This window comes from Calliopsis andreniformis, unplaced genomic scaffold, assembly GCF_051401765.1.
Source record: "Calliopsis andreniformis isolate RMS-2024a unplaced genomic scaffold, iyCalAndr_principal scaffold0325, whole genome shotgun sequence".
In the NCBI taxonomy this organism is placed as follows: Eukaryota; Metazoa; Arthropoda; class Insecta; order Hymenoptera; family Andrenidae; genus Calliopsis; species Calliopsis andreniformis.
This window is the reverse complement of record NW_027480734.1, coordinates 166,881-238,663: the sequence shown is the minus strand read 5'-3', so window position 1 is coordinate 238,663 and position 71,783 is coordinate 166,881. Positions and strand designations below refer to the sequence as shown.

At 47.2% G+C, this 71,783-nt stretch overlaps 3 protein-coding genes across 3 annotated transcripts; 2 read left to right on the top strand and 1 right to left on the bottom strand.

Annotated features, from left to right (window-relative positions):
• Nucleotides 1-32,267: 32,267 nt before the first annotated feature.
• Nucleotides 32,268-33,560, bottom strand: LOC143187811 (uncharacterized). The gene has a single exon (XM_076392012.1). The coding sequence runs from the start codon at nucleotides 33,558-33,560 to the stop codon at nucleotides 32,268-32,270; it is 1,293 nt and encodes a 430-aa protein (XP_076248127.1).
• Nucleotides 33,561-45,025: 11,465 nt separating this feature from the next.
• On the top strand, nucleotides 45,026-46,228 carry LOC143187810 (uncharacterized). The gene has a single exon (XM_076392011.1). The coding sequence runs from the start codon at nucleotides 45,026-45,028 to the stop codon at nucleotides 46,226-46,228; it is 1,203 nt and encodes a 400-aa protein (XP_076248126.1).
• LOC143187809 (uncharacterized) lies at nucleotides 46,228-49,429 on the top strand. Its single transcript, XM_076392010.1, has 2 exons — nucleotides 46,228-46,275; nucleotides 46,319-49,429. Exons 1-2 carry the CDS (start codon nucleotides 46,228-46,230, stop codon nucleotides 49,427-49,429), a joined length of 3,159 nt encoding a protein of 1,052 aa, XP_076248125.1.
• The last annotated feature ends 22,354 nt before the right edge of the window (nucleotides 49,430-71,783 follow it).

Sequence of the window (71,783 nt, the reverse complement as noted above, 5' to 3'; positions counted from 1 at the left end):
TCCTTTTTGATCTCCCTCCATTCTAGAAAGAAATTTAATCATGGCTATTTTCCTAAATTCCTTCTTTTCCCCTTTTCCCTTCCCTGCCCCTTCTATTTCTATTCATACATGTTTACACTACCCTCTTTTCGTTCCCGTCTTTTCTTTTATTTTTACTTTTTCCTTATCCTAATTACCTTATATATACCTTACTTTACCCTTTTACCCATGCATGTTCCCCTTCTCCTCCCCTTTCACCATCTTCATTCTTCCCTCTTCCTTTTCATGCATCTTCATTCATCGATCACTATCACTACCACCATCACCATTACACTGTTTCAGAGAGTACGTTTTAGAGTATTCATTTATTGCGACAAGGTCACTAAATTCTTTCACCGTTTTTCTCCGCCGTGTCCGCTGGCAGAGGCTGTCCCTCGTGCCCCCTCCCCGACGAACTCCGCCGAGGGTGCGCACGAGCCTCGTTGCCACCCCGGCCGCTGGGGCCGCCATCTTTACGCAAGCCAAAAGGGGCCCGCGCTGCCAGGCGATATTTCTGAAGAGATGGAATTTTCCTCGGGGACGATGCGTCGCCCGAGTGCCTGTTTAGCAACGCTCTGCCCGAAATCACACGCCCGTCGCGAGAGTCAAGTACACGGCCAACGGTCGCCCTTTGTCTTCGAGCGAAAGAAGTGTAAGGAAAAATAGAGATTGGAAATTTCGAGTTGCACGCACGTGTTCGGCCCTGCGGCCATCTGCGAGTCATCACGACGATTTTACGGCCACGGTTCTTTGTCTACGCTTTCCCTCGAGTACCCTTCAGTGTTTTGTGTTTTTCGACTTTCCCGTTACACGTGTTTTCCCCGTTATTGTCCCTAATTCGCATCTGGCCGGCAAAAGTTTGCCGCTTCGAGCGGTTCGAGCGATCCTCCGAGATTCTCTTACCCACTTTTCCCCCAGCGATGAGGTGCAAGTGATTTTTCGAGATTCTCTCCTCCGCTTTAAAGCAATTCTAGTATTAATTGTGTCTAAAAATTTCCCCGCGCTACCTCGGGCGGTGATGCTCGCTCCTCTCACCGCCCCCGCGATCCCCCGTTTGACCCTAGCGCGACATCGCGTGCTGGATGGGGGTGGGGAAATCGCCCGCGCGCGAAGGCGGCCGACCGGCCTAGTCACGTTCTAATATTTTCGCCGCCGGCGCGCACGGTCACCCCCATCGTAGGACGGCGCCGTGGGCCCGGCTGCTTAACTTGGCTTTGCTTTTCAGCCTCCTCCGGGCCGTTCGTCTACTCGCGGCCCCTCTTTTTCCCTACCTCCGCCGGTCGATCACCTTCGCCGCGTGTCTAGCTAAACCGAGTCTCCGAGTCCTCCCGAGCGAGCCCGACTGAGCGGGCGAGCGAGGCGAGTCTGCGAACAAGTTTTGACCGCGCGCGCCCGACTCCCCCCGTGCCGCCCGAGCGGGCCAGCGAGGCGAGTCCGCGAGCAAGAATTTACCGCTCGCGTCCGAATCTACTCCGCGCTGTCCGTACGAAACATCGCTCGTTCTCCTGGCGGCGGCGCCTCCGTCGCTGTCCTGCGCCACGAGCCTACCGCGCCTCCTCTCGACTAGTCGCGCAACCCGTCACCGCGTCTCGTCTCTTCGTCCACCGCGGCGGTGGTTCCCTGTCCCCGATCGTGCGCCCGTGCGCCTCTCTACCTCGAATCGTTATTGTTACTATTGTTGCTGCTGGTGCTGTTGGTGCGCTCCCGCCGCGGCACTGAGGGTGACCGCCGTGCACGCAGAGTCAGCGCGCCGACACGGACCAGAGTTCCTTTTTAAATGTGACGCGCCTTCGTGGCCTCTCCCGCGCTAGCACGCGAGTGCGTGCCGGCGTGCGAGTTTGTGCAAAATATTATTTCCAACTCCCTGTCGGCGCGCCCGCCTCGTTACCAGCGCTTACTACCCGTCTGCCTGCGCTACTCTATTGTTCCGGATTGTTAATGGATCTTCTCTTTTTTCTACCTCTACTGTCGAGCGTGTTTCCCGTTGCTCGTCTTTTACTTATTTATTGCCGTTTCGTGAAGCTAGTCGTGAAGTTAAACTGTAAACACCCGCCCGTCGTGCATTTATTTGTTTATGCCGCCTCGCTCTCCCGACCGCCTGACCCGCTCGAGTGTTTTCCCAATCTAATATTCTCGATGTCCCGAATTTTGTAGCCGACTCGCGCCTGTCTACTTTCTTTCCTTTATCCCACTGACACGTCCGCTTGTTACGCGATGTGTGTAATTTCCTAGCCCTCGCCGTATCACGTCTCGACACGCTTTTAATTAATCTGCCGCGTTCCTCGAAAATTTCGTATTATTTGATTGTCCGTCGATTCGCGCCACCTCCCGTTCTCTCTCTCTCCCACTCTCCCTTCGTCTATTCGCGGCTGCTAGTTTCCGGTTGCCCCGGGACAGTCCGCCGCCCCCCGCCCCCTCCCCCCTCGCCCCGCGGATTCGCGCTCGCGCCGCGCCCGATCTCCCGTCGGCATGTGCAATGTGTGCGTGTGTGCGTGGGCCACAGGGGTGTCAGAGAAAAGACCTACTCGTCGGTGTCTCTCCGACAACGTGGTGCAGTCCTCGTCGCCCCCGGCAAATCGAGACTAATTTGATTCTATTTTATTCGATTTTATCTATCGTTGCTGCTAGCGATCTCACGGCCAAGTGTCCCCGCGCTTCGGGAGAGGAGATATCGTCGAAAGGACCTACTCGTCGGCAGCTCTCCTCACCCCCCTCCCCCACTCGATGGACCAGCGTCTCAGGTGAAGGGGTATCGTCGAAAGGACCTACTCGTCGGTATCTCTCCGACAACATGATGCAGCTCTCCTCACCCTTCCCCCTCGACTCGAACTAGGACTCTCTCTCGTCGCGTGCATCCTTTCTCTCGCAATCTACCCCGTCATGCAGCAACCTCTCTGTACGTGCTCTCCTGCCTCTCGACCTTGTCTCGACATCGTGTTCCCCGGTGAAAGTTTCAGTGCACGACTCTACCCTGAGGCGCGAGGGGCCCGCCGCACCCCGCCCTCGCAACCCACCCTGCTCGTCGGCTGAGCCTCCGGTTCTCGGCTGGTTCCTCCGACGGCTAACTCTATCTCTCTACTCGCGCCGCGATCAACGGCCCTCCGGGTGAGGAGGTGGGCAACGCTTCTACTCGCATGCCTCTCGGTAGCAACGTGAAACAGCCACCCTCGGCCTCCTCCCCCTCGGGAACTCTACCTCGTGCTTCTATCGCCCGGCCCCTCTGCTGTCCGTAGATCCAAGTGATCCCAACTCTCATCACTGAGTAACCCAGACCTAACCCAGACCTATGCTGATTATGCTGATTATGCTGACTTCCAACGGGGGGAGTGATCACCGGTGTGACTCCCAGGCCACTATCAGACTACAACGTCCGACTTCACGCCGAAGCATGGAGGCAATAACCCGTTCCTACCCTCAGCCCCAGCCTCCGTTTCACCCCTGCTTTAGTGGCCCGGGCCTATGCAGGGTGTGCCTTCAGCCGGGGGTACGCCTTCATCGAAGTCCGTGCCATGATTCCTCCCTATTCGTAGCTAAAGGTGGTATAAGACGTTGGGCCCACCGGACTTCTCAGACGCATTCGAGTCCTGCTAAGCACCCGATCTTGGCTTGCACCAAATCGCTGCGAATTCATCTTCGATCGAAGCCTCCCTAAGCTAACCTACGTTACACACAAAGTTCCCTGTGCGCGCACCCTAGGACCAGCTATCCTGGTACCTTCCCCCCTCAACTAATCTTCCCCCCACCCTCACCGTTGTCGAGCCAGCAGAATTTCGCCGAAATCGTCTCATCGATCAGCTGACCTTGCGTCTTTCGATCGAACTATTGACGATATCAGTTCCGTCAGTGTTTTTGACGCGTCTCTTTTTCCCAGAATCTACCCTTCCACCTCCCTTATGCCTAGAGACGCAGAAAGCTCCACCCACCCATTGACGGATAAGCAGTTCTAGATCCCCTCACCCCACGGCGTTGACCCCCTATCCTCTCATCCCCCACCCTCTCGCGCGCTTTGACTCCCTTATGCTCTAGCTCCTCTAGGTCCCTGTATCTACCTACCGTTCCCCTGGAGGCTTCCGATCTCAGAATTCGCAGCTCGTTCATTGAATCGCTACAGTGCTGAGATGAGGTGTGAACCTTCCTCATCTCCGGCCTCTGTACTTCTTCCTTTTCAGGAAGGTATTTCCTTACGGAATCCCCATATCCTTTCGGATAGGTAATCTTGGAATTGGCTCCCCGTCAGACGGCTCGCCGTTTCCATTTCTTTTGCGTTCTAGGATGCACACCGTATGTTAAGTAGAGAGAGTATTTCATGGACAGACTCCTCGTCCCTATGTTCTATGTTTCCAAGGAACTGTGGGACGAGCCGTCTCGGATGACTGTGGACCCTCCCCTGCTCCTATGTTTCGCCTTTTACAGTTTAACTATGGAGCAGGTGATTCGCGAGGATCGGGAGTCATGTAGATCTATGCTCTGCCTCCCCACAGAGGTTCGCTGTGAAGCTAGATTGTCCCGCGGATTCGGACACATTCGCTACTCCTTGCCTATTCTTCGGCATTGCTGCTTAGATGTGGCCCAGTTTCGCTTAGGATACGTTTGACTCTAGTGCAAGGTATCTCTCTCTACTCTCCCGTTGTGCACCCTACCTTTCTCTGTTTTGTTTTATATATCTACTTATCAAGGTATGTTCAAAATTGCTTGTATAACATTCTGGTAAAATCTGTGTTTATTTATTCCTCAACGCTCCTTCTCTATTTCTCTTCCTTATACAGGTTACATTCTCGTAAGTTTTGAATCTATTCGTTTGTTCATTCATTTAACTCGTATCTTATTGTTGGAATCGCTTGAAATAAGGGATCCAACGGAGGTCCGGATGAGGTGAGATGGAGGGAATGCGAAAGAAACGAAAACTCAAGTTTTATATTTTGTCGGCCCTTAAAAGGGCTTTTGAGCGACGTTTATTTAAAGTTTCTGGGGGCTGGGTGCTGGCTCCGGTCCTCGTCGGCTCGGGTGGACGGCGGATCGGAGGGCCTGTGGTCGTGGCTGGTGACGCCGGCGCTCCTCTTAGCGACGTTGGCGTCTGAAAAAGAGATAGCGGCGGAACCGCGGCGGTAAGCAAGAGTGTAAGTCTGGCTATACCAAAGATTCCCAACTCCAGGCTGCGCTCGCGAGCCTATTTGGAGGGGATAGCAAAACCTTGCCAGTAACGTAAAGGTAATGCAGTGGACTGTATTATCGACTCTTCTTCTGGCGCGAAGAAGAAGTCGATGAACGAGTGGCTTGAGAGGAGGAGGGACCTCTTCTCTTCGCCTTGCACCTTTTGGAAAGGTTCGTTCCGTTCGAATCCAAGTAACTTAGGGATTCGTGAGCGGAGGGACACGCTATAACCAGCGAATTGCTGGTCCTGGAGGCTGAGGACGGCCAGAGGCTCCGCGACTCCGTTCACCTGACCGTGTGCTTCTATTCGTCACACGGGGGTTGCTACTAAACGGGGTGGCAGAGCACGAGTAACGCAGAGGTGATAGGCACGTACGTTATCTCTCTCTGTTGTAACCCGTCTCTCAGGGATCCAACAGGCAGCGGCCTTTGTTGCTCCGAGACGAAAACGAGACTCAGAGAATCAGGGCAGGCCCCGATTCCAAGAGTGCAAATCTCGTTCAATTGTCTCCTAAGACAAACCAGGTGCTCTTTCGTACGTAGTATACGTACGAATCGAGCAGAGCTTCCTAGTTTGTCGGCGACAGAGGTTCAGCTTTTGAGAGCTAGTGAGATTTCAAGTGTCTGGTAACCAAACTACTTGAAATCTGGAAACTGGCGAGCTGAGATGCGCTTGACGAACGGTCGCACTGACTGCGTCAAGCTTGATCGTCGTAAGACGACTGGGGCGAGAGCCGCGCGTGTCTCCGCGAAGCGGAAGACGTGCCAAATTTTACCACTACGCGGCGCTCACAAATTATCTTTTGTCTCGTGCTAATGTAGTACGATGTACTCTCTCTCTCCTTCAGGCTCCTATGTCCCCACTCGACATCGAGCCTGGAGTTCAAAACCGTTGCTCGACAACGCTTACTTTGTTTGAACTTTAATTTTGACGACAAAAACAAGTCATACGACAGCTGATCGTGTTTTGCTGCTAGGACAACGTATGCTCCGACCGAAGGCCACCTTCGGTCGGTCACGTATACCAACAAATTACGAATCTCGCGGACGAGCCAAATGCCCGTTATATAACCGCTTTTTAAACACTTATTCTATTGCTACAATCGTGTCTTTATTCTATACTATGTTTTCCTGATCTATTCCATCCTATATTCTCATTCATTTCGTGTTCTCATTCTATTTTGCTATTCACCTATTCGTCATATTCAATCACGTTTACATCTATGTCTCGCCATAATTTATTGTCTCGATCTAATTTACCATTTCAGTTTTGCAATTCTCATATCTCTATCTCTATTTCTAACAATTCATAACCGATTTCTCGTTTCGTTTTATTTCATCATCTACTCATCCTATTCATTCATTCATCTATTCATCTATTTACATTTCCTACTTGTGCCTTACATGTTGTATATATGTATCTTTTTTTTTTCCTTCTCTAAATTTGCTTTCAAAAGGAAACTGTTTTTTTTTTTTTTCTCTATCTATCTAACCGTTCCTAATATACTTCTCCTCCTCTTTCTCTTTCTACAAATTACATTAATCTTTCCGTACGATATAATCAAATTTCTTCTTCTTTTCCATTTCCTCTCCTGTTCCTTCCGGCTGCTCTCCTTTCTCCCCGCAGTCCTTTCCCTGATTTCCATTTCCTGATCCTTACTGTTGCTCCTTTTCTCGCATTCTGCTCTCCATTTGACTCGTCCCCTGCTTCCTTCCTTCCCTTCCTGCAGGCCCTTTTCTCTCTCCATCCTCCTTCGGATTTAGCTGTAAACATTTACTTAGTTTTATTCTTACATTCGCCTTCCGATCCTCGCTTTGTTCGTTATAAGTGTTGACAGGGGCCCCGACCTCGCCCCTATCCGTGAGTCCCCCCAGGATCCTTCCGATCCTATCATCCCGCAGGATGATCTTAACTTAGTGAGGGCCCTTTCGGCCGCCACCCAGTTAGACTCTCCGTTTAGACCTTACCCTCAGGAAGTGATCCGGTTAACTCCACGGATCACACCCTGCTCCATGTTTCCGCTGCTTCCTTGGCTTCCAGTCTTGTCCTTTTTCTCCTTTCGTTCTCCTTTTGTCATTTTCTCCTCTCTCCATCTGCAACATCCCTCTCTTCCTCACTTATTATTAATATGCTCTCTCTCATTTACCTTCTTTTCTCTTGCTGTATTTTCACCCTACTTATTCCTATCGATCGCTCGTTCATTTGCTCCTACTCCTTTTACGCCCTTTCTTTTCCTATTTATTTGTATTTTTCATAACCCAGACCTAACCCAGACCTAACCCCCACCCATCCCCACCTTTCTTCCCCTCGCGTGATTTTATCCTTTATGCTCTAGCTCCCCATCCCCTCGTTCCCTACCTACCAATCATCGGAGACCTCTGATCTTAAAATTTCGCAGCTCTGTGTGTAGATCGTTACAGCGCTGAGATAGGGTGTGAACCTTCCCTATCTCCGGCCTCTGTACTTCTTCCGTGTTTCAGGAAGGCATGTCTGAAATCCCCGTATCCTTTCGGACAGGTGTTTCGAGTCGGACTCACCGCTGAACAGCTTGTCCTCCTCATTTCTCGTGCGTAAGATGCATAGCGTTCGTTGAGATGTAGACGGAATTCGAAATGAGGGTATTTTCGGAGAATCTGGAGCCTCCCCTGCTCCTATGTTTCAACCTTTTCACAGGGAACTATGAAGCAGGCGATTTGCAGGAATCGAGGGTCGTCTAATATCTATGCTCTGCCGTACAAGGTTCGCTATGAATTTAGACTATCTCGATTTGGATTGGAGACATTAGACTACTCTTTGTCATTTCTTATGACGTATCAATTTCGTCTATAGGTTTCGACGGATATCCCCTCTACCCTCCTGCTATGCATCTTTTCGTTTCCGGGTTTTTTTTTTCAATTGATAAAGTTTTCTTTCTCTCTTTTTTTTTTTTAATTTTTAAATAGATCAGGGTGTTTTGGAATCACTGGATAGTCTTGTGTTTTTGGTATCGGTTGCATTTCTTTATTTCTTCCTTTTCTCTTACAGGACTGTTTTGCCCGCAGGTATGATTATTACCTACTACATTTCGTTTCATTTACTCGCACTGTCGCTACTGCCTACTTGTTATCGCTTTATCGTATAAATAATAATTACGTAACCCGCCTTCGTCTGTCAACGCTACATACATATATATATATTTTTTTTTTCGTATCATTTATTAAACTTATATATATTTCTTGTACTTATTACGTATTCCCGTACTTTCATTCTGTCTGACCGTACACAGCTTACTTCCTTCTTCCTCTTACTTATCGCTTCTTCTGTTTCCCTAAGGTTCTCCCTGTCCTTCGTGCCTCTCTAGTGTATTCTTGTTTCGCTTGCATCCATTCTTCATTACATGCTTGACTTTAAAAGATTCTTCGCTTATACGTTGTACTTGTAAAAATATAATTCATTTATTTATTTACCTTGAAGGAAAGAAAAGGAATAGCCTCTCTTTTCTTCCTTCTTTTCTTTTATATTTACGATTATAATTACGATTACAATCTATGTGTTCATTCTTATGTCTTAACCTAAAATTTGAACTTCTAAAATTTAACCCGCCCTCCCGGCCCTGTTAAATTTACACTTATAGTTTTTCTTCTCTAATCATTATTACCTAACTCACTTACAATACATTCTAGCCTTTCTCAGGCTCCTTATCCTATGCTATTTTACACCTATATTCGTATACTTATATACTAAAGGGAGAATTTTTCTTCTTCTTTTTTTTTTTTCTTATGTAACTATTGTTGATTGTACATTATTCTAATTTGTTCGTCCTGTTTGTCCGGGCCTCGTTTCCTCGTCTCTGCCGACAGGTCCTTTCTCTCTATCTGCCTCTTTTTCCTCTTGTCTCTTCCGCATTCCTTTCCTGTGTTCCGGGTCCCTCTCGCCCTTTCTTTACATTCCCTCGTCTTTTCCGGGCTGCAAAATCACAGATGTATTTGTAATTACCTTATTTAATCTATTATCCCAACCTCCTTGCTCTTTCTTCTTCCCCTCAACCCGCATCTTACCTATGTATTATTTTGTTTTTGTTGCGACGGGGGCCCCGACCTCGCCCCCGCCCGTGAGTCCCCCCAGGGTCCCCTGACCCTACCATCCTCACGGATGGCCTGAACTTAGTGAAGGCTTTCGATATACGAAGTCCATCACCCAGTTGGACCCTCCGACGGTTGCCTTACCTTAGGAATTAATCCGTTTTTTTCCACAGATTAATCCCTTTTCCTGCTCCTCTTCTTGTCCCGTTCCGGTTCTTCCGCTGAATAGCTTCTCCTCTTGCCCTTGTTCCCTGCCTCCCTGGTCCTTATCCTGAAATCAGACTTCCCGACTATCACATTAGTACTCTCAACCCTCCTCTTTTCAACCCCTCGTTTAGCTTCTTAAGTTTTACTCTTTTTTTCTTATATCTAAGCGTTTTTCAGAGAAAACACTTCTTTCCCCCTTTCCCCCATTCTTTATTTATCTTTATATACAGCAACAACCTATTTCTTTTCGTGGTAGGGCATATTCGTCTGCCTCATCCAGCTTTATTTACATATGTTCGTTTTCCATCTATTCATCATCATTTGCATATATTATTATTATTATTTTTTTTTCCGCTTCTTCCTTTCTCCCGCCTTTTGTCCCTTTCCTCCTCCTGTCCTCTTTCCCTTCCTTTGCTCTTGCCTCTGCTTCCTTTCTTCTTCTTGCCCTCTTCCCTTTCTTCCGCGTGTTTCCTCCTCTCCAGCATGTCCCTGTGAACAAACTAATCCTTCTTCCTTCTTTTACTGGCTGATACGTTATTTCCTCTTTCCTCCTTCCTTGCCTGTTTCCCCCTCCTTTTCTCTCTTATCGTCCCCTTCCTTTTGTCTGTCCTCTAGCTCTTTTCGTCCCTCTGTCTCTTCCTTCCGCGTCTCCTGTTGCTGAAAACCGTAATCATTATATCAGTTTGTGCCTATGCAAATCATGCAAATCATGCAAATCATGATGAGGGCCCCGACCTCGCCCCCACCCGTGAGTCCCTCCAGGATCTTTTGGATCCTATCATCCGTTCGGATGATCTTCCGTCAGTGTGGACCCATATTTGTCATGAGTTCCCACCTCCCTGGACTCTCCGTTCTGTCCCTATCCTTTGAAGGTTAACCCGGATGCTTCCACGGATCAACCTTCATTATATACCTTATTAGTTTTTCCAATTTTATTTCTCCTACCTCCTGCGTTTCTAGAAAATATTTTCCCAGATAATTTTTACGTGCGTTCATTAGTCTGGGGCACTTGCAGATGACGTGAGCACTGCTTTCCTCTTCTTCTTCGCAGAAGCTGCACATTCTATCCTCCTGCTGCTTCATCCTAGCCAGATGTAGCTTCAGTTGAGCATGTCCCGTTAATAGTCCAGAGAGCAGTCTGCACTTCCCTCTGTCCAATGCTATCAGATTCTTCTCGTACTTGTATCTTGGTTCTTCACCTAGCATTTCCTTCGCTTCTCTGCATCCCTCTGTTCCCTGCCATTTCCTCTTCCTTTCTTCCAGGGTCCACTGCTTGATCGCTGTTTTTATTGTCAATACTGACATCGGCAAGTAGGGTTCCATTCCTATCCGGACCTCGTCTGATCCTTGGTTTGCCAACTTATCCGCCATCTCATTCCCTTTTATCCCCTCGTGTCCCGGCACCCAAATCAAAGTTATCCTGTTTGTTTTCTCTGCCAGTTCGTTTAGTTTCGTCTTACACTCCATAACCGATATGGACTTATGAGCTTATTTACAAAGCGCCTTTAAAGCTGCTTGGCTGTCCGAGCATATAGCTATTTTCCCGTTCCTGATGTCCCTCTCTATGAGCATCTCCGCACAGGCCTGTATGGCCAGTACCTCTGCTTGAAATACTGTTGCCAGTCTTCCTAGCGGTATAATTCCCTTATCCGTTCCTTCCTCGTTGGTCCTGGCCGCCCCTGTAATACCTTTCTTTCTTGATCCGTCCGTGAACCAGACTTGATGGTAGTCCTTCCAGCTATTCTCTATAGTCCCCTTTTTCGATCTGACTCCAATCTGTACCTGAAATTTTCTGTGGAACATGAACCTCAGGATCTGATTATCCTGTCTCATACTCACTAATTCCCTAATGTGATCGTTTCCCTCGGTTTTTAGTAACGAGCTGTGCCCATGGTTCCTCTCCTTCCAGACTCTCCATGTTATCAATCTATCCGCTGTTTTCATAGCGATTGCTTTGATCTTAATATCCAGGGGTTCCATCCCTGTCACTATTTCCGCTGCCCTTGTAGGTGTCGTACTCAGGGTTCCCAATATCCTCTTCAGCGCTAGACCCTGTAGTCCGTCCAGCCTTTCTTTTACCGTCCGCATGTTCGCCGTCTCCCACCAAACTATGCTTCCAAATGTTAGTCTTGGAAGTACAATTGCCTCGTATAGCCATTTCGTCGTTTGTGGCGTATGTCCCCATGTAGGTCCCACCACTCTTCCCAACATTGCCAGATTGGCCTTAGCTTTGTTAATCTGCTTAAAAACATGCTTTCTCCATGTTAAACTGTCGTTCAGCCAGATTCCTAGGTACTTTACCTCTCTGCTGAACTCTAGTGTCTGCCCTTTGTATCTGAGTTCCGTGATAATCGGCCTGTTTATCTTCCTTGTAAACAGTATCATTTCCATTTTTGTGGGATTTACCGACAATCCCGTTCTATCACACCATTCCTCCAGCGCTAGTAGTGCCCTCCTTGCTTTGTATATTGGAATCGTTTCGTTTCTTCCTGTTGCCAGGAAGGTTACGTCATCAGCATAAGCTAGTACCACTACACCGACCCTTTCGAGATCGTGTAGGAGTTTGTCCACTGCCACACACCATAACAGGGGTGACAGGATTCTCCCTTGAGGGCAGCCTCTATTCACGAATCCCTTCGTGATTGTTTCCCCTTTCGAGGTTTGTAACTCCCTGGTGGTTAACATGTAGTTAATCCACCGGATAACATACTCATTTTCGCCAAATTCTCTTAACGAGTTGACTATTAATTCCGTTGACGTTTGGTTAAACGCCCCCTCAATATCCAAGAAGCTTGCTATTTTGAGAAATTTCTTCCTCATAGCCTCCTCTATTTCTCCTACCAGATTGTGCAAGGCCACTTCCACTGAGTGCCCTATCCTGAAAGCATGCTGCTTACTATGTAGAGGTTTCGCTGTCAAAGTCACCTCTTTCATATATCTGTCTACTAGCCTCTCCAACATTTTTAGTAAAAATGACGTCAGACTAATTGGCCTGAATGCCTTAGCCACCGCATAGTCCGTTTTCCCCGGTTTGGGTATGAAGGTTACCCTAGTTACCTTCCACAGCTGTGGTATAATTCCTAGTGCGAGGCTGGCTCGCATTATCTTCACCACGAATTCCTTTACGTACGGCATCGCTACCTTTATCATTTTGGGGTAGATTCCGTCCACCCCCGGCGTTTTATACGGTAGGAACGATCCTACTGCCCATTCCATTCTGTCTGGCCTAACTATTTTGTTGGCTATCTCCCATCCTGGCCTCTGGATCACATTCCGTGTTCCTTCCGCGCTCATATCCTCGTTCGTTTCCAGTGGGGTCCCACTAAAACCTGGGAAGTGTTCCTTCATCAGCATATTTAGGCTTTCCTCGTCGGTCTCCGTGTACGTCCCATCCTCTTTCCTTAGAGCCCCAAGTTGCTCTCGTAGTCCACTACCTAGCATCTTGCTAAGTCTCGTTGCTTCCGAAATACCTTTGATCCCTGCGCAGAACTCCTTCCAGGATTCTCGCTTGGCCACGATCACTTTCCTTTTGAAAATTCTCGTTAGTTCCCTTACCTCTTTCCATCTAGCTACCCCACCTTTTCTTTTCGCTGTTCTTATTCCCCTCATGATCTCCCTCTGTTCCCTTTCCAGCATCCTATTCCACCACGGTATTCTTATCTTGTTCCTTGAATCAATCTCCTCCGTCGAGTCCTCCCATGCTTCCTTCAGTACTTGCGTTAATTTATTCACTGCTCCATTAAGCTCCTCTTCTGTCCCATATCTAGAAGGAAACTCGTGTTTACGTGCTTTTACCATTTCTCCGTACCTTTTCCAGTTCGTTGCCCTTGGATTTCTCCCCATCTGTGCTTCCTGTTGTTGACCAGCGTCCAGTTCGAACCTGATGTATTTGTGGTCCGAGAATGAAATGTCATTACTCACTCTCCAGCCTTTTAGTTTGCCCGCCAGGCTCTGGGAGCACATCGTCACGTCCAGTACCTCTTTCCTGGTCATCGTCTCAAATGTGTGCTTGTTCCCTCTGTTCAACATTACTAGTCCGTTCGCTAAAATAAACTCCATTAATTCCTCACCTTTCGTATCCGTTATTGTGCTCCCCCATCTCTTGTGTTTAGCGTTCATGTCTCCTCCTATCAGCACCTCCACCCCTTTATCCTGTGCAAACTCCATGAATCTTTGTACCGCCATTCCTGGCCTTTTCTCCTTTGCGTTCCACGGCGCATATACCGACATCACATAGATTGTTCTTTCCTCTTGCTCCTCTTCGTCCCTAATACTCACACTCACCACTGCCATATCCCTTGCGTTGTATTGCCTTATCGTTCCTACGTCTAGGCCTTTCCTTGTCAAAATGCACGTCCGCGCCTGTTTATTGTTTAGCGCCCATACCTTGCCGACTAGTCCTAATCCCCTTATACCACCATGAGCTGTCCATGGTTCCTGAATCAACGCCACGTCAATCCTGTCCCTGGCCATGGTTCTTGTTAGAGCTGCCGACGCGGCCTCACTATGATGGAGATTGATCTGGATGAATCTAAGGGACATGATTAACGGTCTCTGGAACAAAAAGTTTCCTTCATTATTACTCCTAATTGTTCTTACCTTCATTTGGTCCCTGGCTTCCTTATCCGTCGTTCTCTCTCCCGGTCCACCCCCTTCCCTGGTCCCCCCTACTCCCCAGTGTAGGTTATTGAATGTATCTCATTTTTCTCTTTCCTTTTCCCTTTTTTTTTTTTTTATTAATCTTTCCTTACATCTATTTTACAGTCTTTTCTTAACACTACTTAATGCTACATACATATATATTCTTTTCTTTCTTTCCTTTTTTTCTTTTATTTTAGGAAGTGTAGAAGGGTGAAGGTTACCCGGCACGCCCCCCCTCCTATCGACAACCGCATATCCCTCTGCTTGAGGTACCTATACGTTCTGGGTCCCTCCTCGAAGCAGCTGTCCCTACCTCTGCTCAAGGTGGGACCCTCCTTCACCAATTGCCAATCCGCTGTTCGTATCTGTTTGTTATATTGTCGTAGCAACCTAGGAAGATCCTCCGCCCGGATCCCCTGCAACCCTACTGATGCTATAATTCGTATCCGTTTATTTAATATCTCCGGGTCCTCTATTCTGATTTTTCCTCCCCATATTTTTTCCACCGCCTCCCTGTTCTGTCTGTACACTTCTTTCGTCCTTCCCCCCTGCAGTCAACTAATATACCCCCATTCATAAGTCCGATTCTCGTTATGAATGTACGTTCGTCAGTTTCCAGGCACCGTAGCACAAATGCCGACACAATCGAATCCATTTCTCCTCTACTCAACTTATATCTCGGATAGTCATCTGCCACTATACAAAATATTGTCCTCCCTACCTTATCCTCTTTTCTCCCCTCATTTACGTTTGCTCCCTGCTCTTCCCTCTTTGTTGTGTCTCCTTCCTCCTTTTCCTTTTCCTTCTCCTTCTTGCTTTCTTCCTCCCTCTTGCTCCCATCCCTTAAGTCCCTCCTGTTTCCTTCCGTTTCTGATGTTTCGTCTGTTGTCTCCCCTTCCCTTCCTGCTGTCTCCTTCTTGTTTGATCCTTCCGGACCTCCTATCTTCCTTTTGACCCCCCCCCCCCCCTGCATTCCTTTCCTTTCCCTATCCCAGTCCTCCCTTACATCTATTATCTTTTTCCTTTCCTCATCCCAATCTATCTCCTTGGTCTTTTTCCCCCCTTTCTCTGGGATGTCCTCCTCAAACATTACCTATCCCCTTCACTTTTTGTTGTATCGGTGGATACTTGATTCTTCCCACCAGCAGCTCTCTTATATCTGCTTGCTTTTTTGTGCCCGGCTGCCCCTCTAGGACTTGAATTTCCCGTACCATTGGTTTCTTGCTGTCCGTATCCTTTGGTTCCTTTTTCTCCATCTTCTCCTCCTTCCCGTCCTCCTTGTTCAGCTCCTTTTCCAGCTCCTCTATGTGGAAATCCACGTCTTCATCAAAAAAGCTTTCCTCGATTATCATGTCCTCATTCTCAGCCGTGTTCCTCTCCATCCCTTTAAGTAGATAAAAAGAGACTATTACGTAGGAGTTCGTGATTGACCAGGGAGCAAACAATCAGTCAATAAACCAAAGATTCCTTTCATTTAACCCTCCACCCTTCCACACTCATGCCTTACAATTATTATTTCATTCATTCATTCATTCATCCCTTACATTTCTTATCACTATCTTATCCTATATCTTATTCTATCCTACTTATACTTATACAGGGTGTCCCACATAAGGTGGCGGAGCCGAAAAGGGGAGATTCCTGGGGTGATTCTAAACACCCTTTTCCTTTGCAAAAATGTTCTCTGAAGCTTTGTTAACGAGTTATTAACGAAAAACATCGACCAATCAGAGAGCACGAATAGCGAGCGCTCGGCCGACCAGCGACAGGTCACAAGCTACGCGGAGCGTTTGCTACTCACCGTGCTCGAGGCTTGTACAAGAAACTGAAGACTTTTACACGTTATTGCCAAATTCCTCCTAAAGTATTGGATGGAAAATTATGAAAAAAATTAGGGACACGCTAACTATCGCGACACATATTGTGGAATTTTTTCAGATTTTTAAATTATTAGCCAAGTTGTAGAAAAATAAAAGACAATGTTAGTGTAGATTTCTCATAAACTATTGGACAAAAAATTATGAAAAAAATTAGGAACACCTTAGCTATCGCAACAAATGTTGTGGAATTTTCTCAGATTTTTAAATTAATTAACAAAATTGTAAAACATAAAAAACGAGAGACAAGAAGGATACTGACCAATTTTGCTAAAACTATTTGTGGAAAAATTATAACAAAAAATGCTGCAACATGTTAGCTATCGCGACAAATATTTTAGAATTTTTCCAGATTTTTAAAATAATTAACAAAGTTGTAAAACATAAAAAACGAGGAAAAAGAGTTTCAAAATGCCGATTTAATAAAGTAATGCTATAGTAAAAAAATAAAAAGCAATGTTTTTGTAGTTCCTACGGATTGTACGTTATTTTACTGTGTATCAAAACATTGAAAACTGTACAATAATACTTATTTCATAATGAATGAACGAAAATTGGAAGTATTAGTTGCTGTAATCGGTAAAAAGTACGGAAACATTGATTTTTATTTTTTTAGTTATGACGGACCAAGGAAAAACATGTTTAAATAAATTGAGATTAATAATATGACTCTAGTAATACGAGTAATTACTATCGGTAAAACTCACCCATTCGGAGAGGAATTCACCTGCTGCTTGAACACTTGCTCCATTAGGTCGTTGTGCCGATCCCGATCATTGGGGGATGATGGCCAGGTAGCGCTGATCGCAGGTATCCAAGACCACAAAAAGACACCTTGCATTTACAACATTATGCGGTCACTAACAATAATCACTTCACTAACCGAGCACTTGACCTTTTAATGACCTTTTAAACGACAATCGACTATTTTGAAACCTTCTGCGGGATTCCATAAATAAAAACAAGATGTTACACACTTCAGCGACGAAATTACGATCGATACTAACGATTTTTTCCGAAGTCTCTTTCCTCGTGCCCTCGTATCCCTCCAGCGCGACTTCTCGGGGTGTAGCTTCGTCGAAATAGTCGAATTTGATTTGTTAGTTGACACCAACGAGGTTGGATCTTCTTCGGTTACTTTTTTTAGTGGAGGTGGTAGTCTCTTCTTCGGGTCGAAAAAGTCACAAGGAAATTCATGGGGAAAAACGAAGGCCGTAACGAGTGTCTCGCAGATGTGGCCGTTTATGATCACAGGTATTGCCCAGCAAGTTCGTAGGAGCCATCGATACCCGAGACTGGAGACTGCAAGGGTCGCGTCGCGTTTACCATGGAAGTCCTTTTAATGCATTCGGACGGATGAAATATGGAATTGCCCGTTGTTAAAACGCCAGTTGGGGAAAGCTTCTGAACGTTAAACATTTGGTCAACGGATGTCTCGGATAGACAGACAAACTCGTCGATGAGGAGAAAATACGGCAATTGTATTCTCATTCTTGCATGCATTTTATTACGGCACACACACAGTGATCATCCGATGTTTGTTTCTCTCTTCCCCAATTTTCGTAAACCTTTTCGACCTATAGGGGAGGCTTACCCATGTATTAAAGATTTGACGGATCTTTTACATACACGTAAATGCATTTAGGTACATGTAAACTCAGGACCTTCTTTATAAACCACTTGGAAATTAAATTCAATACAATGGCGATACTTTTTTTCCTTCGGAATATTTCAACGAGTATCTGTTTATTTTTTCGATTTTGTTTCATAAAAATATTTTGAAAGATAGCAGGGCAAACAATAAGAATAAATGTACGGTCACTACATGTGCAGCGTAATAAAAAGCAAGGCTCGGTCGCAAGACGCAGACATCGAAATAGTTAAAGGGATTCGAATACAATTGATGTATTTAACTCCCGATGTAGTGACGAATTAGTCTCTGCCAGACATTCGTTGACCAAATGTTTAAGGGCAAAAGAGTTTCCCCAACTCGCTTTTTAACAACGGGCAATTCCATATTTCATCCGTCCGAATGCATCGAAAGGTCTTCCATGGTAAGCGCGACGCAACCCTCGCGGCCTTCGGTCTCGGGTACGGATGGCTCCTTCGAACTAGGCAAGGCAATACCTGTGATCATAAACGGCCACATCTGCGAGACACTCGTTACGGTCTCCTATGCTAATCCGATATGCCTTTGCTTTTCCCCATGAATTTGCTTGTGACTTTCTCGACTCGAAGGAGAGACTACCACCTCCACTAAAAAAAGTAACCGAGGAAGATCCAACCTTGTTGGTGTCAGCTAGCAAATCAAATTCGAGTATTTTGACGAAGCTACACCCTGAGAAGTCGTGCTGGAGGGATGCGAGGGCACAAGGAAAGAAACTTCGGAAAAAATTGTTAGTATCGATCGTAATTTCGCCGCTGAAGTGTGTAACATCTTGTTTTTATTTACGGAATGCCGCAGAATGTTTCAAAGTAATCGGTTGTCGGTCATTAAAAGGTTAAGTGCTCGTTTAGTGAAGTGATCAGTGTTAGTGACCGCGAAGTATTGTAAATGCAAAGTGGTTTCTCGTGCTGTTGTACCTGCGATCAACGCTACCTGGGCATCATCCCTCAGTGATCGGGATTGGCACAGTGACCCAATGGAGCAAGTGTTCAGGCAGCAGGTGAATTCTTCTCCGAATGGGTGAGTTTTACCGATAGTAATTGCTCATATTACTATAGTCATATTATTAATCTCAATTCATTTAAACGTTTTTTGCTTTGGTCCGTCGTAATTAAAAAAATAAAAATCAATGTTTCCATACTTTTTACCGATTACAGCAACTAATACGTCCAATTTTTGTTCATTCATTGTGAAATAAATATTCTTGTAGAGTTTTCAATGTTTTAATACACAGTAAAATAACGTACAATCCGTAGGATCTACGAAAACATTGCTTTTTATTTTTTTTACTATGGTATTACTTTACTAAATCAGCATTTTAAAATTCTTTCTTCTCGTTTTTTATTTTTTACAACTTAGATAATTAATTTAAAAATTTGAAAAAATTCTATAATATATGTCTCAATAGTTAACGTGGTCTTAATTTTTTTCATAATTTTTCATCCAATACTTTAGGAGAAATTGAGCATTGACGTAAACATTTTGAGTTTCTTGTACAAGCCTCGAGCACGGTGAATAGCAGACGCTCCGCGTAGCTTGTGCCCTGTCGCTGGTCGGCCGAGCGCTCGCTATCCGCGCTTTCTGATTGGTCGATGTTTTTCGTTAATAACTCGTTAACAAAACTTCAGAGAACATTTTTGTAAAGGAAAAGGTTGTTTAGAATCACCTCAGGAATCTCCCCTTTTCGGCTCCGCCACCTTATGTGGGACACCCTGTATACAGAACATTAGGCAAGCAACTTTTCTCTTTTTTTCTAGTCCTCCTCCTCGGTGTCTCCAAACAAATCCCTCAATCTCCTTTTTACTCTTTCCCTTCTGTCCTTTTCTCCTCCTTTGCCTTCTTCTTTTGTTGCCTTTCCTTTCTTCTCCTCCCTTTGTGTTCCAGCTGATTTCCTTTTCCCTTGATCTTCCCTGCTGTTCTCAGTCTGTTCCTTTTCCATTTTTCTCCTTTGCATATCCTCCTCTTTTCCCATTTCTTTCCTCCTTTTTGCTTCTATCCCTCGATCCTCTTCCTTTGTATCACTCTTCTTGTTCTCAAATTGTACCTGCGGGTATCGTCTCTTCAGATCTTCAATCCTCAATTTCCTATCCTCCGTTTCTGTCTTCTCCTTTTCCCCTCCACTCTTGTTCATTCTCCTGTTGTCTTCGATCCCTTCTTTCTTCCCTTCTTGCACCCTCTCCTCTCTTCCCTGTAGCCATCTTTGCACTTTGTCCTTCTGCTCCTTCTTTGTGCTACCTACTCTCCTCATTTCCCAATTTATATCTATTTCTACTCTTTCCTTCTGTAATTTCCTGTTTCTATATTCTTCCTCCTCCTTTGCCTTTCTTTGTTCCGTCTTTCTCGCATCTATCCAAATGTCCTCTTTTCCTAGTATCCTATCGAAGATATTCTCCTTGTTGTCTTTTCCCGTTTCTTCCCTTATCTCCTTTTTTCCCATGCCTATTATCTTTTCTATTTTTATTACCCTCGGCTTCCTTGCTTTTCTTGGCGCATTTGATTCGTCAAGCTTTTCTATTTCCCTTTTCACCTTTTTGGTTATCGACATCTCCGAGCTGCTTGATCCTGATGCTTTCGAGCTCGTTAAATCTACATGTATTTCCTGCTTCTTTCCCTCTTTTGTTTCCTTTTTCCCTTCTTGTGTCCTCCTGTCTCTCCTCATTTTCATTTCTCAGGCCCTGTTCGCTCTTTCCCAGGCCTTGTCAAATTTACCGGTGAAATCTGTCCTCCTTCTTTTCTTTTCTTCTTCTTCTTCCTTTCTCTTTCCTTTCTTGTTTTCGTCCATGCTTTCCTGTCCTCCTTCTTTCGTGTCTTCCTTTTTCTTAGTCGTATCTTTGTCCTCCCTTTCATCTCCTTTTTTCGTCTGAGTCCCTTCTTCCCTCGTATCTTCTTGTTTCCTCTCCCCTTGAGTCTGTGTTCCCATACTTTCCTTTCCCGTCCCTCCTCTTTCTTGTCCAGGTCTATTCCCTTTTTTCTTATTTCCTCTCTCACATTTTCGTTTCTCCATATCGCATTGAAGGTTTCCTCCCTGTCCATTGTCATAAGTGCTGTTAGCATCCGTGCAAACCTATACCTGGTTTTCCGATTAACCACCACCTGTGTGTCTATCTCTTCTCCTCTTTCTTCATCTCCCTCCCTGCTCAATCGCTTGTTCCTACCTGTTTCCATATTCTCCATCTTGTCTACCGGTTCCTTCCTGTTTCTTCTGCCTCCGTCAGCTGTTCGACAGCTCGGGTTTCCTACGAAGATGTATCATTTATTAATTTACATATTAATTCCATGGTGTCGTTGTTAGTATTATTCTTATTATTATTTGTATTAATCTTATTGTTATTATTAATATCTCTCATTCACTACATTCATTCACCTACTCATGATTCCCTAGACGCCTTCTTCTATCTTCAGTTTGTTCTATATCACTTTTCCCATTTCCACTTAACCACTCCCCCTTCATATCACTGTGATGAGTATCTCCCCCCCCCCCCCCCCCCACCCCCCCACCCACCCCTCACACCCCAACGAATTATTCACTGTGCACTGTATCCTCTTATCTCTTTACTCATCTTGAAAATAGTCAAGGTGAGTAAGGCTTACCCCTCTTTCTCTATCTTCTTGTGTTGTTGTCTCCCCATCTACATACCCCTTTTTTAAAGAAAAGCATTTCCGGGCATAATATTTACTAAAGCCATTCCTTACTGCGCATACTCTTATGAGGTAGGGAGGACAATCAATCCAGATGTCCCATTGTCCGACCCGATTCGCACGAAAGAGTAGGGAACCACAGTTTCCGGGGAACGTAAGCTCTTATTTGTATATGCATGTCCCCCCCCCCCCCCCCCCCCCCCCCCCCCACCAGGATGGTGTCTCGGTGCATGCCGCTTAACCACGGCTACTTTCGATATTCGCCCCGAGCCCTGCAACCGACTCGGCCCCCGTGCTTCACTGGTTCTACCCGCCCGACTATCGACTAAACTTCCTTTCCCCTGATCGTTCTTTTTTTTACCGTCTCGTATTATTGCGCGACATCTTTACCGACTCGTATTCCTACGTATATTATTTTTTTGATTGATTCTCTTTACTTTCTATGATTACAAACTTCTGGTCTATACCATTTTCGACTGTTTTCTCGCTTCGACAAATAATGCGTAATCATTATGTGTCTCATCCTACATTATCTTTCGTGTAACTCAACTGCTATTTGTGCATGCAAAGTGTTGATTTTACTATATATATAGATATATAAATAAAATTTTCCCTAGGTTTTAAATCTTAATTTTCCCCTTGCTATCGCTTTTTAGCGTTCCCTTTTTCCTCGGCTACGCAGCCTTACATCCCCGCTGCCTATCTCTCATCCGCCCGCGCTGTCTTCCTATTTCCGTCCGAATCCCCTTACGCGCCACCCCTTGTCGCCGTTGCATCGCCGCTCGGCCCGTGCCGCAACGTTTTTCGTTCGCGTCGGTATACCCGATCTCTTCGCTGACGTTTGTCTACCATGAACATTTACCGACTATATCCATCTTTACCCTCATGCTAACGATCTTCCTTACCTACGCTCTCACGCGACTGTACCCGTTTTTCCCGCTCGACCACGCGTGGCTCTCGCGATTCTTTAACCTCTCCCGCCGATGACAGCTTATTCGCGTATCACGTAACACCGACTAGTATCTCGATTAAAATATGTTCCATTATTCTTTTACCCCCTACGATTCTCCTAATTCCGTTCGTTCTGTGTACTGCGCGTTTCGTACATGCTGCGTAAACACCCCGACGCGAGTGCGACGCTGGTCGTTCGATTAAACCACGATGTGTAAATTTCTGTTTTTACAATTTCACAGATTCCTGATCCGCCGAAGGGATTCGCAAAGCATCCTCCCCTCAGCTGTACAGTCAACCAGGTACAGTAATCACTTTACTTTTTTTCTATTAATCGAACATCAGTCGCAAACACGTCAGAGTGCATTTTTCAATGCCTTTTCTCGGCCCTGCGCGTTCCTCGCGTTACGTCTCTATTCACGTTTTCCTCGCGATCAACTTGTCTCGCAATTTTCGTATATTCCTACATCCATTCGCGATTCCTTTTTATTATCCTCCTCATCCCGTCCGTCACGACCGTGTCCCTATGTCTCGTCTTTTATTTCTCGCGTATCCTATCTCGAATAACTTTCTATTCTTTTCGCGTTTATAATTTTATTTCTCGTGTACCGACGAGTATTCATTCCTTGACCTGTACCGAGTCCCGTTATTTCCGACCGCCCTTGCCTTTTCATTGTGCGTTGATTCCCCCCTTTTACGGTCTTCGTGTTTTCCAATGTATTTTACTTTGAAAAACGATTCTTAGACTACCCGGCGCGCCTAATGACTTTCCCTTCGCGTGTTTATTATCATTTTTCCCGAACCTTCCCTTTCTAGTGTCGCGTCTCCGTCTTCGCCACTTCGATTTCTGTTTATTTTACTCGTCTCGCGTATATCTTCGAGCCGTCTCGATTCTAACGTATCGTCTTTCTATTTCGCGTCTTCCTAATCTCGTTCCTACATATTTTCATTTTTTCCGTTGCGTCATTTCTTGTGAAACTCTTAATTAATTAATTCTTTCGCTATGCCCCCCCCCCCCCCCCCCCCCCCCCAGTCTTCCAGGTGATGCTTACAGTCTTCTCTCTTGAATTCTCATGCAAATAACATCACTCTATCACAGCAAACCACACGTGAAAAACCTCACACAACAACCGCTCATGTCCCTCCCCCCTCAGCGTGTCGCTCGTGCGTTTATCTCACGCCTTGACCAGCGACTTCATAAGAAAATATAAAAACATTATTAATTGGTTCACAGTTTTCTAGAATTCTCCCGTGAGAGTGCATCACCCTGTGCTCTCTCTTTCTTCCGTCGGTTGAGCTCTCCCCTCTCCCCGCTCGTGTCCGACGGAAATTCGCAACTCTACCGTATCTTGTGTTTTTGTGCAGCGACCCTCAGAGCAGAGAGGTGGGCAACGTCCCTATCCACGTGCCTTACGACAGCAGTATGAGTCAGTCCCCCAGCCTCTCTCTCCTCGAGAACTCTATCTTCGCGTATCTATTTTATAAAGACTACTTTGCTTGTTGCATCGATTAATAGAAATTTTCGTACTAAATTCTTCGCGTCCTCGAGGTCATTTCCAGAGCAGCGCCCTATCTTTCATGCACATTAGGCAGAGTAGTATGGTATCGCTTTTCCTTCAATGTCTCGTGGTTTTCTTTTACTTTTTCTAGGTTATACTACATTCTACTCTACGTCGTTTCGCTGAGAGGGAAGCGTCACATCAGCTTGAAGAATTTCGAGAAGCGATCTTCCTCCAGAGACTCGAGCCTTCTCGTTCCGAACCTTTGCGAATTTTTCTGGATTTTAAAGGTAATCTCACTTGAATTTCTACTTCAGGCTAGAGTCGTTGAAGACAACTCTCACCCTGATTCTCTTTCAGTTTCGGAATTTCTCCGCTCCAGTCTCCCCGAAAAATCGCTTCTCCTCTGAAAAGAAAAGATCATGGAGGATGAAAAGATAAGAGAAGAAAGAGAGAAGAGAAGAAATGGCCCTCCTCGAGGACTTCCTCGTGCGATCCGACTCGGCAAAAAGCGCGAGCGGATAAGCCGTGATCGCACTGTCCCCTCGGCGGGCGGGCGTGTACGGGTGAGTCGCGGTGATGTCGGTGCCTCGGCGGGTGTGTCGCGGTGTGGTGTCGGCTGGCTCTACCGCGGCGAGAAGAGGTGCCCGTCGGTGTGTGTCGCGGTCGACGTCGCGCCCCCCTGTCGCTCTGTATGTGATGTCGGTTCGCGGCCAGAAGAGATGCCCGTCGGTGTGTGTCGCGGTCGACGTCGCGCCCCCCTGTCGCGCTGTACGGGTGTGTCGCGGACGAGTGTGATGTCGGTTGGCTCTACCGCGGCGAGAAGAGATGCCCGTCGGTGTGTGTCGCGGTCGACGTCGCGCCCCCCTGTCGCTGCGCTCCGCGCCGTCGGCGAGTAGCCCGGTGGGCGTCGTCCCCGCGTGACTCTACGGCAAGTAGGGTGGGCGAGAACTCTACCGCGTGCTTCTACAGGCTAGCCCCTCTGCCATCCGCGGATCCAGTGATCGAGACTCTCATCATCGAGGCGTTCGCCTTCTTTTTCGTAAGAGGACGACGCCAGTTTAATGTTTGCGAGAGGGAGAAATCCATCCTCTCTTGCGAGCGAGTCCGCGAGATCGTCTCAGAAGCAGCGCCCTATCTCTCTAACCCTTGCGGGCAGTGCAGTATGGTTTCGCCCTCCTTCGACGTCTCGCGGTTCTGTATTCTACGGACTTATCCCGGGATCGTCTCCGAAGCGACGCCCTATCATGTTAGCCCGTTCGGGCAGTGCTGTATGGTATCGTCACCCTTCGACGTCCCGCGACGGGTAGGAAACGAACTTGAAGCTACGCTACTCCCTTTTTGAAAATACTTTCCCGACGGAACGCTTCGCGCTGGAAATAGTGAAATATCGTCTATGTGGTGTTGCGTGAAACTTTCTTTCTTTTTTTTCCGTCATTCCTCTCCGCGGGTGATTCGAATTTTTCTCCTCCCGAGACACCGCGGGCCCTTCTACTATCTCTACTCGGAAGTCAACGCGTCAACGTTCTTTTCTCCTTCCGTTTCTCTCTAGATTTTCCAGCATGAGAGAGAGAGCCGTGTAAGACGACTCTCCCCTAGGCCCGTGGCGTCTTCGTCGAGGATTCGTCCGAGGCTCCCCCGCGGCTCGATTCGACTATCGATCGTTCGATAACTATTATTAATCGCTAATCTAACACAAAAATGGAAGAATCCGCGTGGAGGGATGGATGGGCTCGAGAACTATCGCGTGTCTGTATCGTTGCTGTCCCCTGATATCTGTAATCGTTCCGTTGAATCGCACGTTCTCGTTCGCGAGTAGACTCTATTCTCGTGTGCACCGCGCACTCGTCCCGATCGCGATCTCGTATTCTTACTCAAAGTTTTTTCGGCTCTTTTGTAAATTCTTCTTTTTCTCCTAGGTGTACCGTCGAGAACGAGCGAGAGGGGGAGAGAGAGAGAGAGAGAGAGAGAGAGAGAGAGAGAGAGAGAGAAACAACTGGCGAGACGCAGAAGAAGAAGAAGGAAGAGGATGCTGACGATGATAGCGATGACGATAGTAGCTTTGCAGAGGACGAGGTGGTAAAGGAGACGAAGAATGCTCCTCCTCGTCCGCGAGAGAAAGTCACGGAAGGCGACTCCCTCGTTCTTCCTCGCGTTAAACGTTGAGATTGATCAGTGTCCTACCTTCACGAAGCTTGAAGCACGGCGGCCTGTCGCGTCCCCTCGCAGTCGTTCGCCTGGACCTCGCGGTAATCACTTCACGAAGCTTGAAGCACGGCGGCCTGTCGCGTCCCCTCGCAGTCGTTCGCCTGGACCTCGCGGTAATCACTGCGCACACAAATACAAAGAGTCCAAGCTCGAGTAATTCCGTCACCTTAAGTGTTCAGAGTTTTGTTAGGGAAAAAATAGAAGACGAATGCACTAGCGTCCAAATGAATTCGCTTCGCTGTTCGCGCCGCTAGCGATGTCACTACCCACACACGACAAACACTTAGCGTTCATACACGAAAGACTCGGAAGTCGAAAAGAATGCTTTGGATGCTCGGGATGCTTTCACGTCGGAAAAACTGGTCAGCACTCTAACCCAGACCTAACCCATTTTTTTTTTTTTTTTTTTTTTTTTTTTTTTTTTAAACGTGGAGAAATGCCTAACGCACACCCCGGGATGGGGGAATCCCGGGGTAGTGTGGGGCTTGCACCCACTAAAACTCCACGGTGGCCATCTTCAGCGCATGAGGGGGGACTCCGGGAACTCTTCGAACACTACCGGAGCCCCCCGCAATGTTCCCATTGTGGGATTGGCGCCGCCGAGAGGGCCACACCCTCGACGACGCCCCTTCTGGGCCTTTTGACAGGAGGCCACCGGGGTCCCCCAACCCCGTGACCTCAGGCCCTGGCGGTCCCGCGCGCGGCTGACGGGCTCAGTAGCCGAGCCCGCCGCGGCATTATGCGCGGGAGCCGCCTGTTGGTGCCGGGCGGATAATGTTTCCGCCCGGCCAAGAGACGCGCGGACAGAGTCAGGGGGGACCAGCCCACCTGTGGCTGGGCCGGCACGTAACCGCCGCCCCGCTGCCCGACGCGACCCTCTTCTTTCTGCGCGAGCGGGGTCTGCGACCTCCCGCTCGCGCTCGTCCGCCTCCTTCCGGGTCATAATGTCCTCACAGACGGAGGCGAACGCATGCCAGGCGCCGCGATCGCCAGCGATCGCGGCTACCACGGCTCGGAGGGAGAGGTCGCCACCCATCTCCCTCCGGAGCGCTCACCTTTGAGCCGCAAAGGCGGGACACTCTTCCAGCGCGTGTTGCGCGGAGTCCTGCTCCGCGCCGCACTGGTGGCACATGGCCGTCGCCTCGGCACCTATTTTCGCCAGGTACTCCCCGAAGCATCCGTGCCCGGAGAGCACCTGGGTCATGCGGTAGGTGAGCCCACCATGCCTACGGTCCAGCCAGCTATCAAAGCTGGGCAGGACCGCCCCTACCGCCCGCTGTCGGTCGGCGCCGCTCCGCTGGAGCTGACGCCGCCATATTTCGCGGGCGGATCTTTGGGACTGGCGCCTCATTTCTGCCCCGACCGTCGCGTCCGGCGGTGCGTCCCCGTCCAGACGGAGGGCTTGCAGACGCCGATATACATCGGCGTGTGCCTCCGCCTGGATGTCGAAGGGGACGACACCCGCCAGAACCACCCAGACCTAACCCAGACCTAACCGAGACCTATGCTGATTATGCTGATTATGCTAACTGTCACGGGGGGAGTGATCACCGGTGTGACTCCCAGGCCACTATCAGACTTGGTACGTCCGACTTCACGCTGAAGCGTGGAGGCAATAACCCGTTCCTACCCTCAACCCCGGCCTCCGTTTTACCCCTGCTTTACCGGCCCGGGCCTATGCAGGGTGTGCCTTCGGCCGGGGGTACGCCTTCACCGAAGTTCGTGCCATGATTCCTCCCTAAGCTAACCTACGTTACACACAAGGTTCCCCGTGCGCGCACCCTAGGACCAGCTATGCTGGTACCTTCCCCCCTCAGCTAATCTTCCCCCCACCCTAAACCGTTGTCGAGCCAGCTGAATTTCGCCGAAATCGCCTCATCGATCTGCTGACGATTCGTCTGTCGATCGAGCTATCGACGATATCAGCTCCGTCAGTGTTTTTGACGCGTCTCTTTTTCCCAAAATGTTTTCAACCCCCCTTTATGCCCAGAGACGCAGAAAGCTCCCCCTCTCCCATTGACGGATATGCATTCCTAAATCCCCTCACCCCACGGCGTTGACCGCCCACCCTCACTCTCATCCCCCACCCTCTCGCGTGCTTTTACTCCCTTATGCTCTAGCTCCTCTAAGTCCCCGTATCTACCTGCCGTTTTCCCCCTGGAGGCTTCCGATCTCAGAAATCGCAGCTCGTTCGTGTTGAATCGCTACAGTGCTGAGATGAGGTGTAAACCTTCCCCATCTCCGGCCTCTGTACTTCTTCCCTTTTTCAGGAAGGTCTTTCCTTTCGGAATCCCCATGTCCTTTCGGACAGGTAAGCTTGGATTTGGCTTCCAGCCGCCTCCATTTCTCGTACGCCGGATGCGCAACGTATGTCAAGTAGAGAGAGAGTTTCTAGGACAGATCGACTCCTCGTCCCTATGTTGCCGCGGAACTATGGGACAATTTGCCGTGGATTCTCATTGGGCCCTCCCCTGCTCCTATGTTTCACCTTTTACAGCTCAACTATGGAGCAGGTGATTCGCGGGGATCAGGAGTCGTCTAGATCTATGCTCTGCCTCCCCACAGAGGTTCGCTATGAAGCTAGATTATCCCGCGGGGACGGATGCATGTTCTACTCCTTGTCTATTCTTCGGCATTGCTGCCTAGATATGACCCAGTTTCGTTTGAGGACGCGTTTTGACTCTAAGACAGGTTACTCTCTGTACCCTCCCGTTACGCATCTTATCCCTCCTTCTCCTGTTGTTTTATTACTCGTTATCGATTATTATTATTATCATTATATATACACACACACACACACACATATATATATATATATATATATATATCATATTATATATATATTATACTATATATATACATACACATATATTTTGAACAAAAATATTCATTTATATTCATTATTTTTTTTTTTTCGCAGTTTCCCAGGTATATTTATCTTGACTCGTCGACACGATTCTTTTGGTAAATATTCCATTTATTATTCCTCTATCTCCTTCCTCTTCTATACAGATTCTTGCTCTTACTATTGTTATTTGTTATTATCGTTATAATTATTATTATTATCATCGATATTATTTAACTACAAACATTTCTTATTTCATTCGATACACTGACTCTAACGTTGTGTTCGTTAACATTATCCTTACATTCGTTCATTCATATATATGTATATATACGTCCTCTGCTCTTGCCCTGACTACAATTTTTCTATTCCTTGTCACTACTACTATCATATTCTATACTTTAACGTGCGATACTTATTATACATTTAATGTACAATTGTCTCTTCATTCCGTATATCTTGTAACATTTGAAAGCTCTCTTTTAATCATTCTCGTATCGTGTTTTTTTGTCCTATTCTATACAATGTGTTATCTCTATATCCATTCAAAAGTTTCTTTCTCTCTCTCTATACTATATTTATAGTTGTTTAAAAAGCGGTTATATAACGGGCATTTGGCTCGTCCGCGAGATTCGTAATTTGTTGGTATACGTGACCGACCGAAGGTGGCCTTCGGTTGGAGCATACGTTGTCCTAGCAGCAAAACACGATCAGCTGTCGTATGACTTGTTTTTGTCGTCAAAATTAAAGTTCAAACAAAGTAAGCGTTGTCGAGCAACGGTTTTGAACTCCAGGCTCGATGTCGAGTGGGGACATCGGAGCCTGAAGGAGAGAGAGAGTACATCGTACTACATTAGCACGAAACAAAAGATAATTTGTGAGCGCCGCGTAGTGGTAAAATTTGGCACGTCTTCCGCTTCGCGGAGACACGCACGGCTCTCGCCCCAGTCGTCTTGCGACAACCAAGCTTGCAACAGTCAGTGAGACCGTTCGTCAAGCGTTTCTCAGCTCAGCCAGTCTCCAGATTTGAAGTAGTTTGGTTACCAGACACTTGAAATCTCACTAGCTCTCAAAAGCTGAACCTCTGTCGCCGACAGACTAGGAAGCTCTGCTCGATTCGTACGTATAATACGTACGAAAGAGCACCTGGTTTGTCTTAGGAGACAATTGATCGAGATTTGCACTCTTGGAATCGGGGCCTGCCCTGATTCTCTGAGTCTCGTTTCGTCTCGGAGCAACAAAGGCCGCTGGCTGTTGGATCCCTGAGAGACGGGTTACAACAGAGAGAGATAACGTACGTGCCTATCACCTCTGCGTTACTCGTGCTCTGCCACCCCGTTTAGAAGCAACCCCCGTGTGACGAATAGAAGCACACGGTAAGGTGAACGGAGTCGCGGAGCCTCTGGCCGTCCTCAGCCTCCAGGACCAGCAATTCGCTGGTTATAGCGTGTCCCTCCGCTCACGAATCCCTAAGTTACTTGGATTCGTACGGAACGAACCTTTCCAAAAGGTGCAAGGCGAAGAGAAGAGGTCCCTTCTCCTCTCTAGCCACTCGCTCATCGACTCCTTCTTCGCACCAGAAGAAGAGTCGATAATACAGTCCACTGCATTACCTTTGCGTTACAGGCAAGGTATTGCTATCCCCTCCAAATAGGCTCGCGAGCGCAGCCTGGAGTTGGGAATCTTTGGTATAGCTAGACTTCCACTCTTGCTTACCGCCGCGGTTCCGCCGCTATCTCTCTTTTTCAGACGTCAACGTCGCTAAGGGGAGCACCGGCGTCGCCACGACCACAGGGCCCTCCGATCCACCGCCGTCCACCCGAGCCGACGAGGACCGGAGCCAACACCCAGCCCCAAAGAAAAGCTCTTCAATAAACGTCGCTTACAAGCCCTTTTCAGGGCCGACAAAATATAAAACTTGTGTTTTCGTTTCTTTCGCATTCCCTCCATCTCACCTCATCCGGACCTCCGTTGGATCCCTTATTTTAAGCGATTCCAACAATAGTCCTATTCCCTTCTACTATCCCTATTGTATTATTTCTATATTCTGAACGACTATTGACCCGTTCCATTGATGATTACGCTCGCGACCTCTCCTTCCTTGCTCCTTTCCACCTCCTTCCTTTCTGTCCATCGGGTGTCCCCTCTCTCTCTCTCTGCTTCCCGTCCATGTCCCATTCCTGTTTCTCAGTCCATCGTTCCTTCGCCTCTGTCGTTCTCCTTCCGATTTGCTCGTTCGCCAAGTCCGTCCTTGTCTTTTCGCTCCTTCGGTTGGCTGTGAAAACAGCAAATTCTCATTAGTTTTCTGCTATCTTTCGCTCTCACCTTCACTTCTGTTCCCTGGTTTTGTGATGACGGGGGCCCCGACCTCGCCCCCATCCGTGAGTCCCCCCAGGATCGCTCGATCCTATCATCCCAGAAGATGATCTGAACTTAGTGAAGGCCTTCTCGGCCACCACCCAGTCGGACTCTCCGTTTTGATTCTTACCCCTGGAGGCTGGTTCGGATAACTCCACGAACCAGTCCCCGTTCCGTGTTCCTCTCGTCTCGTGGTGCCCTCTTCCCACTTTGCCTCCTTCTCCTGCTGCTTCATCTGAAACACAACCTCCTCTCCTTCCTTCCATTAGTGTCCATTTTCTATTCTCCTTATTCCTCTATCTTTCTGTAAAATCAATCAGTTTATTAATCGCAATCATTACATCTCCTCGATAAACCCTTGTCCCTTGTACGCTCTGTATTAGTATCTCGCCCCGCTTGCGTGTGTTATCGGTTTGCTCGCTTGTGTTTTATTTATTTATTCGTCATCTGTATGCTTTCGCGTACATATATGAATGTTTACATTTCCGCATCTTCAACTCTTACATTACTTCTCCTCCTACGCTCTCCCCTTTATTTACAACAGTTTATATAGATTTTTTTTTTTTTTTTACATTCGTCTTAGCTCGTCTCCTCCCCCACTTTCCCTTTATCTCCTCCTTCTTCCTTTTCCTCTCCTGCTTTCTTTCTTCCGTCCCGTCTTTCTTCCTGTCTCTCCTACTTCCTCCTGTTAGTATCCCTGGCGTTTTCCTCTCTGCCTTGTCTCCATCTCCTCCGCGGTGTCTTCATTCGCTGCAAAACAGTACAATCGGTTACTTCTCTGTCTTCTCTCACCTCTGTGTCCGTTGCGATGAGAGCCCCGACCTCGCCCTCACCCGTGAGTCCCCCCAGGATCCGCTTGATCCTATCATCCCCGAGGATGATCTGAACTTAGTGAAAGCTTCCACCTTACGGTGGAAGCCACCACCTATTTGGACTCTCCGTTAACGGTAACCCTTGGTTTACCTTACCCCGGTCGCTTCCAGGGGTTTACTTCTAGCATGAATTTTGCTAGTTTATCCAACTTCATACTTTTCACTTTCCATGAGTCTTGGACACCTACATATGATGTGCGCGCTGCTCTCCTCTTCTCTCTCGCAGAAGCTGCACATCCTGTCTTCCATCTGTTTCATTCTCGTCAGGTGGAGCTATAGCTGCGCGTGCCCCGTTAACAATCCTGCCATCAGCCTGCATTTCCCTCTATCCATCGCAATCAAATTCTTTGCATATTTGTAGCCCGGCTCTCCTCCCAGCATCTCCCTCGCCTCCCTGCATCCTTCCGTTTCTTCCCATCTCCTTTTCCTCTGTTCCATTGCCCATTCCTTGATTGCCGTCTTTACCGTAAGTATTGACATCGCCAGATATGGTTCTGCTCCCATTGGAACTTCATCCGACCCTTCGTTCGCCAGCTTATCTGCCATTTCGTTCCCTTCGATTCCTTCGTGCCCCGGTACCCACATTAGCACAATTCTATTTCCTCTCCCTGTCAGGTCGTTTAACCTCTTCTTGCATTCCATGATCGATATCGACTTGTGCGCCGGCTTGCTCAACGCCTTCAGCGCTGCCTGGCTGTCCGAACATATAGCGATTCTCTTTTGCCTGGTATCCCTTTCCATCAACATTTCGGCGCAATCTTGGATCGCCATTACCTCCGCTTGGAAGACCGTTGCCAGTTTCCCTAATTTCAGTACCTTCTTGTCCGTGCCATCCTCGTTTGTCCAGGCTGTCCCTGTGACGCCTTCCTTTTTGGAGCCGTCCGTATACCATATCTGGTGGAACCCTTTCATACCCTTCTTCTTATCCTTCCAGTTCACCTTGCTACCGACCTGAATCTGAAACCTCCTCTGAAACATAAATTCCAGAGTTTTGTTGTCCTGTCTCATACTTACTAATTCCCTTACGGTTTCACTTCCTTCCACTTTCAGTATGGAGCTATGGCCGAAGTCTCTTTCCTTCCACACGTTCCATGTCACTAGCCTGTGTGCCATTTTCAGTGCAAGCGTCTTAATTTTGATATCCAGTGGTTCTATTCCCGCCACCACCTCTGCTGCCCTTGTGGGTGTTGTACTTAATGTACCTAGGATTCTTTTTAGCGCCACCCCTTGTAGCCCGTCCAGCTTGTCCTTGACCGTCCTCATGTTTGCCGCTTCCCACCATGCGATGCTGCCGAACATCAACCTCGGAAGCACGATCGCCTCGTACATCCATCTCGTCGGTGCCGGTGTGAGACCCCACGTAGGACCTACCACCCTGCCCAACATTGCCAAATTTGCCTTAGCCTTACTGACCTGTTTGAAGACGTGCTTTCTCCATGTCAGCCTCTCATTCAGCAATACTCCCAGGTACTTCACCTCCTTCGTGAACTCCAATACTTGTCCCATATACCTTAGATCCGTGATGACCGGTCTGTTTATCTTTCTCGTGAACAGGATCGTCTCCATTTTAGTTGGATTCACCGACAGGCCCGTCTTTCCTGCACCATTCCTCCAGCACCAGCAGCGCTTTCCTTGCCCTACTGGTAACAATTAACTCATTCTTTCCCGTTGCCAGGAACGTTACATCATCGGCATACGCCAATACCGTTACACCGCTCTTTTCAAGCTTGTGTAGGAGACCATCCACTGCCAAGCACCATAACAGTGGTGACAGGATTCCCCCTTGGGGGCAGCCCCGATTCACGAAACCTTTCGTAATCGTTACCCCTTTCGAGGTTTGCAATTCCCTGGTGGTTAACATGTTGTTAGTCCACCGGTAACCCAGACCTAACCCAGACCAATCCTTTGGGCACTCCTAAGAAGAATTACATTCTTATACATTTGAGCCGCTTCAGCCCACATGGGCGCTCCATATAGTAAAATAGGCTCAAGGACATAATAATATAGTTTTCTCCTATCAACCGTATGTCCCGCAATATTCGGCATTAATCTGCTCAGAACCGAAATCAGTCTGACAGCTCTTTTAGTTGAGTTAACGAAATTTTGATTGAAGTGCCTCTTCGTATCAATTACGACACCAAGATATTTGAGACAATGACTAGGTCTAAGCTCATGGTTACCTAAAGTTATGGAAAATCTTGTAGGGACTCTTTTAGGGTTTAACAGTACCATCTCAGTTTTTTCACTAGCCAAACCAAGGCCACCATCACTCAGCCAACCTTCAATATTACACATAACTGAGGTGGCTTTTTCTCTTATAGATTCCAAGTTACTATCAGCAATCAAGATGGCAATGTCATCCACGTAACCAAGTATTCTAACACCACTCGGCACCTGCATACACAAAACCTCATCATAAACCAAGTTCCAAACTATAGGACCCAATACCGAGCCCTGCGGGACCCCGGCAAAGATATCCAAATGGATCTTCTCCTCATTTGTAAGGTTATACACAATCTTACGGTTTGAAAAATAACCTTTAAGTATCTGTCGTAAATAAAAGGGAAAATTCCTGGATTTTAAATTTTCTGCAATTTTGGACCATCGTAACGCATTAAAAGCGTTCCTAACATCAATAGTTATAAGACACGCAAATTTATTTTTCAAGATGGCGGTTTCCGCAAATTTCTTAACCTCCATAAGGGCATGAATGGTGCTCCTACGCGGGCGTGCACCAAACTGGTTATCCGCAAAAATTTTAGGTCCCAAGAAATCAACAATTCTTTTCTTAAGGACATACTCAAATAGCTTAATGTCTGCGCCAATGACACTTAGTGGCCGATATGCATTAGGTTTACCTGGGTCCTTTCCTTCTTTTTGCAGTAAAGTAACCCGAGACGTGGTCCATTCAACAGGCAAAGAACCCTTACGCAAGAGGGAATTAAAGAAACCAGCCATTCTCAAGGGGTCAAAGTTGGCTAACCCTTTCACCACGATTGGTGGAACTCCATCTAGACCAGGAGCCTTATTAGTCTTCATCAGCATCGCAGCCTCCATAACATCCGGACCAGTTACTGGAGTAAAGCTTCTATCAATAAACCACTGGTCAGTATAATCCTCAGCCGGATCAGGGAAACCAAGACCAGCTTCACACAACTGAGGTAGAGGTTTCCTAGCCTTTACATATTTAGTTACCACCTTATATGGTCTACCCCACACATCATGTTTCAACGTGGAACACAAATCGTTCCAGACTTTAGCTTTACTTTTAATAATAGCAACTCTCAGGTTTCTTCTCGCTATTTTAAATGCGGCGGTAAACTCATCGGCCTTGACATCCTTACTTTTGGTCGCCTTCTGAGCCGCCTTCCTGGCCCTATTAGATATTTTCCTGAGCTCACTTATCTCAGGGTTCCACCAGTTGTTAATTTTCGCACTTCTAGGTGACCCTAGCCCAATCCTTCTCATTGAGGCGTCACATACAAGTGGGATTGTTCTAAGGAATTCTCTGCTCATAGCCTCATCCATCGGCTCGCCTATAGGTATGTGCGCCACATACTTCATATAAGTAGTCTTCATAAGGTCAGTATTTACCGTTTTAGTATTCCAAATCGCACTAAAACCACCTCGAAACGTCTCCGCACATCTTCCGATCACATGGAATAGATATAGGTGGTCAGACCCAGAATCCTTATCCAGGGTCCTACTGACCCTCGTTCTATCGAAAGTTATTTTATCCGCACACGCAAAGTCAATCTTTGATTTTTTGCTACCCCTGGAAAAGGTGTAACCACCAGCCGTAACAATAGGATGCAGGCCATTCAACCATAACACCTCAGAAAGGGCAGAACCACGCTCGTCCATGACAGAAGAACCCCAGGCCGGGGACTTAGAGTTAAAGTCACCCATAACCAACACACGGCGACCAACAGTACTCTTAAGAACATGAAAATTATCAAGGAATCTCACGAAATCTCTTTTGCCAGAGTTGGGCGAAACATAAGCACTACCAACGTAAATCTCACCTATAGATGCAAAAACCATACCATCTTTACAAACAGTGAGATCCTCATTTGGTCTTACACCATTTATACCTGTAAACCAAAGGGCAACAGTACACTTCTCGTCAGTTAACCAATTGCCCGGGTTAAACAAGGGTTCCTGAACGGCGACAACATCGACTCTGTATTCATATGCCGTCTGTACTAAAAGATCGTGTGCTAAGCGGCAATGATTCGCGTTAATCTGGAGGCACCTTAATTCCGCGAATATGTCAATACACTCCGGACCGCCAATTTATACTGGGGGCAATTTAGGGCCCCGGCAACGTGACCAACTCTATTCTCAGGCACACCAGCCAGTACACACAATCGACACCGAGCCGGCGCCTTACACAGCCCTATATTGTGGCCATCCATGCCACATTTACGGCAGATCTCATTACCCCTGGTCTTGAGGTCACATTGGCATGAGATATGTCCCAGTGCATGGCATCTGAAGCACCTCCGCACCTGAGGCATTATTCTAATCCTGGCTACCGCATAGCCGATCTTGACTTTGTCATTGTCTTTGACCTTAGTAGCACACCTGGTCGGTATTTCAACAACTGCTATCCTTTGGCCACTATTTGTCTCTCTTAAGAGCCGCAGACTTAGATACCTCTTTTCGGGTATGTCATAATTTTCGGCCAATTTCTCTATTATTTCTTCGCCAGTCACGATAGGATCAAGGTCTCTTACTTCCACCGAGACCTTAGGTCTAAGGGTCTTTATCTTCTCAGTTTGACCAATGGCTCCTTCGATCATGCCTCTTACCTCATCAGCGTTGGCACTATCGTCAAGTTCCATAATAAGATCACCAGATCTCCATTTTTTGACCGCTTTCAGTCCGTCTAATTTACGAACCGTCTTTTGCGTGATCTGCCTAAATAGGTCAGCATATGTTTGACCTTGTTCGGTTTTAACAAGCACGGCCTCAGGTCTAGGAGGGGGACGTCTCTTCCTGGCCATCCTATCTCCCTTCCCTTCTCCAGTTATCCTTCCCGCAGGACCACTTTTCCTTCCATCCACATCCCTATCCCTATATCCATTGTCTCTCCTTTCCCTAGAAACCGTGATCCATCTCCCGTTCCTTTCCTTGTTATCCTCATACTCTTCCCCCGTCGTCTCTCCTTCGGTCCTTTCGCCCTCAGTCGTGGTTCCTTTATCAGGACCTACCACTCTTAGGTCCGAGGCCGAGTTTAGCGTATCATCACTATCATACACATCCCGATTACGTAATCTCTTTTCCCTATCATTTTGGGGTGGTGTACGGATTTTCCTCTTATTTTTATACGGAATTTGTTTATTTTCCATTATCTTGATTCGATGGTCAACTTTTTTATCTTCCAAGATTTTAACTTGATGGTGTCTCATATTGTTGGTTTTGTTTACAATTTTATCCGTGTATTTATTACTTTTATCCGCGTATTTATCGTCTTTATCTGCATCTGTATTACTTTTATCCGCGTATTTATCGCTTATATCCGCGTATTTATTGCTCTGGTGTATTTGTTTAGGTCGATATTGTTCTTCTGTGTCCATAATTTTAAGCTCATTTTTATCGTTAGCATTATCGCTTTCCCATTGGACTCTTTCACTTTTTATCCTTTCAATATCGTCTTTTAGGTTTTTAATTACTTCATCTCTCTGTTCTAACTCTTTTTTAATGTGTCTCGAACCGTTTTTAATTTCTTCAATCTCTCTAGTTTTATCCTCGAGTTCTACTTTCCATTTTGTTCTCTCTTGAGAGAGAATCTTCCTCTCTCTCTCCAGCCGATCGCACCTATCATTAAGGTCTTCTATTTGCTTCTTGATGCAAAACTCCTCTTCGTCTTTGTAGGCCTTGATGTTAAAAATAACGTTTTTAACCAGGATCCACTGATTGGTATTTACACGACAAAGGTCTTTAACTTCCTCTTTAATGTTGTGGTTCCTAATGATGTCTTCCTCAAGTTTTTGAGCGTTAAGGATAGCCATAGTAACCACGCTACAGGCCTTCTGGATACCCTCCTTCAAAGGGCCACCACTGTCCACATTCATATTTCCTGTATTGGGTGTCACCGTAGGAACAACAATATCCACTGTGTGCCCAGTACGCGGGGCCTGGGTTTTAGTATGGCTCCTCGATTTAACCTCACTCTTAGGAGTGGCAAATGCCCTCTTTTTATTAACACCATCCTCTCCTAGCCTAACTTCAGTAGGTCTCGATGGTAAAACCTCGCTATAAGATCTTGGGCGCATCTCACGTCCTATCCTGAAGTCATTTTCGCCAACCGGACTCGTACCTCCTGTTCTACCCGCATTAGGGGAATCATCAATGGCCCTCTGTTCGGCACGATTTATTTCGTCTTTACTGATGACTACAACGGGTACTTTATGTCCCTGCATTGTATTCGGATCTTTGCCAGAAGACTCAGGCTCGCACACCTTTATCAGACTCATATTTCGCTTACCGACTTGGGCCGCCCACTCAATACTTAGTTCAGGACGATCTCGCAGGAGCAAAATCTCCTCATGGGCCGTCTTTTCCTGCCCAGTCTGACACACACCTGTCACTATAACATCGGCTGTAGCAATATTTGAGATAGAGCCCCGCCTGGTCAAGCTACTACCCCCAGCTAACTCACTGTCGCACGCGCCGCTGGGTACGCGTGGGCCCGGGCGATCCCCCGGCAGCGGCCCTTTCCTATTGTCATTGGGTGTACCACTCATCGTTGCCCATTTGCCGGATGGAGCACCCAATGACCGCCTACTCGTCAAGGTGTATGTGAGGTAGTGTATGTGTGTGAGTGTTAACATCTATCCCTTACACTGGGGACCCGCAGACACAGGCGGTAGCGGGCCAACCAGGCGGGGACCGATGTGTGTGCGTGTGTGTGTGTATGTGTGTGAGCGGCGCGCGAATGTGACAGGTAAGTGTAGTGTACTTGTAAGTGTGTGTGTGTGTGCATGTATGTGTGCGCGCGTGTGTGATAGCAGGCTCGTGACCGGGCTCTTTAACGCCACCCCGGCCATGCAGCTTTCGGCACCCGCTAGGGACCTTAGCTTTAGGCGTTTACCCCTCACCCCGTTCGCTTTCTGTTGCAGGCATCACCAACCAGAGGACCAGGACCAGGACCCAGAGGACCCAGGACCAGGACCAGGACCCGAAGGACCCAGCCTAGAACCAGGACCCAAAGGACCCAGGACCAGGACCACCAGCCAGATAACCCACAACAGAAACCCAGGGACCACCACGAGGAGGTGGAGTGTGAGGATTTGGACCAGTTGGGCCCCCAACTTCACCGAAGTTCTCCGCACCAGGTAAGTGTCACAGGTAAGTACCCATACGAACGCACCCTCGGAACGCCATCATCCAGCAGGGACCAGACAGATACCAGCCGTGGGCGGCTCACCCCCAGGCCCACCGGGCGGAGTGCACTCTATACGAGTCCAGTCCACCCGGTGGGCCCCAGGGAGAACGCCCAAGACCAGCATCCACCCAGCCGAAGCCAGAAGATGGAGCCCTCAGGTGAGTATCCTACAGGGAACCTGCTAACCACCCGGATATAGGAGAACATCAGTTCCATCGGGGTTTTCGACCCGATACCCAGTTCGTCGAAGCACCATGGTGAGTACAACGAACAACTGAGTACCAGGAAGACCCTTCCAGTCCTTAAGTCCCCAGACCTAACCCAGACCTAACCCAGACCTATGCTGATTATGCTGATTATGCTGACTGTCAACGGGGGGAGTGATCACCGGTGTGACTCCCAGGCCACTATCAGACTACAACGTCCGACTTCACGCCGAAGCATGGAGGCAATAACCCGTTCCTACCCTCAGCCCCAGCCTCCGTTTCGCCCCTGCTTTACTGGCCCGGGCCTACGCAGGGTGTGCCTTCGGCCGGGGGTACGCCTTCGTCGAAGTCCGTGCCATAGTTCCTCCCTATTCGTAGCTAAAGGTGGTATAAGACGTTGGGTCCCCCGGACTTCTCACACGCATTCGAGTCCTGCTAAGGACCCGATCTTGGCTTGCACCAGATCGCTGCGAATTCGTCCTCGATTGAAGCCTCCCTAAGCTAACCTACGTTACACACAAAGTTCCCCGTGCGCGCACCCTAGGACCAGCTATCCTGGTACCTACCCCCCTCAACTAATCTTCCCCCCACCCTCACCGTTGTCGAGTCAGTTGAATTTCGCCGAAATCGTCTCATCGATCTAATGACGATTCGTCTGTCGATCAAACTATTGACGATATCAGCTCCGTCAGTGTTTTTGACGCGTCTCTTTTTCCCAGAATCTACCCTCCCACCCCCCTTATGCCCAGAGACGCAGAAAGCCCCCCCCCCCCCCCCCACCCATTGACGGATAAGCAGTTCTAGATCCCCTCACCCCACGGCGTTGATCCCCAACCCTCTCATCCCCCACCCTCTCGCGTGCTTTTACTCCCTTATGCTCTAGCTCCTCTAGGTCCCTGTATCTACCTACCGTTCCCCTGGAGGCTTCCGATCTCAGAATTCGCAGCTCGTTCGTTGAATCGCTACAGTGCTGAGATGAGGTGTAAACCTTCCTCATCTCCGGCCTCTGTACTTCTTCCTTTTCCGGAAGGTATTTCCTTACGGAATCCCCATATCCTTTCGGACAGGTAATCTTGGAATTGGCTCCCCGTCAGACGGCTCGCCGTTTCCATTTCTTTTGCGTTCTAGGATGCACAACGTATGTTAAGTAGAGAGAGTATTTCATGGACAGACTCCTTGTCCCTATGTTCTATGTTTCCAAGGAACTATGGGACGAGCCGTCTCGGATAACTGTGGACCCTCCCCTGCTGCTATGTTTCGCCTTTTACAGTTTAACTATGGAGCAGGTGATTCGCGAGGATCGGGAGTCATCTAGATCTATGCTCTGCCTCCCCACAGAGGTTCGCTCTGAAGCTAGATTGTCCCGCGGATTCGGACACATTCGCTACTCCTTGCCTATTCTTCGGCATTGCTGCTTAGATGTGGCCCAGTTTCGCTTAGGATACTTTTGACTCTAGTGCAAGGTATCTCTCTTTACTCTCCCGTTGTGCACCCTACCTTTCTATGTTTTGTTTTGTATATCTACTTATCAAGGTATGTTCAAAATTTGCTTATATGACATTCTGCTAAAATCTGTGTTTATTTATTCCTCAACACTCCTTATCTATTTCTCTTCCTTATACAGGTTACATTCTCGTAAGTTTTGATTCTATTCGCTTGTTTATTCATTTAACTCGTATCTTATTCGTATTCCATCCTATATTCTCATTCATTTCGTATTCTCATTCTATTTTGCTATTTACCTATTCGTCATATTCTATTTTCATTCAATCACGTTTACATCTATGTCTCGCCATAATTTATTGTCTCGATCTAATTAACCATTTCAGTTTTGCAATTATCATATCTCTGTTTCTATTTCTAACAGTTCATAACCGATTTCTCGTTTCGTTTTATTTCATCATCTACTCATCCTATTTATTTATTCATCTATTGTTCTATTTACATTTCCTACTTGTGCCTATACATTTTGTGTATATATATCTTTTTTTTTTCAATCTCTAAATTTGTTTTAAAGAAAAAAGAAGCTTTTTTTTTTTTTCTTCTATCTATCTAACCGTTCCTAATATACTTCTCCTCCTCTTTCTCTTTCTACAAATTACATTAATCTTTTGTACAATATGATCTAATTTCTTCTTCTTTTCCATTTCCTCTCCTGTTCCTTCCGGCTGCTCTCCTTTCTCCCCGCAGTCCTTTCCCTGATTTCCATTTCCTGATCCTTGCTGTTGCTCCTTTTCTCGCATTCTGCTCTCCATTTGACTCGTCCCCTGCTTCCTTCCTTCCCTTCCTGCAGGCCCTTTTCTCTCTCCATCCTCCTTCGGTTTAGCTGTAAACATTTACTTAGTTTTATTCTTACATTCGCCTTCCGATCCTCGCTCTGTTCGTTATAAGTGTTGACAGGGGCCCCGACCTCGCCCCTATCCGTGAGTCCCCCCAGGATCCTTCCGATCCTATCATCCCTCAGGATGATCTTAACTTAGTGAGGGCCCTTTCGGCCGCCACCCAGTTAGACTCTCCGTTTAGACCTTACCCTCAGGGAGTGATCCGGTTAACTCCACGGATCACACCTTACTCCATGTTTCCGCTGCTTCCTTGGCTTCTAGTCTTGTCCTTTTTCTCCTTTCGTTCTCCTTTTGTCATTTTCTCCTCTCTCCATCTGTAACATACCTCTCTTCCTCACTTATTATTAATATGCTCTCTCTCATTTACCTTCTTTTCTCTTGCTGTATTTTCACCCTACTTATTCCTATCGATCGCTCGTTCATTTGCTCCTACTCCTTTTACGCCCTCTCTTTCCCTATTTATTTGTATTTTTCATATTATTGTATTATTATACACACGCATACCTTTCTCTTTTCTAATTGTCCTCTATACCAATCGCACGCTTGTTTGTTCCTATCCCTACTTCCCTGTACGCTCTCTTATTTACTATTTATTAGTATTTGTCATACTACTACCTGTATATATATACTCTTATCTACACCAACTGTTACATATATGCTATTATTATTATTATATTTTTTTTTTTTCACATTCTTTCTTTCTCTAGCTCTTACAAGAGCTTATCGTTTGTCCTTTATTTACATTGTGCTCTGTTTAAAATGCATTTAAATTTCGCAGCATTGTTTCTCCGCGAGAATCGCAGTACGTTAACGTGCTGTGACCGACCGAAGGTCGCCTTCGGTAGGAAATTCAGTTGCGTTGACAATAAACTCGGTACATTCGAATTGCGACTCGTTTTTCATCCGATGCGGTTGAAGTTCGAACAGGTGAGCGATTACGATCAGCTGTTTGAATCTCAGGCCCGATAACGAGTGGGGGTATCGGAGCCTGACAAAGAGAGAGAGCAAAATCGGTACATTAGACAAAGAGAGACAATGATAGGCGAGCGCCGCGTAGCGGATTTTCGGGGACTCCGCGATTTTCGCGGAGCGTCTCGCGCTCGCATGTCGAAGTCAGTTTTGCACCGAACGCTCGCACGGTAGCAAGGAACAGCATTATAGAAGAATCTACTGAGTCAGGAAATTTGGGCACCAAGTTCCTTAGCTCTGGACGCCTTCTACGCTGTATTATCGCACTACAGCTCGCCATAGCTCCCTTCGAGAACCACGTATTACACGTGCGAAGGAAAAGCGATTGTTTAGTCGCGATAAATTTAAAAGACGAGTAACTGCGCTCTTGGAATCGGTGGCCACCTCGATTCCCTGAGCTTGCTATTCGTCGGAGGAGCAATCAAGACCTCTTCTTGGTTGAGCCCCGATATTGGCACCAACAGAGAGGGTAAACGTAAGTGTATCACCTCTGCGTTGCCCGTGTTGTATCACCCGTTTAGTAGCAGCCCGCGTACGACGAATAGATGCGTACGTTGCGGTGAACGGTGAGTGCTACAACCTCTGGCCTTTATCCGCCGCCAAGGCTAGCTAAAGCTAGTACCGAGGGTCGAACGCTCGCGAATCTCGGCTTACAACCGTGATTCGCACGAGGCAAGCCTTCTTGGAAGGCAGGTTGAGCAGAGAAAAGGAGGATCCCTCCTCTCTGCACACTCGTCTGCCGACGCTTTCTTCAGAGCGAAGAAACGTCGGTATTACAGTCCACTACATTACCTTAACGATACGTCAAGGTACTGCTCCCCCCTCCACGTAGGCTCGTTTCGAAGCCTGGAGTCGGGAAGACAACGGTTTGGCTTGAAAGCAATACGCTAGCTGACCAGTGCGGTGTCGCCGCTCTTTTCTTTTCCAGACGCCAGCGTCGCTAAGGGACACCAGCCGGCGTCAGTCTAAGGGACCCTTCCCCAAGGTTTTGGCTGAAGACCCCCGAACCTACTTACTCAATAAACGTCGTATTTAAGCCCTTTTTAGGGCCGACTTAAATTTGATTAAGTGTACAATTTTTTTTCTTGACACCCTTCTCTCAACCACCCAATCCGGACCCCGTTAGATCCCTAAATTTTCAGCGATTCTAACATAAGGTCCTTCGAGCCGGATTCGGTTGAGAAAGGGCAAGGAAAAGTTGTATTAGCTTCTCTTCAGGTCGAATTTCGAGTAGCGTTTACCTCTCGAACCGTACCACCATGTCCACTCCCCAAAGAGCACAGGCGCTTTCGCCCAGCCTCGAGAGTGACATGGAGGATATCGTCTCGCGAGTCAGAGGTTTGACCCGACTCGTGACGAATCTGAAGAAGAAAGGACGAAGTAGTTTTACTATCTTCCTCCTGAAAGAAAAGCTAAACTATGCCACGGAAGTGTGGAGGGACGTGCTCGAGCGAGTTAGTCGTCTCAAACAGGGCATTCCCCTCCATCACCGTAAAGGTATACCCTTCTTCGATCAGGAGGTGCTTCAGGACGCCGAGGACACGTTCCACGAGGTCCAGGATTTCCTAATGGCTGAAATCGCACAACTGGTCGAAGCGAAGGAGCGGGTTGAGTTGGGTATTAACCAACGTAAAGCCGAGGGTGCCGGCTTTGACAACACGCAGATTCCAGTCGAGTTGCCTAAGCAAAGCCTTCCAAAGTTCAGCGGTGATTCCAGAAAGTGGAGACACTTTGAGGATCTATTCACCGCTGGCGTGAAGAATAACCAACGGTTGTCCGACGCACAACGGTTGCAATATTTGAACGCGTGCTTGGAAGGTGAGGCTCTCGCGACGATCGCCGAATTTGAAATTGCGGATCGCAATTTCAGCGAGGCGTGGGACGCCCTGAAGAAACGATTCGGGAACCCACGCACAATTATCACTCAGCTTCTTGAGACCTTACGGAAGCTGAGAATGATAAAAAAAAGGCGGTCTACCCAGCTTCCAGCAAGTCACAGTGAGCTGGAGACAGACGCTCGCTGCGCTCAAGAGATTGGGGCGCCCTACTAAAGAGTGGAGTGACGTGCTGGTCATTCTCATAAAAGAGAAGCTGGAAGCAGCCCTGCAGTGGGAGTGGGAAATGTCTATCCAATCGGACACGGACTTCCCGTCGTTTGACGACATGATGAAGTTCCTCGACGGACAGGAGCGCGCGTTGGTGGCATTGGAACACCAACGATGCAACGCAAAGGCGGAAGTCACGCCGAAATCTCGCATACGGCAGCATAACGCCGTGGTCGGGAATGCTCCCCCTACTCCCGAAAAGTGCGTGTTTTGTGAACAACCGCACGTAGTTGCTACGTGCAAAAAGTTCAAGACACTTTCGCCGGAACAGCGGTTTCAATACATGAAGAATAATCAGTATTGTATAAACTGCTTGGCGTCAACGCACACGGTGACACACTGTCGAACCAGCGTGTCATGTAAACAGTGTAACGGACGGCATCATACCATCCTGCACTTCGATACACAGAAAGTCGGCACAAGTAACCGTCGTACGACGAACAAGCCAAATCAGGGCAAGCGGGAAGCGGGACGGAGCAACGGTCCTGCGCGCAGTCCTGTACAGGCAAACGTAAACACGAATTCTCGTGCTTCTACGTCAGCCGACAACGTTACGTCTCACTGTGGTGCGACAGAGAGCGTAACGGGATCTGTGTTTCTGGCGACAGCTGATGTGCGAGTCTATGGAAAGGGAGGTACGTCGCGTATCGCGCGTGCACTCATTGATCAGGGATCTGAGGCCTCCTTCATAACAGCGAGTCTGGTGAATGATCTACGACTCGCGCGAAGGAAAACCCAAGCCATGGTAACCGGCTTGGGGGGCGGAAAGACCCATGAGATTACGCACAGCGCGGACATTAGATTCGGGTCAACACGGTGCACTGCACAGGCGTTCCGCACAAGTGCATACATCGTCCCGAAAATTACGTCCTACGTTCCACCGTCGGTTCGCATCTCAGATGCTGAGATTTTAAGTGAACTGACGCTTGCAGATCCAGACCCTGCATCTGATCGACCTATTGAGGTGCTCATCGGTGCAGAGGTATACGCCAGTATTATTCGACGAGGATTCCGTCGAATAAACAAAACAGGACCGATCGCACAGGAGACGGCCTTGGGCTGGATCCTGTCTGGGCCGATCGACGCAGCAAACTCTTCCCCAAATCCCGTGAGGACGCTGCACTGCAGCGTCCTTGAATCGTTGGACAAGGCGATACGGCGATTCTGGGAGATAGAGGAGGTGCCCTCGACCTTGGTGAACACTAAAGCCGAGGACTAATGCGAAGAGCACTTCGTAAAAACCGTCGCGCGAGATGCGACGGGAAGGTTTATAGTTCGGTTGCCTTTTAACCATTCGAACCCGGACGAGCTGTTGGGCGATTCTCTCCCAATAGCTCTCTCCGCGTTGACAAGGTTGAGGAGAAAACTGGACCTGAACCAAACCCTCGTGAAGGAATACAGTGAGTTTCTCACTGAATACGAGTCGTTAAATCATATGACTCGGCTCGAGTCAGTCGATAACATGCGACTCTATATCCCTCACCGAGCGGTTATTCGCACGGAGAGCGCTACGACGAAGCTGCGCGTCGTGTTTAACGCCTCCAGCAAAACAGCGGGCGGACGCTCGCTGAACGACCTCCTCCACGTAGGTCCAAAATTACAGACTGATATCACCGCCGTATTAACGCGGTGGCGTCTGTACGAATACGTGTTAGTAGCGGATATCGAGAAGATGTTTCGACAAATTCTCGTAGCTAAAGAGGATCGTCGTTTTCAATGCATCGTATGGCGCACCCCCTCGACCGAGCGACTTATCGCTTACGAGTTGAATACCGTCACATACGGTACGGCGTGCGCTCCATACCTTTCGATGCGAACACTTCTCGAGCTGAAAAAACAGGACGGCGACCGGTACCCGCTCGCCGCGCCTGTCCTCGAGAAGGACGTCTACGTAGATGATGTGTTTATGGGAGCTCCCGACAAACCGTTGTTGGAGAGAATCCGTAAACAAACGTGCGAGCTCCTACAGCGAGGTGGATTTAACCTTCGCAAGTGGGCTGGAAATTCGTCAGATTTGTTACGAAATATTCCACAGAGCTCGCACTCACACGCAGTCGACCTTAATTTGTTTGACGATTCAGAATTAAAGGTACTCGGTCTGCGATGGATACCATCTGGAGATTTTTTCTACTTCAATCTGCAACGGTTTCAACCGTCTGCAACACCGATAACAAAGCGCACTTTGTTTTCGGAGATTGCGAAACTGTACGATCCCTTCGGCTGGCTTTCGCCAGTTATGATCCGTGCGAAAATTTTGATGCAAGCCCAGTGGCTGGAAAAAATCCAGTGGGACGAGCACGTTTCCGCGGAGACGCTCAAAATGTGGAACACATTTTGTGTCGATTGGAACAGATTGAACGATTGGAAATTACCCAGATGGATCCGATATGGAGCCGATGCAATCTCTGTGGAGCTCCATGGATTTTGTGACGCATCACTCGCTGCCTATTCCGCCGTCACCTACTTGAGAGTGACGACGGTGAACAATGAAGTGTTTACATCACTTCTAATGGCAAAAACGCGAGTGGCTCCGATCAAAACGCAGTCGATCCCAGTTCTTGAATTGAACGGGGCCGTACTGCTCGCTGAGCTTATCGTGCATCTGAGAAAGTCGCTCTCACTGCCGATCGATCGTGTTGTCTGTTGGACAGATTCTACGATCGCCCTCGCTTGGCTTAAAAAACACCCATCGACATGGACGGTTGTGGTAGCCAACCGCGTGTCAAAAATCCAAACGTCTCTTCCGAGCGCTGAATGGCGTTACGTTCCAACACGCTCAAATCCCGCGGATTTAAATTCGCGTGGGATAGAGGCTGCAGATTTTCTGCAGTCGAGACTGTGGATGTTTGGACCAGGGTGGCTGAGCGGACCGGAAGTGGAGTGGCCAGCGATGCCAGCTTCCGTGGAGACCACTGAAAGCAAGCGCATAGCGCATGCACATGTAACGACTCCGAAACCGGAATGGAAATTTCTGTTCCGATTTCAAACGTGGAGAAAACTGTTGCGTGTAACGGCGTATTGTCTTCGCTGGCGAAAACAGACACGCGCCGATCAGGGGTCACCCGACAGTCGAGTAATCGAGGCGTCAGAATTGCGAATCGCAACTGAACGTATCGTGCGTCATATACAAGGCACGCATTTCTCAGAAGAGTACCGGTGCTTGAAAAAACGCCGAGGAATACCTGAGAAATCTCCGCTAAAAAGTCTAAACCCTTTTCTCGACGAAAATGACGTCTTGAGGGTTGGTGGACGACTGGAGAATGCGACGCTTGCATGGGAAACCAAGCACCCGATAATACTGCCGAAACATTATGTGTCAACACTCATAATCCGGCAGTGCCACGTGGATACGTTGCACGGGGGCTTGCAGCTGACCTTGCATACTGTGAGGCAGAGCTACTGGATTCTCGGCTGCCGAAACGCAGCGAAGACGGTTATAAACAAATGCATGCGATGCCTGAGATGGCGAAGCAGCGCCTCCACGCAAATAATGCAGCATTTGATACCGGAACGCTGCAGGCCTGCAAAGGCCTTCGACAACTGCGGAGTGGACTACGCGGGGCCTTACCGTGTCCGCGACTCCGCTGGTCGAGGAAAGACGGCTCACAAAGCGTACATCGCGGTGTTCGTTTGTTACGCCACGCGCGCCGTCCACATCGAGCTCGTCCATGATTACACGACGAGCGCGTTTTTAGCTGCACTCGATCGGTTCGTAGCTAGACGTGGTATACCGTCTTGCATTTTTAGCGATAATGGCACCAATTTCGTTGGGGCCGTTCGAGAGTTACGTAAGCAGTTCTGTGAGGCGTTTTCCTCCACAGAAATGCAAAACAAATGCAGCTCTATGGGGATAAGGTGGAGGTTTAACCCCCCCAGCGCTCCTCATTTCGGTGGAATGCAGGAAGCCGGCGTAAAATCGGTGAAACACCATTTAAAACGCACACTGGGTGAATTCACGCCGACGGGAGAGGAAATGCAGACGCTTCTCTGCAAGATCGAAGCGAGTCTCAACTCGCGACCGATCGCCCCCCTGAGTGACCACCCAGATGATTATGCGCCTCCGACGCCCGGACATTTCCTGACAGGAGGTCCACTAAATGCGATTCCGCTGCAATCGGTGGAAACCGAAAAACTCTCGCGACTATCGCGGTGGAGAGCGATTCAAAAATTTCACGAGCAGCTTTGGAGGCACTGGACGCGAGATTATCTCACGCACCTCCAAAATCGCTATAAGTGGCGCACCACCCAACTGCAACTGCAACCAGGGGATCTGGTGTTAGTGCAGAATCCTCTTCTTCCCCCTAATCAGTGGGAAATGGGGAGAATTGAGGAGGTGTTCCCGGGTAAGGACGAAAATGTACGGGTGGTAAAAGTCCGTACAGCAAAGTCCACATATACGTCCGATTACAAGGATGTGTAAGTTACCCGTGGATGAGCCTGCCGCGGCGACGGTTGCCGAGGTCGAGCAGGCGAAATAAACACCGGACAAAATTCGGTAAAGGCCGAACGAGACAAAGGTGAGGGCAACCGTTCTATTTGAAAAGACAAACGGTCACGAACCCCCCTTTGCCTCCCGGCCCCCTTGACAGTCCAGGGAGGAGAGATGAGGTACTTCTCTCTCTCTCTCTCCAAGGGAAGAGCGCCCCCCGCGAACTCGCGGGCGCTGCCGAAATTTGATCCGATCGTAACCAGTTGACGATCATTAGTCAAGCAACAATGGCAAGCGATAAAGCAATATCGGCGAGCTTCGACCGCTGCATGCGGATCGGCGAGGAGGCCCTCACCACCGTCGCCCCGCCGGACCAAGGAAGTGCGCCCGCGAGTGGACCACCCACGCCGGAAGATTGGGAATTAAAGCTGGGGACGGAAATATATAAAGTTCCTGGGCATATACCGACCACCACCCGGCGATATCGTATACCGGCAACGGGAGGACGATATCTGGTCAAATGGAATAAGGAGGGCCTGCTTACGTCCCTGCTCTGGAAAGAGCAGGAAGGGAAGCCGCAGGAAGGACCTGCAGCACCGAGGCAGCAGGCTGGCCCTTCGGCTGACCCTTCGGCTGGCCCTTCGGCTGGCCCCTCCAAGGGGGTCAACAAACGACGGAGGAAGAGGGCGGAACGGCGGGTCGCCACCCCCGCAGCCGGTCAACCAACGTCCACCGTCGCGGCCGGATCGAGGCCCCCAGCACCGACGCCCCCATCAGCACGAGCAACCCGACACCCGCCCGGGGCCTTGGAACAGATGACCCGAACGGCCATCGGGGTGGCAATCGAAACGTCGATGCGTTTCCTCCGGGGCCACCCAGGGTTTTCTCAACCTAGTGCAAAGTAAGTTCAATTAAATTTTGTTTGATTGAATTTTTGCGAAGCGCCGTGAGTGAGTTCATCTCAATTGAACTCCACTTGCGGTACTTTGCTCTCTCTCTTTTGATCGCCTACAGAAATCTTGGTCCTTCAAGTTTCGCGATCCGAGTCGTGTTTGTGTTGAAGCTGCCGATACTCCTTTTGCACGGACAGTGCAAGGGGGGCGGTATGTTTAAAATACATTTAAATTTCGAAGCATTGTTTCGTCCGCGAGAATCGCAGTACGTTAACGTGCTGTGACCGACCGAAGGTCGCCTTCGGTAGGAAATTCAGTTGCGTTGACAATAAACTCGGTATATTCGAATTGCGACTCGTTTTTCATCCGATGCGGTTGAAGTTCGAACAGGTGAGCGATTACGATCAGCTGTTTGAATCTCAGGCCCGATAACGAGTGGGGGTATCGGAGCCTGACAAAGAGAGAGAGCAAAATCGGTACATTAGACAAAGAGAGACAATGATAGGCGAGCGCCGCGTAGCGGATTTTCGGGGACTCCGCGATTTTCGCGGAGCGTCTCGCGCTCGCATGTCGAAGTCAGTCTTGCACCGAACGCTCGCACGGTAGCAAGCAACAGCATTATAGAAGAGTCTACTGAGTTAGGAAATTTGGGCACCAAGTTCCTTAGCTCTTGACGCCTTCTACGCTGTATTATCGCACTACAGCTCGCCATAGCTCCCTTCGAGAACCACGTATTACACGTGCGAAGGAAAAGCGATTGTTTAGTCGCGATAAATTTAAAAGACGAGTAACTGCGCTCTTGGAATCGGTGGCTACCTCGATTCCCTGAGCTTGCTATTCGTCGGAGGAGCAATCAAGACCTCTTCTTGGTTGAGCCCCGATATTGGCACCAACAGAGAGGGTAAACGTAAGTGTATCACCTCTGCGTTGCCCGTGTTGTATCACCCGTTTAGTAGCAGCCCGCGTACGACGAATAGATGCGTACGTTGCGGTGAACGGTGAGTGCTACAACCTCTGGCCTTTATCCGCCGCCAAGGCTAGCTAAAGCTAGTACCGAGGGTCGAACGCTCGCGAATCTCGGCTTACAACCGTGATTCGCACGAGGCAAGCCTTCTTGGAAGGCAGGTTGAGCAGAGAAAAGGAGGATCCCTCCTCTCTGCACACTCGTCTGCCGACGCTTTCTTCAGAGCGAAGAAACGTCGGTATTACAGTCCACTACATTACCTTAACGATACGTCAAGGTACTGCTCCCCCCTCCACGTAGGCTCGTTTCGAAGCCTGGAGTCGGGAAGACAACGGTTTGGCTTGAAAGCAATACGCTAGCTGACCAGTGCGGTGTCGCCGCTCTTTTCTTTTCCAGACGCCAGCGTCGCTAAGGGACACCAGCCGGCGTCAGTCTAAGGGACCCTTCCCCAAGGTTTTGGCTGAAGACCCCCGAACCTACTTACTCAATAAACGTCGTATTTAAGCCCTTTTTAGGGCCGACTTAAATTTGATTAAGTGTACAATTTTTTTTCTTGACACCCTTCTCTCAACCACCCAATCCGGATCCCGTTAGATCCCTGAATTTTCAGCGATTCTAACATGTTCCATCTATCTACAATTTCCTTAATTACATCCTCCTTTTCATCTGCTTCCTTCCGCATCTCCTTCTTCCCCTGTCGTATTTCATCTGTGCTCCTGCTCTCCGGCTCTCTGGATTCTTTCCGCCTTTCTCCTTGTCCCCTGCTCGTCTCCTGTCTCCGACCTGCAAACAGATTCAGCTTCCCCTTTATTTGTTTATCCTTTTCTTATCTTATCCCTTTTCCTGCCTCCTCGTTTCCCTCTTCCTAGCTTTTGTCCGTCCCTTTGTCTCTCCTTCCTGCAAAAACAACACAATGTATTACTACTTCCGTTTCTCATCCTCCTCTGATGATTACGATGATTACGATGACTACGATGAGAGCCCCGACCTCGCCCTCACCCGTGAGTCTCCCCAGGATCTTATCGACCCTATCATCCCGACGGATGATCTGAATCTAGTGAAGTCCTCCATCTTTCGATAGAGGCCATCACCTAGCATAGACTCTCCGTTCTTACCCTTACACCGGAGCTCAACCCGGACGTTTCCATGGGTTGACCTCCATCATGAATTTCGTCAGCTTCTCTATCTTCGCCTCCTCTATCTCCTCCACTTCTAAGAGGAATTTCCCCGTGTGTTTGTGTCTTCTCGCCATCAGCCTGGGACACTTACAGATGATGTGTGCGCTACTCTCCTCTTCCATTTCACAGAAGCTGCACATCCTATCCTCTAGTTGCTTTATCCTTGCCAGATGCAGCTTCAGCTGCGCGTGCCCTGTCAACCGTCTCGACATTAATCTGCACTTACCTCTGTCCATTTCAACCATGTTTTTGGCATATTTGTACTTTGGTTCGTCCCCCAGGATTTCCTTGGCCTCCCTGCATCCTTCAGTTTCTCACCATTTCCTCTTCCTTTGTTCGGAGGCCCACTCCTTGATGGCCGTTTTCACCGTTAGTACCGACATCGGGGGGTACGGCTCTGCTCCTGTCGGTGCCTCGTCCGACCCTCTGTTTGCTAGTTTGTCCGCCGTTTCGTTCCCTTCGGTTCCCTCATGTCCCGGTACCCAGACCAAGGTTACCTTGTTCCCCTTGTCCACCAGTTTATTCACTTTCTTCTTGCATTCCATGACTGACACGGATCTATGTGCCCGTTTATCCAGTGCCTTCAAAGCCGCCTGGCTATCCGAGCAGATAGCAATCCTTCTATGTTCCGTGTTCCTTTCTATTAGTGTCTCCGCACAGTCCTGAATTGCCAGAACCTCCGCTTGGAAAACTGTCGCCAGCTTCCCCAGCTGAATCACCTTCATATCCGTTCCTTTCTCGTTCGTCCAGGCTGCTCCTGTGATGCCCCCCTTTCTAGGTCCATCCGTATACCATATCTGGTGATATTCCTTCAGATCTTTCTTCTTCTTTTCCCAGCCCGTTTTGCTGCTGATTAATATCTGGAATTTCCTCTGAAAAATGAATTCTAACGTTCTACTATCTTGTCTCATACTTATCAATTCTCGGATGGTCTCGTTTCCCTCCTTCCTCAGTATCGAGCTATGCCCAAAATCTCTCTCCTTCCAGGCGTTCCATGTGACTAGCCTGTGCGCCATCTTTAGCGCCAGCGTTCTGATTTTTACGTCCAGTGGCTCTATCCCTGCTACCACCTCCGCTGCCCTTGTCGGTGTTGTACTCAACGTATCCAAAATCCTCTTTAGCGCCAATCCTTGTAGGCCGTCCAGCTTATCCTTTACCGTCCTCATGTTGGCCGCCTCCCACCAAGCAATGCTGCCGAACATCAACCTAGGGAGAACTATCGCCTCATACATCCACTTTGTCGTCAGAGGCGATAGACCCCACGTGGGGCCCACCACTCTGCCTAACATTGCTAGATTTGCTTTTGCTTTACTTATCTGTTTGAATATGTGTTTTCTCCACGTCAGTCTCACGTTCAACCAGACCCCTAGATACTTCACCTCCCTGGTGAACTCCAGTGCCTGTCCCTTGTACCTCAGATCCGTGATGATCGGCCTGTTGATCTTTCTTGTGAACAAGATCATCTCCATTTTCGTTGGGTTCACCGATAGTCCCGTCCGATCACACCACTCTTCCAGAGCCCATAGCGCCTTCTTTGCCCTATAGGTGACAGCTTCCACGTTCTTTCCTGTTGCCAGAAAAGTCACGTCGTCGGCATAAGCCAGTACCACTACACCACTCTTTTCAAGTTTGTATAGGAGATTATCCACTGCCAGACACCATAATAGTGGCGACAGGATTCCCTCTTGAGGGCAGCCTCTATTCACGAATCCCTTCGTGATAGTCTCCCCTTTCGAGGTTTGCAATTCCCTGGTGGTCAACATGATGTTTATCCACCGGATGACATATTCGTTTTCCCCGAATTCTTTCAGAGCTTTTACTATCAGCTCCGTAGACGTCTGATTGAATGCCCCTTCGATGTCCAGGAACCCGGCTATCGTCAGCAGTTTCTTTTTCATGACTTCCTCCACTTCCCCTACCAGATTATGAAGAGCCACCTCCACCGAGTGTCCGATCCTGAAAGCGTGCTGGTTACTATGCAGCTGCCTTCTTTCCAGTGTTACCTCCTTCATGTATCTATCCACCAGCCTTTCCACCATTTTCAATAGAAATGACGTCAAGCTAATGGGTCGATACGCCTTCGGTACCGCGTAGTCTGTCTTCCCTGGTTTCGGGATGAACGTCACCCTTGTGACCTTCCATGATATTGGTATTACTCCTAACGCCAAGCTTGCCCTCATTATTTTCGTCAAGAACTCCTTGATGTGTGGCATCGCCACCCTTATCATCTTAGGGTAGATTCCATCTACCCCCGGTGTTTTGTATGGTAGGAATGAGCTTATTGCCCACTCCATCCTGTCCGGCCTCACAATTCTATTCGCTATCTCCCAGCCCGGCCTACGAATTTCTTCTTGCCTGCTCGTTCCTTCTCCATTTCCCTGCACCTCCATCGATGTCTCACTGAATCCCGGGAAGTGCTCTTTCATTAGCATTTTCAGGCATTCCTCGTCTGACTCCGAGTATGTTCCGTCCTCTCTTCTCAATGCTCCTAGCTGCTCCCTCGCTTCACTGCTCAGTAGCTTACTGAGTCTCGTTGCTTCCGACGCTCCCTTAACATTCGCGCAGAATTCCCTCCAGGATTCTCTCTTCGCTACTATCACTTTCCTTCTGAACACCCTTGTTAGTTCTTTTACTTCCTTCCACCTCGCCACACCTCCTTTCCTCTTGGCGATCTTGATTTTCTTCCTAATCTCCTTCTGTTCCTTCTCCAGTGCCCGATTCCACCATGGAATCGTGACCTTGCCTCTTAGCTCGACTTCTTCCGTAGTCTCCTCCCAAGCTTCCCTTAGGATCTTGGTCAATGTGTCCACTGCTTCGTTAACCTCCTCCTCGTTTCCGTATCTGGTGGGGAGTTCCGAGATTCTCTCCTCCACCCTTTCCGCATACCTCTTCCAATTTGTAGTTCTCGGGTTTCTTCTTTTCTGCGCTTCTTGCTGTTTCCCTATTTCCAACTCGAATCTGATATATTTATGGTCAGAGAATGATACTTCCTCGCTCACCCTCCACCACTTGATTTTTCCAGCCATACTCTGTGAGCACAACGTCACGTCCAGGACTTCCTTCCTCAGCATTGTCTCGAATGTGTGCTTCCCTCCAACGTTCAGTGTCACCAGACCATTGGCTAGGATGAATTCCATCAGCTCCTCCCCTTTCCCGTCCGTCACGGAACTTCCCCACTTCTTGTGTTTAGCGTTTGCGTCTCCTCCTATCAGGATCACTGCTCCTCTGTCCTGTACGAATTCCATTAGTTTCCGCGTTGCTTCCCCCGGCCTCTTCTCCTTCGAGTTCCACGGGGCGTATAGCGACGCTACGTAGATCGTCTTGTCCTCCTGGCCTCCTTCTCCTCTTGCCCGGATTGTTACCACTGCCAGATCCTTCGAGTTGTATTGCCTCATTGTCCCGGCCTCCAGTCCCTTCCTGGTGAGTACGCAAGCCCTTGAGTGCTTATTATTTAGAGCCCATACCTTACCGACTAATCCAAGTCCTCTTATCCCTCCGTGTGCTGTCCACGGTTCCTGTATCAGCGCCACATCAATCTTGTCCCTCGCCATCACTCTTGTTAACGCCGCCGATGCTGCTTCGCTGTGGTGCAGGTTGATCTGTATTACTTTGAGGGACATCGTTGATGGTATCTGCAAGTATATATCCATTATTTCTTTCCCTTTTTTTTTCTATTGACTTTTTACCCCTAACTTATTTTACGATTATTTACAATTGTTTATGATTGTCTTTGTTTGTTACTTCTTACCTCCTATCCGTTTACCTACCCGTCGTTCCCCTCTTTTTTTTTTTCTCGCCTATCTTCCGCCTGTTTCTTTTCTTCCTCATCATTCTTCCTCCGTTTCTCTCCTGGTTCCCCATTCCTCCTTCTCTCCCCGTCTCTCGGTTAGGTTTAAAGAAGAAAGATGAGAGAAAGCCTCCCATTTCCCTTTTTCTTTTCTTTTATTCATCTTCTCTCTCTTTTTTACAGTTTCCAAGGTTTACAAAAATCTTTCCTACATCTAACTTATATTTACATCTGTTCCTAAACTATGGCTTGTCTTGCTACTCCCTTCTTCTTTCTCCCTTCTCTTATTCTTTCTTCCCCTTAACCGGTATAAAAGCTACCTTCGCGACCCCTCCCCCAATAGGTAGCCTCATGTCTTTTTGTTGTAAGGTCCTAAAGGTTCTCGGACCTACTTCAAACATGAAGTCTCTCCCCCTTCCCAGTGGTCCACCTTCTTTTACCAGTCTCCAATCCGCCACCCTGATGGCTGGGGTGTCGAATTTTAGTAGTTTTGGTATCGACTCCCCTTTTAGTGATTGGAGGCCGACTGACGCTATCACCAACATCCTTCGGTTTAGGATCTCTGGATCCTCTACCTTTAGATCCATTCCGGCCAGTTTTCTTCCCTCCCCCGTCAACTCCTCGTACAGCCTCTTCACTTTCCCATCCTTCCCGTCGATCAGAAGGCCCCCATTCATTAAACCTGTACGCTTTATTTGTATCCTCCTGTTCCTTTCCAAGCTCTCCATGGCCACGATGGACAGGACTTGGTCCATGTCCGCCCTCGTGAGCTTTCTCGCCGGGTATTCCCGTGGCACCACGCAGAATTTCACCTCCCTGCTTCTTTCTTTATCTTCCCTTTCCTCTCTCTTCCCTTCCTTCCTCTTCCTTTCTTTTTCCTTTTCCTCTCCTTCGCTTCCATCCCCTTCGTCATTTACCTTTATTTTCTTTCCTCCTGCGCCCCGCTCTTGCTTCTCTTGTCTCTCTTCCTCCTCCTTCCCTCCGTGTTCCCTTACTTCTCTCTTTTCTTCCCCTCCGCAGCTTTCCTCCTCCTTCTCCTTGGTTCCTTTCGCTTTTATCTCGTCCTCCTTTGCCTGTATCTCCTGTTTCCCGACTCCTGTCTCTCTTCCTTCTTTGTTCCTGTCCTCCTCCCCTCCTTCTTTTCTACCAGCCTCGTTCTCCTTCCCCTCTTCCTTTTTCCTTTTTCTTTTCCCCTCCTCGCCATCCTCCGATTGATCTATTAGTACAATTATCTCCTCCCTTGGCTTCCCATCGTCCCCTCTGACTTCCTAACCCCACTTTCTATCCCCTCTGTTTACTCCGAAGAAGGCGTCCATCATAAGGTTCCTCCCTACAAATTTCTTCTTTTCTTTCTCTACCTTCTTCTTCCCTTTGCAGTCTCCGTTCTTGGGAGGTATTAGTATTTTCCCCTGCATTAATTCCCTCATCGCAGCCTGTTTTGACGTAGAAGGTATTGGTTTTTCTTCCCCCCCAGATTCCTGTCTCGTCTCCTTGCTTCCTCCCCATATCTCTATCGACCTTACCTTAGGCCCTTCCTTTCCTTTACTCTCCTTCCTGTTTTCTTTTTGCTCTTTCTCAAACCTTTCCTTTGCCTCCTCCTCTTGTTTCTTCTCCTCCATCTCAATCTCCTTCATAAGTTCTTCTTCTTCCTCTGCTCCTATCTCCATTTCCTCCTCCAGGTATTTGCCCTCTTCCACCTGCATTATGCATTCGTCCGTTTCGATGTCCATCTAAAAAGGAAAGTAAAAGGAAAAGTTTTTAGAGTTTTTTTTTTTTTATATACATGTGAATATGTTAATATGTTGTTACCCCTTCTGTCCCTTATCATTATTATTAGTACTACTACCATTGCTATTATTGTTATTGTTACTATTATTATTTGTTATTCTTACCATTATTATTATTGTTACTATTATTCTTATGTTTATTCTGTATTCCTATATTTTATTTATTTATATTCTCATGCATTCCCCTCCATGCATTTTTCTTTTTCTCCGCTTCTCATTCTTTGGTCCCCTTTCATTCGTCCGCTCATTTACCTACCGTACTTTCTCGGAACCTCCTACCCTTTTTCCTTTCCTCATTCATCTTATCTTATCATGTCCCCTTTCTGTTCCCTTTCCCTTTCCTTTTCTTTCTCCTTTCCCCACACCCCGCGTCTATTTCCTGTTTCCCGATTTTAAGTTATGCTGTTATTTCCTACATGCCTGCTTCCTATACTTCCCTTTCCTTTTCTTTTCCTTTTTTTTCTCTCTTTTTTTTCTTTTTTCTTTTTTTCTTCTTTTTTTTCTCTCCCTCTCTCTGTCTTTTTTCCTCCTTTTTCTTTTCTTTTCTTTTCTTTTCCTTTCTTTCCTTTCTTTTCTTCCCCTTCTTCCGGTGTCATCGCTTCTATTATCTCCCTATCCGTTTCTTACTACCTCCCTTCCCATATCCGCTCTATCCCCTATACCGCTTATCTTCTTTCTTTTTTTTCCCCATCTTCCCTTGCTAATGTTACCCGCGCTACCCATTTGCATATATACATATGCATATATATGTGCCTAGGCGTCACACATTCTCATACATACTTGCGTACGTGCCCTCACTTACACACCTGCATTCCCTTCTCATACGTTGTGCTTATATGTGTAAATACTTGTACCATTTCTTTTTGTCATTTCTTATTTTATTTGACTTTATGTATATATATATATATATATATACCTACATACACACATACATATATATACATACATACATACATACATACATACATACACATATACATACACATACACATGCATATTCTTATGTGTGTACAGTTGAATTTCCTATATTAGTTCTTATTTGTCTTAACCTATCCTTTCAGTTGTCTTGTCTCCACCCTTGTACACGTGTGTGTCCCTCTATCCCTTCCTTTCCCTTTTCTCTGGCTCTGTTTCCCCTATCCTTTCCTTCTTGTATTGCTTCCTCCGTTTTCCCAATATTGGTGACTCCTCTAGGTTTTCCTCTATCGTCTTTTGCCTTCCCTCCTCTTCCTCTCCTTCCTTCTCCTCCTCGTCCTCCGTTATCACTCCGAATAGTTCCTCTTCCAGCCTCCTTCTCTCTTCCCTGGTCCTTTTTCTTTTTCCCCCCTTTCCTACTTCCTTCCTCTCTTGTTGTTCCTTCTCTCCCTTTTGTTCTCCATCTTTCCCCTCCTGCCTTGTTCCCATTTCTTCTTTCTTCTTCTCCTTCTTTTCTTCCTCCCTGCTTCCGTCCTTTCCTTCCTCTTTCTTTGCCTCACATCTTTTCGCCACTATCATTACCTCTTTTAATCCTTTCAATTCTTTTATTCCTTCTAACCCTTTTATCCTGGTCCCCTCCTTTCCTTCCTTCCTTTCTTCCTTCTTTCCTTTCCCCTCTTCTTTTCCCATCCTTCTTCCCTCGGTTTGTAGTCCGTCTCCTGTATTCCCTCTTTCCCCATAGTTCCTTCCTAGCCATTCTCTCACTTTTCTTTTCTGCTCCTCACTGGTCGTACCTACTTCCCTGTTTTCCCATTCCGATGTCCTTTGCATCCCTGCCTCTCTTATTCCTTTCGTCGCTCTCCTCCTATTCCATTCTCCCTCTCCTTCCTGCCTCTCCTCGCTTTTTCCTATTCTCTTCCTCTCTCTTGCTTCTTTAGTTCCTTCTCTTCTCTTTTCCATCTCCTTTCCCTTCTCCCGGCCTTGTCTAGTTCTATCTTTTGTTCCTCCCGCTGCTCCCCATTCTGTCATCTGTTTCCATCTCTCTTCTCCTTTTGATGAGATCACTGAGAACTCGTTGTCGCTCTCAGCCTTCGTGAGGTCCACCTGTTTCTCAACCTTCCTTTTCCCTTCCATTTTTTTTTCCTCTTCTCTCCTCCTATCCCTTACTACCTTGCTCGCCTTTTCCCATACTTCCCTGAACTTATTTCTAAAGTCCCCTTCATTTCCTATCTTCCTCTTCCCCTCTTCCCTTCTCTCGTTCTCTTTTCCTTTTCCCTTTCCTCCCCCCATTCCTTCCCTGCTTCCCTCTTCCGTTTGGGTCCCTGCATCATTCCGCAATTTCCCTCCTTCCTCCAGCTTCTTGATAGCCCTCGTCAGTCGTTCATTTCCTCTTATCTCTTCCGCTGCTGCATCCACATCTACCTCCACCAGTGATCTAATTGCCTTCACCAGTCTCTGCTTCGTTTTCCGTCTTAATCCTACTTCCATTTGTCCCCGCTGTCCTACCTCTCTCACCTGTCCTCCTTCCATGCTAAAAGAAATACAATCATTCCTACCAACCCATTCTCGTATTTCCTGACTACATTCCATCTCATTCATTCTTATCCTATACTATTTCTTTCCTTACCCATGCTACTCACTCTTTCGGTTTTTCCCATCCTCTTCTATTTCTCTCTTCTTACTCATTCACTTCATGCGTTTACCACCACCACTAGCACTCGACGACGAAAGAGGTCATAGTGACCCATATTTCCTTTAACTTCCCCTCGCGGTATAGGACTTCCTCCGCCGTGTCCGCTGGCAGAGGCTGTCCCACGTGCCCCCTCCCCGACGAACTCCACCGAGGGTGCGCACGGGCCTCGTTGCCACCCCCGCCGCTGGAGCCGCCATCTTTACGCAAGCCAGGGGCCGAGAGCGCCCACGTTGTCAGGCCGTGATTTTCAAAAAGTGCGTGAATGGAATTTTCCCCCGGGGACGTTGCGTCGCCCGAGTGCCTGTTTAGCAACGCTTGGTGCCCTCCCCCCCTGGACTCGCACGCTTGTCGCGAACGCTACGCACATGGCCCACGCGGTCCCGACGTTCGCCCTTTGTCTCGAGCGGGGAAGAAAGCGTAGAAAGTCGAAGAAGGCAAAAGAGGAAGAAGAAGGAGAAGAATTGTAGGCGAAGGAATTGAAGGTTTAGAGTTGCGCGCACGTGTTTGACCCTTCGGCCATCTGCGACGATTTTACGGCTACTTCTCTTTTGTTTACGCTTTCGCTTAAGTGTTTTATGTTTTCGACTTTCCCGTTGCACGTGTTTCCCCGTTATTGTCCCTAATTCCGCGCGCTCACATCTGGCTGGCAAAATTTTCACCGCTCCGAGCGGTTCGAACGGTTTTCCCCGATTCTCTCACCCACTTTCTAATATTTCCAAAATTTCTAGCGTTCTAATGCCGGCGATATGTAAAAATTTCCCGCTACCTCGGGCGGTGTTGCTCGCTTCTCTTACCGCCCCCCGCTTGACCCTAGCGCGTCGAGCAGTTCGAACCATCCTTCGAGATTCTCCTATCCACTGCTCCCTAACGATTCGATACAAGCTATCTTTCGAGATTCTCTCACCCAATTTTCGGGTGATTCAAGGATTAAGTGTGTCTAAAAATTTCCCCGCTATCTCGGGCGGTGGTGCTCGCTCCTCTCACCGCCCCCGCGAGCCCACGTTTGATCCTAGCGCAACACCGCGCGCTGGATGGGGGTGGGAAATCGCCTGCCCGCAAAGGCAGCCGACCGGCTCGACCACGCTACTCTACGCTGTTTTTAATTTTTCTGTCCACCGGCGCCCACGGCCACCCATCCTAGGACGGTGCCGCAGGCCCGGCTGCTCAACTTGACTTTACTTTTCTACAAATAGTAACAATCTTTCACTATCTAAATAGAATAGATCCACACTGTAAAATGAATATAACCAAAGAAGTTAAAAGTTCATTAAAAATTATCAATAATGTACTACTCAGAGAATCAGGGCAGGCCCCGATTCCAAGAGTGCAAATCTCGATCAATTGTCTCCTAAAACAAACCAGGTGCTCTTTCGTACGTATTATACGTACGAATCGAGCAGAGCTTCCTAGTCTGTCGGCGACAGAGGTTCAGCTTTTGAGAGCTAGTGAGATTTCAAGTGTCTGGTAACCAAACTACTTGAAATCTGGAAACTGGCGAGCTGAGATGCGCTTGACGAACGGTCGCACTGACTGTTGCAAGCTTGGTTGTCGTAAGACGACTGGGGCGAGAGCCGCGCGTGTCTCCGCGAAGCGGAAGACGTGCCAAATTTTACCACTACGCGGCGCTCACAAATTATCTTTTGTCTCGTGCTAATGTAGTACGATGTACTCTCTCTCTCCTTCAGGCTCCGATGTCCCCACTCGACATCGAGCCTGGAGTTCAAAACCGTTGCTCGACAACGCTTACTTTGTTTGAACTTTAATTTTGACGACAAAAACAAGTCATACGACAGCTGATCGTGTTTTGCTGCTAGGACAACGTATGCTCCGACCGAAGGCCACCTTCGGTCGGTCACGTATACCAACAAATTACGAATCTCGCGGACGAGCCAAATGCCCGTTATATAACCGCTTTTTAAACATGGATCAATTAACGATGTTAAAGAGTTGGTTCAACAAAATGGAGGCAGAGGAAAAGGCAACACTCGGAATATTGTTAAATGTTATGCTTGTAACGAAAATGGGCATATTTCAACGGAATGTCCAAAAAAAGTTGTCAAATCGGCAAAGGCAGTCAATATTTGTCATAAAGTTGATATGAACCACGTTGCTTTCAAGTCTGGTAAGACCTTTCCATTCATATTAGATACTGGCTCTGATTGTTCACTAATATGTTATCAGTTTGGTAATGAGTTATCTGCTTGTGACATTAATGAAAGAGTTGATGAAACTGTAACTTTAAAAGGCATTTCTAATCAGGTTATATTTAGTACTTTCAAAATTAAAAGTGAAGTATTTATTTCTGGAATCAAACTTATATTATGGATGCACGTAGTAAGTGATGAAGTATTACCAAAATTTATTGTAGTTGGAAAAGATATATTTTCTGATAATTGCAAATTATCTGTGAACATTGATATGAATGGATTTAAATTTGCACGTGTAAAAACTATCAATATTTGTGAGAATGTTAACAAAATAGATTTCAATAATATTACTACTGACATAACAAATGAGGATGATTTACAGAAATTACATGCAGTATTGTGTAAATTTAAACAATCTTTCGTATTGGGTATACCTACTAGCCGAGTTAAAGTAAAATCTTTGAATATCAGATTGGTCGATCCTAATAAATATGTTCATACAAAACCGCGACATTTAGCTCCTGCAGAAAGAGAAATAGTTCAAACACAAATATCCGATCTTTTAAAAAATAATATTATTCGTGAAAGTAACTCGCCTTTTGCTAGCCCTGTAGTTCTAGTAGATAAAAAAGATGGTTCAAAACGGTTATGTATAGATTATAGGGCTCTTAATGGAAACACAATACCGGATAAGTATCCGCTTCCCCTAATAAGTGATCTAATAAATAATTTAAATGGTGCATGTTATTTTACAACTCTTGATATGGCTGCAGGGTTTCATCAAATTCCGTTAACACAAGAATCTATAGAAAAAACAGCATTTGTTACTCCAGATGGACAATATGAATATTTAACAATGCCGTTTGGTTTAAAAAATGCTCCATCTACATATCAACGAGCTATTGAAAAAGCATTAGGAGATTATAAAAATAAAATTGTTCTTATTTATATAGATGATTTGTTAATTCCGACTAAGACGATTCAAGAAAATATACAAAATTTAGAGAAAGTAATAATTCGATTGATAGATGCAGGATTTTCATTTAATTTTTCCAAATGTAAATTTTTAATGACAAAAGTTGTTTTCCTAGGTTATGAAGTGAGTAAGGGAGAACTAAGACCAAATCCGCGAAAAATAGAGGCTTTGGTGAATGCACCCATTCCTAACACAGTGCACCAATTACGGCGATTTTTAGGACTTGTATCTTATTTCCGGCAATTCATACCTAAATTTGCTCAGTTAGCGGCACCATTATACGTTTTAGTTTCTCAAAATTCGACATTTCAGTGGACAGAAAAACACACACAAATTCGTAACAAATTTATTAATTACTTAACAAATAGTCCCGTATTAACTACATTTAATCCTAATAAAGAAATAGAATTACATACAGATGCAAGCGCTGAAGGTTATGGTGCAATTTTAATACAAAAATATGAAAGAAAACCACACGTAATCTCGTATTATAGCCAAAAAACAACAGGACCTGAATCTCGATATCATTCGTATGAACTCGAGACATTAGCCGTTGTTAAAGCAATTAAACATTTTAAATCATTTCTTTATGGTCGAACGTTCAAGGTAATGACAGATTGTAATTCATTAAAAGCTTCAAAGAATAAAAAAGATCTTACTGATAGGGCATACAGATGGTGGGCTTTTCTGCAACAATTTGAATTTGATATAGAACATAGACCAGGTAGAAGTATGATGCATGTTGACTATCTTTCTAGGGACCCAATAGATAATACAAAACCAAATACTTCACATAAAATAGTAAACTTTGCTTCTCTTTCAAAAGATTGGCTGATTGCGGAACAAAAACGTGATTCAGAAATTACTAAAATAGTATTAGATATTCAGAATAATGATTGTCCAACTGTTTAAAAAGCGGTTATATAACGGGCATTTGGCTCGTCCGTGAGATTCGTAATTTGTTGGTATACGTGACCGACCGAAGGTGGCCTTCGGTCGGAGCATACGTTGTCCTAGCAGCAAAACACGATCAGCTGTCGTATGACTTGTTTTTGTCGTCAAAATTAAAGTTCAAACAAAGTAAGCGTTGTCGAGCAACGGTTTTGAACTCCAGGCTCGATGTCGAGTGGGGACATCGGAGCCTGAAGGAGAGAGAGAGTACATCGTACTACATTAGCACGAGACAAAAGATAATTTGTGAGCGCCGCGTAGTGGTAAAATTTGGCACGTCTTCCGCTTCGCGGAGACACGCGCGGCTCTCGCCCCAGTCGTCTTTCGACAATCAAGCTTGACGCAGTCAGTGCGACCGTACGTCAAGCGCCTCTCAGCTCGCCAGTTTTCAGATTTCAAGTAGTTTGGTTACCAGACACTTGAAATCTCACTAGCTCTAAAAAGCTGAACCTCTGTCGCCGACAGACTAGGAAACTCTGCTCGATTCGTACGTATAATACGTACGAAAGAGCACCTGGTTTGTTTTAGGAGACAATTGAGCGAGATTTACACTCTTGGAATCGGGGCCTGCCCTGATTCTCTGAGTCTCGTCTTCGTCTCGGAGCAACAAAGGCCGCTGCCTGTTGGATCCCTGAGAGACGGGTTACAACAGAGAGAGATAACGTACGTGCCTATCACCTCTGCGTTACTCGTGCTCTGCCACCCCGTTTAGAAGCAACCCCCGTGTGACGAATAGAAGCACACGGTAAGGTGAACGGAGTCGCCGAGCCTCTGGCCGTCCTCAGCCTCCAGGACTAGCAATTCGCTGGTTATAGCGTGTCCCTCCGCTCACGAATCCCTAAGTTACTTGGATTCGTACGAAGCGAACCTTTCTAAAAGGTGCAAGGTGAAGAGAAGAGGTCCCTCCTCCTCTCAAGCCACTCGTTCATCGACGTCTTCTTCGCGCCAGAAGAAGAGTCGATAATACAGTCCACTGCATTACCTTTGCGCTACAGGCAAGGTTTTGCTATCCCCTCCAAATAGGCTCGCGAGCGCAGCCTGGAGTTGGGAATCTTTGGTATAGCTAGATTTACACTCTTGCTTACCGCCGCGGTTCCGCCGCTATCTCTCTTTTTCAGACGCCAACGTCGCTAAGGGGAGCCGGCGTCACCACCAGCCAAGGCCCTCCGATCCGCCGCCGTCCATTCGAGCCGACGAGGACCGGAGCCAGCGCCCAGCCCCAGAAAACAGTTAAATAAACGTCGCTTAAAAGCCCTTTTCAGGGCCGACAAAATATAAAACTCGTGTCTTCGTTTTCTTTCGTATCCCCTCAATCTCACCTCATCCGGACCTCCGTTGGATCCCTTATTTTAAGCGATTCCAACATAAGGTCCTTCGAGCCGGATAGAAAGGTTGAGAAAGGGTGAAAGAAACGATCACTTCAGGTTGACCTTCGAGCAGTGTTTACCTCTCGAAGTATATCACCATGTCGAACCCCGTAAAGGAGCAGTTGACTCTTCCTGCCCTGGAGGTCGAGATGGAGGATATTCAGTCACGAATTCGGGGAATGACCCGACTCGTGACTAATCTGAAGAAAAAGGGGCGAAATAATTATACCATCTCTCTCCTCAAGCAGAAGTTGGAGTATGTAACTGACGTTTGGAGGGACATCCAAGAGCGAGTTAAACAGCTCAAAAAGGAGGTCCCTGACAGCAAACGGAAGGTCATACCCTTCTTCGGCGAGAGCACGATGGATGATGCAGAAGATGCGTTCCATGAAGCTCAGAACTTCCTGATGACGGAATTGGACAGCCTCATACAGGAAAAGGAATCGGCTGGATTCGGCAACCCCGGGAATACCGCGGGTGCCGGAGCAACCGGCCAGCCTAGTACGCTTGAGCTTCCCAAGCAGAATTTACCGAGATTTAGCGGAGATCCGCGAAAGTGGTGTCACTTTGCGGATCTGTTCACCGCCAGCATAATCAAAGATCAACGGTTGTCAGATGCGCAACGTTTGCAATATCTGAACGGCTGCTTGGAAGGAGAGGCACTCGCATCGATTGCCACGCTTGAAATTGCGGATCGCAATTTCAAGCCGGCGTGGGATACCCTGACCGAACAATTCGGGAACCCACGTCGCATGGTGCTTCAGCTTCTCGCAACATTCACGAAGCTGAAGCCGATCAGGACGGGCGACATAGAAAGCCTGCAACAGGTCACCGTCGGCTGGAAACAAACGCTCGCCGCGCTCCAGAAGCTGGGGCGCAAGGTAGAGCATTACAGCGACGTGTTGGTCATCCTGATAAAATCTAAGTTGGACCAATCCCTAGAATGGGAATGGGAGGGCACGCAAAAGCTCAACCAAGAAATCCCCTCATTTAATGAGATGTTGGATTTTCTCAGGGAGCAAGAGCACAGACTGCACGTGCTGATCAACCCGGTACAAAAACAAGCGGTTGACCCCACGTCAAAACCTCGCATACGGCAACATAACGCCGTAGTCGAAAGCTCTCCCGGTCCAACCTTGGAGTGTACATTCTGCGGACTGACGCACGGAATTACAACGTGCAAAAAGTTCAAGCTGCTCACGCCTGAATTGCGCTTCCATTATATTAAAGCGAATCAGTCGTGTATAAACTGTCTCGCTTCGACTCACACAGTCGCGCGTTGCCCTAAGAACGCAGCGTGTACAAAGTGCAGTAAGAAGCATCACACTATTCTGCACTTTGACGCACCACAAGTCGGCACAGGCAATCGTCGGTCGACGAAAAAGCCACAGCAGGGCCAGCGGGAAGTGGGACGGAGTAACGTCTCCGCACGTGAGCCCGCGAATGTAAACACGAAATCTCGTGCTTCTACATCAAGCGCCGACGTGACGTCGCACTGTAGTGCGACGGAGAGCGGAACACCAGCTGTGTTTCTGGCGACGGCAAATGTGCGAGTCACAGGAAAGGGAGGCACGACGCGCATCGCGCGTGCACTCATAGACCAGGGCTCGGAAGCCTCCTTCATTTCCGCGAACCTCGCAAATGACTTGCGACTCGCGAGAAGGAAAACCCCAGCCACAGTTACGGGCTTGGGGGGCGGAAAAGCCCAGGATATAAAATATAGCGTGGATATCGAGTTCGGTTCGACACGTTGCACTGAGGAGGCGTTCCGCACCAGTGCATACGTGGTGTCCCGAATCACCTCGTATGCCCCGCCGTCGGTTCACGTGCCGGAATACACCGCGTTGCGTGAACTGACACTCGCGGATCCTGACCCCGCTTCAGACCGCCCAATAGAGGTGCTGATCGGAGCTGGGACATATGCGAGTATCATTCGACCAGGGCTTCGGCGATTCGGTAAGCGAGGGCCGATCGCGCAGGAAACAGCTTTAGGCTGGATACTGTCAGGCCCGGTCGACGCAGCCACCTCTTCCCCAAACCCCGTGAGGACGCTGCATTGCACCGTCCTCGAATCGCTCGACAAAGCGATACGAAGGTTCTGGGAGATAGAGGAGATTCCCTCGAAATTGGTGAATACCAAGGCCGAGGACGAATGCGAAGAATACTTCGCAAAAACCGTCGCGCGAGACGCGACGGGACGATTCATCGTTCGGTTGCCCTTCAACCACGAAAACCCGGACGAGCTATTGGAAGAGATTCTCCCAACGTTGTTTTCCTAGGTTATGAAGTGAGTAAGGGAGAACTAAGACCAAATCCGCGAAAAATAGAGGCTTTGGTGAATGCACCCATTCCTAACACAGTGCACCAATTACGGCGATTTTTAGGACTTGTATCTTATTTCCGGCAATTCATACCTAAATTTGCTCAGTTAGCGGCACCATTATACGTTTTAGTTTCTCAAAATTCGACATTTCAGTGGACAGAAAAACACACACAAATTCGTAACAAATTTATTAATTACTTAACAAATAGTCCCGTATTAACTACATTTAATCCTAATAAAGAAATAGAATTACATACAGATGCAAGCGCTGAAGGTTATGGTGCAATTTTAATACAAAAATATGAAAGAAAACCACACGTAATCTCGTATTATAGCCAAAAAACAACAGGACCTGAATCTCGATATCATTCGTATGAACTCGAGACATTAGCCGTTGTTAAAGCAATTAAACATTTTAAATCATTTCTTTATGGTCGAACGTTCAAGGTAATGACAGATTGTAATTCATTAAAAGCTTCAAAGAATAAAAAAGATCTTACTGATAGGGCATACAGATGGTGGGCTTTTCTGCAACAATTTGAATTTGATATAGAACATAGACCAGGTAGAAGTATGATGCATGTTGACTATCTTTCTAGGGACCCAATAGATAATACAAAACCAAATACTTCACATAAAATAGTAAACTTTGCTTCTCTTTCAAAAGATTGGCTGATTGCGGAACAAAAACGTGATTCAGAAATTACTAAAATAGTATTAGATATTCAGAATAATGATTGTCCAACTGAAGTAAAACATACGTATGACATACGAAATAATATTCTATATCGAAGAGTGCAACGTAATAAACAAAATTTCTGGCTCCCTATAATACCGAATAGTCTTGTTTGGTCATTAATAAATCATGTAGATTCTTCTTTGATGCATGTTGGATGTGAGAAAACGCTTGCTAAATTATATGAATTATATTGGTTTCCAAAAATGGCTAAAAGAACGCGGCAATTTATAGATAAGTGCTTGGTATGTGCAACTATTAAAAACAAAAATGGTCCTAATGAATTGCCATTGCATCCTATTCCAAAGGTTGCATTGCCGTGGAATACAGTGCATATCGATGCAACGGGTAAATTGACTGGTAAAAGTGATTTGAAAGAATATGCGTTTGTTCTTGTGGATGCATTTACAAAATTTACATTGTTATCTAAAACTTCTACTTTAACTGCAGAAGCAGCTGTTATGTTCCTTAAGACGGTAGTTTCTATTTTTGGAGTGCCTAATCGTATTATTTCAGATCAAGGGACTTCTTTTTCGGGCGGGAAATTTCGTGATTTTTGTGAAGAGAACCATATCGAATTACATTTTATAGCAACAGGGAATAGTAGAGCAAATGGGCAAGTTGAAAGAATAATGAGTTTCTTGAAGAATTTATTATCAGTAACTGAAGTTGGTTGTGATGAACGATGGCAGGATAGGCTCGCTGATATTCAATTGATAATAAATAGTACATCTCACAGAACTACTCAATATTCTCCGGCTGAGTTATTATTCGGACGGCAAATAAATTTACCGTGCATAAACAAAATTTCTGTAACTGATGTAGAGAGATTGAATTTAGATATTATACGTGAAAATGCAGACTATAATATCAAAAAGAATGCTATATATGAGAAAAACAGATTTGATATTAAAAGTAAACGCAATACGAAGTCATTCGCTGTAAATGATCTATGTTTGGTAAAAATAAATGATAGACATTCGACAAAATTAGGACAAAAATTCAAAGGTCCATATAAGGTAATAACAGATTTGGGACACGGGTCATATGAGTTGCAAAGTTTGACAAGCAAACATAAAATACGACAAACGCTTAAAAATATGAAGTATGTATCGCAAAATGATACTGATAATGATGTTGAAAATGATGTTTATTTGGACACTGGCGATGATACCGGTGTAGATGGTGAATCTTAAAAAAGCTACACACACATATATGTGTAAGTTGCTAATTGTGAAATGTTATTGAAAGGGCTGGGGCACCCAGTAAAGGGGTCAAACCCTAAAAATAATTTGGCTAAAATAAAATTTAAAAAAAAAAAAGAAAAAGAAAAAGATTGTAGATGAGATATGTGGATGAAGGTCTCAACAGACACAGCATCATTCCTCATACTGGTATCCTAGGCCCAGTATGAATTGTGGTGTGTTGGTTCGAAAACAAGAGTGTATGGGACGCTGTGCACTCTGTGTCGAACATGCCAATGCATCAGCAGTCGTCATACTGCATGCTCCTTCAGAGAATCATGGAATGTTTGTTGCTTGCCTTGTCTAGAGAGTACAAAATCTTTCGAATTTTTTTTTTTCTAATTGAAGAATGCGTACAAAGCATATATGAAAGAATAGAATATATATTGTAAAAAGGAAGAGTGTACTCCATGTAAACTCATAACATTGAGTAATAACACTCTTTTGTGATCAGAATGGCAGAGACAGCCGTGTCGGTAGTATAGAATTACTTAAGACTTTCTATAATTTCTTTTATGTTACAGATTGAAAATTCCATTCTATGTAATTTCATATAATTAACGCCGAGGACGGCTTTCAGTCAGGTTGGCCGTGTCGGCGCTTGATGTTATTCAATCAGGACACCATATATAAGAACTAGATGTTATTGTTTTTAATGTTATCGAGCGTGAAGTTCAATGGAGGCAAGGGAACAAGACAAGATCAGAATGCTGTGATCTGTATGAAAAAGTCGTGTAGTCCCGAAAAGGCAATATTATAAAAAGAGTAATCAGAACCATACAGACGTTGTCTTATTTAATATACTCGACATATACTTACAGATACCGTCAACTATGTCCCTGAAAGCCATACAAATCAACCTACATCACAGCGAGGCAGCATCGGCGGCCTTAACAAGAGTGATGGCAAGGGACAAGATTGATGTGGCACTAATACAAGAGCCATGGACAGCGCATGAGGGAATTAGGGGACTTGGCCTAATCGGTAAAGTATGGGCTTTGAACAACAAACACTCAAGGGCGTGTATTCTCACTAGGCAGGGACTGGAAGCGGCAACGCTGAGACAATTCAACGCAAGAGACTTGGCGGTTGTGATGATCCGGGCGAAAGGGGAAAGAGGCCAGGAGGATAAGACTGTCTACGTGGCGTCGCTGTACGCCCCATGGAACTCAAAGGAAAAGAGGCCAGGGGAAGCGATGCGAAGATTCATGGAATTTGTACAGGACAAGGGAGCGGAGATCCTGATAGGAGGAGATGCGAATGCGAAACATAAGAAATGGGGAAGCACGGTAACGGACGGAAAAGGAGAGGAGCTCATGGACTTCGTCATGGCCAATGGATTGGTGATGTTAAACAACGGAGGGAAGCACACCTTCGAGACAAT

Bases quoted from the DNA above. Each gene is read 5' to 3' on its own strand.
- LOC143187810 (XM_076392011.1), top strand. From the start codon at position 45,026: ATGTCTATCCAATCGGACACGGACTTCCCGTCGTTTGACGACATGATG.
- LOC143187811 (XM_076392012.1), bottom strand. From the start codon at position 33,560: ATGGAGACGATCCTGTTCACGAGAAAGATAAACAGACCGGTCATCACG.
- LOC143187809 (XM_076392010.1), top strand. From the start codon at position 46,228: ATGCGAAGAGCACTTCGTAAAAACCGTCGCGCGAGATGCGACGGGAAG. The intron at 46,276-46,318 runs GTTTATAGTTCG...AACCCGGACGAG, and splicing joins GCGCGAGATGCGACGGGAAG to CTGTTGGGCGATTCTCTCCC.